Consider the following 72,089-nt stretch of genomic DNA (forward strand, 5'->3'; position numbering starts at 1 on the left):
CCATCTTATCATCTGGCTGTGCTTTGTAAGACAGAAGACCCTTGGTCACTATCACCTATTAAGAGTTCCTCATCGAGTTGAAAACTTATTAAATAACTCTTCAGTTACTTATTCTTCAGACTACAGAAACACAGTTCTTTTTATCTTTTCTCAAAGCTCTGATTTTCTAAGCCTTTAATCATCATTCTGTTTTTCTGAACTCCCTCCAAAGTCTCATGCCTTTCTGGACTTGTCGCTTCCACAACTGGTTACTGGGCTGCGTAAACAGCGGCGGAATGTCACGGATGACCGTACAACGTGGTAAGGATTGATTTAGTTAAGAACCCAACTCACAAATACTTATTCAGAATATCCCAACCCTGTAGTGCAAAACTTGGCTGTGGATCAGAAGTGTTTTAATGGCCTGTTCATACAGCATTACATGAGGGTGATGATTTTTTAAAAATTCTTCTGGGCATAATATTAAACTACAGAAACACCCAAATAAGTACATTCACACAGCACCAGATATTTAAGAGTCATTTATGATTTCCACTGTTTATTTGGTTAAGTAAATATGACATATTAAAAATATTTAAGGTATATATTTGTATATATATATACGTTTATGTATAATACATATATACTAGACTAAATATATATTAAATATCTAGTTATATAAAATGAAATAAGGCATGTAATAGTTTTTTTTTTCTTCACCTGGTTTAACTTTTGGGGCTTTTCTTCGTGTTCTACAATGGCATATTTCCCACTACTAAATAGAGGAGCATCATACATAGAGGTAGAATACATCCTTAATCAGAGTGAACATCCCTAAATCAATCAAATTTTAATTTATAAATTTGTGGCACAATAGGCAGAGGGGGAAGACATCTCACTGATAAAGGAATAAGAATCAGACTGATAAGACTTCTTAAAAGTAACAATAGAAGTGAGATTATCACTGGAATATTCAGACAAGAGTGCTTGAGAAACTGTCAAACTAGTAGGGTGTACTAAGGTAGTCTATCTTTAAAAAACAAGAATGAAATAAAAATGTCTTCAGATAAAAATCCAAAATTTCCGCTAATATAATACATGTAAAAATATACTTTAAGAAGAGAAACAGTGTGTCTAGGAGGAAATTCAATGTGTAAAAACAAATAGTAAGGAAATTCAATGTGTAAAATGAAATGTGTAAGGAAATTCAATGAATGAATGTGTAAATGAATGTGTAAGGAAATTCAATGTGTAAAAACAAATAGTAAGGAAATAACAAACAAATAGTAAGGAAAACAAATTTGTAAAAACAAATTGTTTGTTTGAGACAAACATTATCTAGTTTAAAACAATAATTTTAATACTATTATTATAGTATTAAATAATAATACTATTATTAATAATAAGTGATTCTTATATGTACAATAGAATCTAAAAAAATAAAACAAACGAATGTATATAACAAAACAGAAACAGGCTCGCAGATACAGAGAACAAATGAGTAGTTACCAGTGGGGAGAGGGAAGGAGGGAGGGGTAAGTTAGGGGTATGGGATTAAGAGACACAAACTATTAATACTATGTATATAAAATAATAAGAAACAAAGATATATTGTACAGCACAGGGAAACATAGCCATTGTTTTGTGATAACTTTAAATGCAGTATAATCTACAAAAATATTCAATCACTATGTTATAAACCTGAAATATAATACTGTAAACCAACTGTACTTCAATAAAACAAATAAATAGAAAAAAATAAAATAATAAGTGATTTTTAAAGAACAGTAATTAAATACAGGAAATTGATAGCATCTAAATTGAAGGAAGGGGGTTGAAAATAGGTTTAAGATATTGTTAAGCTTTGTACTTGAATAACCAAATATGTGTGATAAAATTTCAGGAGTGATCTCTGAAAGAGTAGTAATATCAAGTTTAATTCTAAATATAGCTTAAAAATTTTTAAATGTTGAACTCTGGACTTAGTTAAATATACATGATATAATTTCCAGAGTAACCTCTATGAAGGGAGAAACAGATTAATTAAAAACACAGTGGAATTTTTTAAAATCTGAAAAAATGAGAAGACAAATAAACCTCAACAACTCAGAAAACCTTAATCAATCCTAAAGAATACAAGAAAGGAGTTTAAAAAAAGAAAAGGATAGATAGAAATTATAAAGCCAGACACTATAGATGAGCCCAATAACATTGATAGTGTAAATGGACTAAACTTGCCATTTAAAAGACAAACATGATCAAATTGTACTTAAAAAAAAATCCCAGTTTACAAATATGTATTCAGAATATACCAGCTCTAACCCCTATGCTGCTCATAAGATACCTCTACAGCATAAAGACACAGATTATATTTTGTAAATAAAAGGACTGTAAAAAAAGATATACTCAGGATATATTAACCAAAAGGTGGCTGACATCTCAATGTAAATATCATACAAAAGATAAGTTAAGGCAAAATCATTATCAAAAATAGTTACTATATAATAGATAATAAGTAGTTCAATTCATCAATAAGATAAAATATTTAAACTTACATTCACCTACTAGTTTAGCCTGAGAATATATATAAGTGAATATAAATAAAAAATAGATAGAACTGCAAGAAGGAATTAACAAATTCATAATCACAGTGGGAGGTTTCAACACACCTATCTCAATGATAAGTTGCAAACAGAAAAAAAATTAAATCTATGGAATATTTACCAACACAACTAACAAACTTGACTTAATGAACATTCACGCAATTATGCATCTAACCACTGGAAAACACAATTTTTTCTTGAGTGTACATTAAAACTTTAGGAAACCTGAATGTATGATAGTAGACCATAATTAAAGGCTCAATTAATTTCAGAAAATATAATAAGTAACATACTGATCATGTTTTTTGTAAATAACACAATTATGTTAAAAGTCAAGAAAAACAACATTATATATTTGGTATTTAAAAATGCACTTCTAAGAAAACATAATGAAAATTTGAAATATAATTAATGAATAAAACGGAAAACTCTGCATGCCAACAATTACGAGATGTGTAAAAAAATGGAGCTTCATGGAAGATTTACTGTTTTAGAAAAAAGAAAGGCTGGAAATCATGAGCTAAGCATCCATCATTACAAGTTAGAAAAAGAATAATACACTCATCCTTAAAATATAATAGGAAGGAGATAATAAAGAGCCTTAAATTAACATAATAAAAAATAAAAAATCAATCAAGAAATCAGCAAAGCCAAAAATTGGTGTTTTGGAAAAACTGGTAAATAAACTTCTCTCAAGATCAAAAAGAATGACTAGGAATAGGAATGGTGCACAAATACAGATACAACAGAGATTTTTTTTTTAAAGGTCATGCAAATAACTTTTTATCAATCAATTTCAGAATTAGAATAGATAATTTTGTAGATTTTAGTTCTCAAAAAGAATATCCTGAAAAACCCTATAATTATACTTTAGAAAAAAATAATGCATACATTTAAAATACTCCCACAAAGAAAATACCAGGACAACAGGGTTTTATAAGACAGTTTTTCCAAAATTTTAAGTACAAGGTTATTCCAATCTCACTCAAATCTTCCAGAGAATGACAGAGCCTATGTCTCAACTCACTCTTTGAAGCCAGTATAATTTTGGTAAGAAAGCCATGTAAAAAGAGCAGAAAGGGGGAAAAACAAGGAAAAGCTCACTTATTCATGAACTTTGCAAAAATTCCAAAGAATATACCATCAAACTAAACTGAATTCTATGCTGTATAAAAGGGATTCCACCATGAGCAAACTAGATTTGATTCAGGAATGCAAGGGCTGTTCAACAAACTGAAATCTACAGACCCACCGCATTGCACAACACTTACACAAAGGACTGAGACATAGACTAAGGCAGCTTGCCCAGAAACTTGCATCCATTCAGTGAACTGAAATTACGTGGGAAAAATTAAATAGCAACTGTCTCATATGAAAAAGACGTAAGCTTTTAAATGAGATAAAGCATATAAAGTGCAGTGATTGACAGATGGAAAATGATCTACAGGTAGGAAAAAATAGTATTCTTTTAACTACTTTATGTTTCACCCAACCCTTCACTCCTCCCCACTGTTCACTAAACCTCTTGGGTTCATGGAATCAGGAGTGTGGAAAAATAGAATACTAATTACAGGATTTCTTTTAAGTGATCTTCTAGACTTTAGATAATTTAGATGCTCTTTAACTATCTTTATTATGGGGCTTTGAGAGGCGTAGGGAAGACAGGTAAAGCTGAATTTGGGAAGTTATTGCCAAGTTAGAAGGTGAATCAAGGATGATGAATTGTGATACCTGGAATGATCCAAAACAGTCAAACAAACGAGTCACTCAAGTAAATTGAGCTGCATATTACAACTGAATTGTTCCAGATCAGAGCGGTGGAATCAGAATGAGTTTTGAACCCTGATTTTAAATGTGTATAACTTTTTTTACTGTGATGTATATAAATCATAGAAACACTTTTTAGTGTCATTTCACATTTCTGAGTATTTTCTCTAGGCCCCTCTGCTAATTTCTGGAATCTCTCCATTCAGAGCTGGAGTCATAATCAGATTTGGCCAGTCGATACCAAGGCAACTGTCTGTATGTTTTCTTTCCACTGTATCACAGGACGCCAGCACACAGCTTAAGAAATAGTCAGGAAAATGAAGCCTGTTTCTTGAAGGGCTGATTAAGTAAGACAAAGTCAATTAACATCTGATTCCTCACAGGTTTCTGCAAGCAAATTGTTCCAATTACCCAAAACCAGTGAGCAAATTGTGAGCTAATTAAAAGGGGCAGTCATGACTCCACTGACATGGTCCTGCCACTGTGCTGTCAGAAATTCTGGATAAGACCGATTAAAGAGCAACTTGAAACATGCAAATTTTGCTGCAGGAAAGTTCTCCTCTATAGTAACAGTGTTTATATTAAAATACAACTCCTCTGTATTTTATTTAATTTTAAGCACATTTCAAGTGTAACGTGTTTATCTTCATTTTACATTTTTTTAAACAATTCATTGCTTTCATTTAAATATAAAATAAATGCAACATCTTTACAAAGTGTGTTCAGTATATGTGTTGTCACAGCCAGGACATTTTACAACTCTGTGGAATAAAAAGATAGACTCCACTGTAACTGTTTATAGTCTGTAATAGGCAACATAAAAACAAAGTCCACGTCAGCTATGTAGACAGCATACCTTTATGAGCCTGTTAAAATTTGTTTTCACAGGCTACTTAGTCATTTCAAAATAGAGCCTAAACAAACTACCATATATTTACTCTGTCACCAAGAATTAAGATTTGATCTCATTATGTAGGTGTTCATTAATGCAGAGTTGCAGCAATTTCTTTATCATATTTCTTTATCAAGAAGCTACCAAGAACCAACATGGAAGGGGCCAGCAGATAGGATGAGACAAGATTCTTTCTTCAAGTGGTTAAAGCAGCATTTTTAATGCCACAATATCAGCCTCCAGAGCAGACAGAAATCAGGCTTTTCTAGCTGACATGGTTTGGACAAAGAACTTGTGATGTTGTACTGATAAGAACTTATAAGACATTCCATCTCCATCTTGAAAGGGGAGGAAGTTACAACTTGCTTGTTTGTTTTTAGACCTTGGCACTTTCAAGATAATTTAAATGAAGCTCATGGTCCCTGGTTTTTAGAAGAATACAAAGTAAGTAAAGCACACTTATGAGAGTATGATAGCCAGAATGGTGAATAATCAGAAGGGCAAATCATATGAAGAACATTTTCAAAGTAATAGGATCGTTTAGGGTTGAGGAAACAAGCCAGTTAGCTTCAAACACTTGAAGAATGATGCGGACGTGCGGTGGCTTAGACTTTGTTCTGTGGGTCTCCCACCTAAAGGGATCTTGCCTCATCATAATGTATGCATTACCTGATTACATTCTCATTTATGACATCTTTTATTTAATTTTTATGCTATGATTTTCCTTTGAGTATGCATTTTTAAAGAATTAAATGCAATTTTATTATACATCGAGTAAAAAGTAATTAATATTTGTTTTGTGTGTACTGTGCGTGCATAAGACATTCTACTGGGTGACTGGCATCCTTTTAACTCATTCAATGCTTGCAGGTATCCTATGTAGTAACAATAGTTATTTACATTGTTTACGCTAGAAAAATGAGGGGCAAAATATTTAACTAATTTTCCCAACGGCACACTGCTAGTAAATGATGGAAACCAAGATTCAAACTAGTTTTCTGTTGGCATATTTTTGTTTTTCATTATACTAGAGTATACCAGTCAATGTTTATAGTATATATTTTAAAAAATTTGTTTGTTAAATAAATATTTATTAAGTACCTATTATATATCAGATACTATTCTAGATATGGGGAATATATCAATGACACAAAGTCAGAGAGAGAGAGAGCACACAAACAAACTAGTAAGCAAATTATATCAGGGGCTAGACAGTGATAGAGACTATGGAAAAAATAGAGGATGATAAAAGACTAGAGGACTCGGCGGGGTGAGTTATACTTTTAAACAGGGTGGTCAGGGTAGACTTGCTTGAAATGCTAACATGTGTACATCTATGAAGGAGGTGAGTTGACCATGTGGGTGTAGAGAAGCAGAGTGTTCCAGGCAGAGGGAACAGTGGTGCAGAGACCACAGGTGAGAGAGGGTCAAACATTTAAGAGAAACAACCAGGAGGCTGAAACGGCTAGAGCAGAATAAAGCATTTGAATTTTATAATGGTTGTATTTCAGTCTATGTGACTGAAATATAACTTATATGGAAATTCTTTATAAGAATTATAAACCTTCTTATAAGAGGCGCTATTTTATCCACTTAAGAATTGACATGTTGGGACTTCCCTGGCGGGCCAGTGGTTAAGACCTCGCCTTCCAATGCAGGGGGTGCAGGTGCGATCCCTGGTCGGGAAGCTAGGATCCCACACGCCTCGCGGCCAAAAAACCAAAACATAAAACAGAAGCAATACTGTAACAAATTCAATAAAGACTTTAAAAATGCTCCACATCAAAAAAAAAAAAAAAGAAAATCTTTAAAAAAAAAAAAAAGAATTGACATGTTGATTGACCATCTACTATGAGCGAACATTCTAGGGCATGAGATGCATTAGTGAAAACAACTTGTATTTTCATGTAATTTAATACCAATGACCATAACCAGGCCGAATGTATCCCAAATTTTATATGCATTAATATTAGGAATTCTATTTATATAACAATTGCATGAATATGTCAAAAGAGAAATCTCTCCATATATGTCTAAGATAGTTAGAAATTTTAAAACCCACTTAACTTACGTTATGATAAGTGTGATAAAAATCAATGGATGATAAAATACTTAAACGTAAATGGAAGAATTCCCATTATAGTCAGAAAAGAGGGATATCCATATTACATCAGTTATTCTAGAAGTTCTAGTCAATGCAGTAAAACTGACAACTAAATAAAGGAGACTACCTGTCACTATTTGTAAATAAAATATTCTATATCTAGAAAACACATGAGAATGAAGTGAATAATTATTAGAAATCAAAAGGGAATTGCATAGGCAGTGTTTCCGCCCCCCCAATTTATACAGATACCAAATAATTTTCCTATATATGCCAGAAATAACCAGTTTGAAAATATGATATCCATACACTGAAAACTGCAAATATTTATGGGAAGTTAAGCAAGGATTCAAATAAGGAAATACCCTTAATTGAGAACACTCAATAATGTATTTTCCAAAAGTAATTTATAAATATTTGTTAGTTACAATTAAAATCCAATATGGTATTGTTTTAATTGGTGAAATGGTTCTGGAGTTCATCTAAAAGATAATCATTTGAGTATAGATAAGAAAATGATGAAAACAGGGGAAGGGTGATAAACAATAAAACTACAAAAATAAAAATATGTGGTATAACCAAAGAATAGAAAAAACTGGACTAACAGAAAAACCCAGAAGTAAATACATATGTGTAGTTCACTGAATCGTAAAGTTAAAATGTCAGATCCTCCAAGAAACGATGGACTCGTTCATACAGATGCCTGCCCCTTCCTGCTTGTCCCTTGTGCTTTGAGCTCACCAGCAGGATCACATCATCACTGCTGAGGATGTAATGCTACTGCTGGTGCCAGCAAGGATGATTCAAACAATGGGTCGTCTCACAGAAAAAAATTAAAATACAGAACGCATGCACAAAAAAAAAAAAACCAAGTTAGCTTTTATTGTAAAATTTTGTTTGAACAGTGCTGTTTGGTTCATTAATAAAGGTTTTCACTTTCCAAATGCCATGGTGTCCTGTAGATTAGCCCTAAGATCTCCATCACCAGAAGTGACTCCTGTGTCACAGAAGTGTCCAGGGAGCCCTAATTCAGAAAGCAGACAAAGTAGACCGCGTGGCATTAAAAACGCGTCACGCCAGTCTGAGGCATCCACAAACCAGTTGGCGCAGTGGCAATCACACTGGCCAAGCCCGCTTTTGGGCATTATGTGAACTCTGCAATCAGTTCTTCTGCCACAGTGACTACATCATGTGGGTGATATTGGGTGGATGCCTGGATGATTCTATTTTTATCTAGAGAAATATCAAAATTATAATTTTTGTCTTATTTAAATTTAGTGTACCTACTCAATACAAAAAATACAAAAGCAAACATACACATGTATGCACACACTTATACACACATCCAAATTTTTGTGTATTTGTATCACCTAAATGAAAGACTCTCCTAATAATCTGGAATACTATATACATATATGTGTGTATGCATATATATGTATATGCATACACATATATACACACACAAACACACACACATACATATATATACACTATATACATATGTGTATATATAAAAATATATGTACACAAACACATGCACATATATGCACACACATGTATGACATATCATATATACATGTGTGTATGTGTACCTATATGTATGAACAGGTTACAAGTATATGTATGTATATATAGCACACATACATGACACATACATTATATATATATTTTTTTTTCTTTTAAGATAATTCTCTGAAGTCTCTTGGTCTTGGGTCAAAAGGTTCATATAGTATTTAGACCTTTAAAAACAAATTATCCAATTTTCCTTCAGAAAGTTTATGCCACATATTCATTAGCTTTCAAGGCTAGAGAATAGAGGGAAATATGTCCTTTTCTAGGAAAACTTTCCCTTCCTCAGTTAACTCGTAAAATACTCAAGCTGAATGTGGGGATGGAGTAAAAGGCAATGTAATCAATGGATTTGATCTGTTTTAAAACGTTCCTCTGAAAGGCGATTTGTAAGCCCAAACTACACTGAGCTATAGTTATAATAATTATCCAACTGGTAAACAGACACAATTTCTAGAACACAAGCAAAACACAAACCTAAAATAGTTCTGGTTCTCAAATTGCCTGAGTGCTTATCATAATTTTTCTCATAAGAATCTTTTCTATTTTTTAAAATTTTAAATAATGATTAGATGCACAACTAGGAAGGAGGTTGGAAGAATGTGACTTTAAGCAAAGCCTAGCAAGAAGGTGTCCCAGTTTTTATTAACCTCTGCATTCAGTCTAGACACGCACTTTGTTTAAAACGCACATTGATAGAGGAACGGACAGGATCAGTTTACTGACCCGGGTAGCCAAAGAATATAGGATTTGACGATTTGCTCACCGATATTGAAAAGAGCTATCAATAAAAGTCCACTCTAGCTAATAGCCAACCCCCTTTCCTGAAAGTCATTCAGTGACTAGGACACTGATTCAGCGTGTGGCTGACCAAGAACAAAGCAGAGGTACCTGTCTCTGACTTTCATTACAGTTGGGCTGAGTCTGCTGCCATTGGTTTTGGCCAGAGTATCACTTTCCCTTTTCATATTTCTAAACCACTTTGGCTCTGAGTCTGTTCCACCTTAATGCTCCAGCTATCTCAACAGAATATATAAGTTCTGTTGAGACTATCTGAATATGTGGCCTCCCCAGGATCCTATCTTTGGGGCCTCCATCAAACCTGCCTTGTCATAGAGCAGATGGACGAAACCAGCATGTTACTAAGAAGGAAAGAAATCTGTCCAACCTCTAATGGGCTTATGATTCATCCTCTGATGGCTCACAGGCCTTTCTGGACAACAGTGATTGGCCATCTGGTTTCACTGGGATGATAAATTCAGCAATAAACATGACTCTTGGTCCTCTGTCCCTCTAAATCCAAGTCACAAATATTGTGAGTCAGATGTCCCCACCTACAAACACAACGGCTCCTGAGCTCAAACGCTCCTTTGACACAGCCCATGCCACCCAACTTCAATTATGCCTGGGCTACATTTCTTTTGGAGGCACTACAGGATTTTTTTTTCTTTAACACACCACGCACACACGCACACGCGCACACGCGCGCACGCACGCACGTACGCACGCACGCACACACGCACGCACACACGCGCACACACACATGCACACACGCACACACACACACACGCACACTATTTTTTTTAAGGAGGCAGAGGCATCCAGCCAAATAAACTACGTTAAGCAGCGGGTTCCATTTTAGGTGTTGACAGTGTATAATAAATCCAGGCCTACCTAACATTTACAGGAACGTTATAAAATGAGTGAAATGGCATGAGTTGGTTACCAGGCCAACCAGACAAACACAATAAACAGGCAGCAGTGACAGGAGTAAGTTACACCATCTCTCCGGTCTGAAATATATCACTTTACATTAGTCTTTGACCACTTTGAAAGCTCTTTGTTTTATGTTTTTCAAAATGCTCTTTTATAGCATAGATTACTATTAAATCTTTTCAGATGAGGAAGTTTCTTTTTTCCCCCAAACTTGCATAGCTCTAGAAAGCAAACATTTATTTTTATTTTAACTCAAATTAAAAAACAAATTCAAGTCTTAAGAACAATGTTAAGGCTCAAATCCTGAAGGTCCCTTCTGGCAGATTAAAAGAAAAAAAAAAATTTCCCTAGACTAGAAAGAAAATAAACAATAACAGTAGTTAGTATACTTGGTTGGTTTAAAATGTTCTGTTAAAATGGCAGCATTTTGCAGTGCTATTTAACTCTTTAAAAGTTAGCCTGCATTCTGAAGTACTTTCTCTCCTAATGGAGAAAAAATTTTATTAAAAGGAAAGAGTTTTAGAACATTATAGCTTATCATCACAGCTGGTAGGATATTAGAAATCATCAGACAACTCCTTTAATTTGACAGAGGAAAAAAAAAGAAAGAAATGGATTAGGGTTTTTGTATAATTATTTAAAATAATGACATCTCATTTCTGCTACTTATACTATACAAAAGTATTTGCTTATATTACTTTAGCCAATTTCACATAAATGAAAGAAGCTCTAGCTCACTTTTTACTTTCAGTATAGGTTTTGAGCAGCAAATTAAAGTAGAATAATTTAGAATTTTCCATATAAAATGAAAGAAAACTACTATACATGAAAAACATTTATAAAAAAAACACCGGTTTAACCAAATTTGCTTGACCTATACAAAATATTGCCAGATTATCAACTATCCTTCTAAAAGGCACACTTGTGAGTAGGGTGACCAACTCACCACAGTCTGTCTGAGACCTTTCACGTTTGGGCCCTAAAAGCCCATGTCTCAGAAAACCCCGCAGCTACGGGCAAACAGGTACACTTGGTTACCTGCTTGTGATGGTAATTTATTTTCCTTCCATTGTTTTACAATATATTTAACAAAAAATTGTTTGTAAATTACTATGAGGAAAATTTTACCCTTACCTAAAAAATATTAAAAGTGAAATAATTTCCTGATAATGGTTCATTTGTTTCTAATCGATAGAACCCATATTTGAAATCTATTTCTACAGCTGGAACAGGGGGTTTAATAGGAGAGACTCTGCATATAGTTAACTCACATCATATTAAGTTTTTAATTTGTAGCTCTATCACTGGAAAAATTTTATTGCTGATAGTGAAGGAGAAACAAGCCTACTTTCCTGTTAACTGCTTTATCATTCCTTTACTAGCACTACCAGGACTTGGTTTCAAAGAAAACAACGTAGCTGTTTAGGAAAACCGGAGATGGGAAGAGGACAGTAAGGTTAGAAGGAGCCCTCCCAGAACTTGGTTACAAAATATCATAAATTCCCAAGCTTCTTAGAAATGGTACCGTGGGGGCTTCCCTGGTGGCGCAGTGGTTGAGAGTCTGCCTGCCAATGCAGGGGACGTGGGTTCGAGCCCTGGTCTGGGAAGATCCCACATGCCGTGGAGCAGCTGGGCCCGTGAGCCACAACTACTGAGCCTGCGCGTCTGGAGCCTGTGCTCCGCAACAAGAGAGGCCGCGACAGTGAGAGGCCCGCGCACCGCGATGAAGAGTGGCCCCCGCTCGCCGCAACTGGAGAAAGCCCTCGCACAGAAATGAAGACCCAACACAGCCATAAATAAAAATATATTAATTAATAAAAAAAAAAAGAAAAAGAAATGGTACCATGGAATGCTTTGGCATCTCTAAGATTGATTGTCTTTTTTTTTTTTTTTTTTTTAATAAATAGCACAGAATTTATTATACTGACTGAAGAAAAGGCATAGTTCTTACTTTCGGTGGGCAGCCTAGTAAGTCAACTCTAAAAATATCACTTTAATAACTCCCCTTTTCTAATTCTATATTTTTGGCAGTTTATGTCTATACACAGCTTGACATCTAATAAGTTAAAGCTTGAGAAAATTAAAATTTTCTGTTCAAAATCTTTCTGTTAAGGAATAAATGCATATAGATTAATAATTGTACTAACAGGCCCAATTCTTCATCACTTGCTGTTCCCATCATATTCTTTGCCTCATGGCTTTGAAGTTCCCTTCTTTAAATAGGTGGGGTCTATGTCCTCATCCTTTGAAACTGGGATGTGCTTCAGCCAACACAACGGGGATGGCATACACCAGCTCCAAGCCAAGGCATAAGGATCCTGTGCGTTTCCTCTTCCTCTGTCTTGATTCTCTACCTTTGTCACAGCAACTTACCAGCACCAGCCTGCTAGAGACTGAGGGACACAGGCCCCGTTGCCATCTCAGTCCCAGCACACAGCCATCAAACTGCCAGAGGAGACTTGAATGATCCCATCTGAGAGCAAAGAACCACACAGCTGAGCCCAGCCTGAATCAGCAACTAACTCGTAGATTTATGATTTTTAAAATGAGTATTGTTTTAACCCGTTTATCTTTGATGTGGTTTGTTATGTAGTATTATTGGGACGATAGATAATAGATAATTGGTAGAAAATATAAAGAAAAGGGCCTCCATAACACCCTACTCCCATCGAAATACACAGACTCTGTAAAAAAAATTGCAAAAGGGTTTCGGCGTCAACATCTCCTCTAACAGCCATGTTAGGGTTTGAACTGCAACCTTTCTGAATCCCATACTCCAAGCCATTCTATGAAATAAATAAATAAATAAAATTTAAAACTAAAAATTATTTTAAAAATCACACGCACCTGCAAAAATATAAAGACTGAACATCCTCTAGGAAATTTCCATTTCAATAGCATAAACATATATTGCGTTAGTAAAATGCAATAGTGAACCTCTAGATTTCAAAAACACAGGGAGACAGTTTGAAGAGGCATTTGGCATATTTTTGGAAATTTTAGAATATGGCAACTGACTGCCACAGCTAGAGCTAATTAATCAATTAGTTAATCCCCATCTTATTCCTAGAGCTCCATCTATGCCCAGCATGAACTTTCTGGAGATAATGACATATTTAAGCATGTGTACTGGAGACCTGCTACAAAAGGCATCGCTTCCATTCTTTAGGGGCTTTAATTTCTAACATTGCTAACTGTCAATTCTCTGTTCTGACTGTATTCTATATTAAGTATCTAATAAACAAAGATTTAGAACTTAAACTTTCTGATCTTTGTTATTATCTGAAGTTTGGCACACATTAAATGTTTATTAAGCTCGATTGGCGCTTTGTGACCACCTAGAGGGGTGGGATAGGGAGGGTGGGAGGGAGGCTCAAGAGGGAGGGGCTATGGGGACATATGTATACCTATAGCTGATTCACTTTGTTGTACAGGAGAAACACAACATTGTAAAGCAGTTATACTCTAATAAAGATGTATAAAAAATAAACTAAATAAAATGACCTGCTTTAAAAAAAAGTAAGTTTAAAAAAATGTTTATTAAATGAATACAATAATTATGGAAAAATCGAAAGAGATGATTAAATGCTCTATGGGAAGAGATAACTTACTGTATTTTAATAATTAGGACAATGATAATATAATAATAAAACAGAAAAAATTTTAAAAATAGAGTTCAGAAGGAAGATGAAAGATTTTCTATTTTAAAAAAGAATGGAGAGAAACCTGACAATCTACAAAAGATGGATTCTCCTTGGTACAAGAAGCAAGACTGTTTCTGTTACTGTAACTCCTTTGACATCATTCTTACCACATCTTATGGCCGTTTCCACTGCACAGCTTCAAATTTTTAAAAATTATGTAAAACAGATATTCTATTGACCAACCATGGTCACTCCCATTCTTGAAACCTACCCTTAGAAAATAAACAGTAACGAAAGGGAATTGAAAGTGGTAAGAAAGGAAAAAGTGGTAAGAAAAGACAATATTGAATGTCACAGACTACCATGAAATACAAGAAGCCTTATTTTTTGATGCCCAAGTTTGACAATACTGCACTTAAATGATAAAGAAATAAACGGCGAGCTGTCTGAAGTGTTTAGCTACAGAAGTTGCTAAATAATCCGTCTTTGAGTAGCTGCCCACAGCTGCATAAAGCTGCCTTAGTGCATGAACCCGTTCTTAAGTTTTGCTCAGGTTCCTGGCTACGTGTTATTTCCCTCAGCTACCTCTCCCACCTCTTGCTCACCATGCTGTTTGGAAGTCTCTAAAGGAAGGGTGGAGTGAATCCCATAACTCTTGCTCTCTTGCCATTTTTAGCTGCCTACAACCTTTCCTGGCTGCCACAGTTTATAGACTTGGGCTTGGTGGCCTTGCCAAATAACGAGCGTCTGGCTCATGAACCCTGAGGGGGACTCCTATTAAATGGAGACGTGTCCACTCCACCGTATGAAAGCAAAGGAGGGGCTTGAAATGTCAATGTGCGAAAAGTCAAGGTTAATGGAGTGCAAGATTTTTGCAAGAGAACTGCCACCCTGCAATGACTAATTAAACTGAGGTCCCGATGGCAAGCATCTTTAAAGATGCCAATTACAGATTCACATGTTTTTGCGTGACACTGTTTTCCTAGAAAGATAGGTAGGAAGGACGGCTTGCTTTTAGTGTTAGACACCATTTCCTTCCGCCAGAGACCTGGCCCCTGCCTGCCCTTGGCGACACATACGCTCACAATGGATGCTACCCTCGTGACACACCCCGGGCAGGGAGCAGACACAAAACAAATCCAAGTATCTGTGGCTAACCCAGGAAAAAAGAGTGCATCTCTGGTGAGGAATCAAATTCCCCACCTCTGTATTACCACACCCGGGCACAGTTAGCACAGGCTTGGCTGCCAACCATTTAATTAAAAGATACTTGTAGGATGTGCAGTGAATCCTGGTGAGTTCCTTCGCCAGAGCCGCCTCCTAAGAGAAGGGTCCCGGACTGGTTCAAGGACACAAAAGATAAGAAGGAAAAGAAAACTCCTGAAAAGATGCAACCAGGCTGAACAAGGGTGAAAGATTTAAGCTTATGAGGCACAGGGACAAGTTAGAATGAGCTGGACTCAAATTCTTCCACTTTGGAATTTAGAGAAAACAACTCCACCTTTTTTTCTCTCCTACCGAGGCTTGTATTTATACAGTGTCCTCAATCTATTTTTTTGCTTAATAGTCCTGCACAGGCTGATTCTACAGATGGTATTAAAGTAGTCTGTATTCAAAACACGTTAACAAACCCCACAGTAAACTGAATTAAGAAGGTTTCTTCACTCCAACACTTCTCAGTTCCTTTACTGCACTCTAGTGCACCGTGAATTGCTGGAAAGCGATGAGATACCGTAGACTTGCCCCGCCCCGCCCCCCTGCCAATACACATGGATACGCATCAAGGGCTTTCAGAATTTAAATTTTTAGATTTTAAAAATTTTTGTCAATGTGCATTGAGTGTGGTACTAAATAATCAAGGCTTCTAGGAGGAGAAAGAATGAGAAGATCTGACATTTGGGAGCATGAATCTGGCAAGGGAATTAGGATATCATGGAACAAAGTGATAGAGCAAGGCAATCAGTTCAATGTGCATTTTGTTTCTCACCATAATCCTTACACAAGATTAAGAGGGAGGCATGGATATGAATCATTCAAGAGCAAACTTAGGAGGTCTGTGGAACTTTCCCTATGCTAGGAACCAAGAAAGAGGTCAAAGGTAATTCTGAGGTTTCAAGACTGGAGAAAAAATATATTAATAAAATTGGGGCAGGGGCACTGGAGAGAAACTCAGTTTTGTATTTGTGTAATTTACAGGAATGGGTGTCATTTGGAGGTATGCTGATAAAACAGAGAGTGAGCCTAGCAACAATAATAATTCTCAGAGATAAGATTTGCTCCAAAGGAAGAAATGTAAGGCTTTTGATGTCAATGATAGACTTATAGAGTTATATTGTATGATAAGAAAGCAGGTAATAAAAATAACAGCTGGAAAAATCTTGAAGGGATTGAGGGAAAAATATCTTAATGGGTATTGTGCCACCTAACTGAATCAGATACAGAGGTTAAGGGGTGTGTGTGTGTGTGTGTGTGTGTGAGAATAATTGCTGAAGAGCGAAAGGAAATTTGGAAATGAGCTGACTTTCATGGAAGTTAATTATAACAGTTTTGGTTAATATTAATGAGCACTTATTAAATCCAAGAAATATTTTATATAGATAAAACCAATTCATCACCAAAAGAATCTTATTACATAGATACCACCCTTCCCTTTACCAAACAATCTTATTGAGGTATAATATACATAACATTTACCCATTTTAAGTGTACAATTCAACAATTTTTAGCAAATTTACTGTGCTGTGCAACCATCACCACAACCTGTTTTAGAACATTTCCTCATCCCAGTAAAACCCTTCATATACATTTACAGTAAATGACTGTTCCCATCCTCAGCTCTAAGCAACCAATAATCTACTTCCTTTCTTAGACATTATCTACAGGTACTGTTTTATCTTCATTTTACATCTGAGAAAAATGTTTCCTTACCTCTTTTCTAGTTCTAAATAAACTTGCCCCAATTAGTGTGCCATTTAAGAAACAGGATGCCTTTGAAAATCATTAGTAAACAACACCACCAAAGAAATAGCTGATGCTAGAACCATAATATCTCCAGTATGGGAGGATGGGAGAAGTTTCTTGTAATAAGTTAGTGTTTTCCATGTTCAAAAAAAAAGCAAGCAAAGAACTAAAGTTATGTTTCAGCATAAGAAACAAGGTCTTACAAGAAACCTGGTACCAAGGAGAAAAAAATGATGTTTTACTCTGAGTGGAGTTTTCAAACGCCACCAGCCTGGCTAGGTGAGTCTGCAAAAAACGGGATTTGGCATCCTCCGGGAGAAACCCTGATAGGTAATTGCATTGTGAAGACAGCCAGTGTGGTGGGCCAGGTATTTGAATTTGGCCCACAGTTGGAGAAGGGGGCAGAAATGGACCACATGGAAATTGGCACTCAGAGAAATTGCATCTGGAAGGCAAACTTTCCAGGCTGCTGACGGCTCAAAATGTCAAATTGTTTGAAAAAACAAACACTGTGACATAACAGATACATGCAATGAAGTTTTCAAGATGTTCCCAACAGAAGAGCATGCAGTAGTTGGCACAATGTACTTATTCCCCAACCCCCAAATACTGCCCCATAACCAAAAAAAAGAAGTAAAAGAAAAGGAAACTTCGAGACTTAAGTAAAGTTGTTGAAAAACCAACTCCACTGGCTGGATTTGCTCCCTGCTTTCCCATTCACACAGTAATAACTGGATACTCTCTGTGAAACTCAACCTTTTCTTGAGTGTCCCAGTCTCCTGCATCGGGTAAGTGTGCATTCCTAAATTCTGAAAAAAAAAAAAGTCTAAATATTTTATATGCATTGAGATTAAACCTCACGAATATTACAAAGATGGGGCTCAGACAAAAGTACAGAAATCTGTCCAAAAATACATTATGAATGGAACATTCCTTCAATGAGCCGATGATCATCGATAATTGAGCCCGTAAAGTAGCAACTGGACATTTGAGATAAAAAGAAAGTTGGTAAGAAGAATGAGATGGTAAATCTTCCAGGGATTTTTAAAATACAGTCTGATTATACAAAGTATAAAAGTGAACTCTTATTCTCTCAGAAGATATTTGCGGTTCACTGGAAGACTGCTTGGAGTTTCAATTGTGGTTTCTTTATTCTCACTCATGCTTAAAAAATGTGATGAGTGTAATAAGCTTTACATCCATTTTCAAGGCCCAGTGTATATGAAGTCTCCCCAGCTCCTATCTGGCAAGTGTCCCTCCAGCGTCTGAAAATTTCCTTCATCATTCACCTCAATGCCTGGTGTTCCATTATCTTTCCCAGTCACCTGTGTTATCACTCTGATATCAAGTCTATCAAGCATCGAAGGGGTTTTCCTTTTCACACCTTCTCACTTTTCTTCTGTGTTTATATAAATGATTGATAAAATTAAAGTCCTAGAAATACGAGCATGGATCCTTTAAAAATGTCATTTGTGTTAGGCATTTAAATTTTCCGATTTTCTCATTGATGTAAAGAAGGCAGAGACCTAGACATAGTGAGAAACTTAAATGGCATCTCTCTATGCTCTGCGTCTACCTTTCCTATGCTTATTTTTTTTGGCATTTTAAAAATTATTAAGACTTTATCTTTTAGAGCAGTGTGAGGTAAACTGCGAGATCCAAGGGAAGGTGCAGAGATGCCCCATATGCTTCCTACCCCCTCATATGCACGGCCTCCTCCACTATCATCTCCCACCAGAGTGGGACACAGGTCACAATGCATGAACCTACACTGACACATCATCATCACCCGAAGTCCATAGTTTACATAGTTCACTCTTAGTCTTGAATATTCTGTGTCTTTGGACAAAAGTTGAATGACTGGTACCCATGATTATGGCATCAGAGTGCTTTCACTGCCCTAAAAATCCACTGTCCTCTGCCTGTTTACCACTCCTCTTCCCCCAGACCTTAATAACCACTGATCTCTTCACTGTCTCCAGAGCTTCGCCTTTTCCAGAGCGTCATCTAACCGGGATCACACGGTCATTAGCCTTCTTGGATGTTCACTTAGTAACAGGCATTTACGTCTCCTCCATGTCTGTTTATGGCTCATTTTTTTTCAGCAATGAGCAATATTCCATTATCTGGAAGGACTGCAGTTTATTTATCCATTCACCTGCTGAGGGACATCTTGATTGCTCCCAAGTTTTGGGGATTATGACTAAAGGTGCTCTACACATCCTCGTGCAGGTTTTTTATGTAGACATAAGTTTTCAATTCGTTTTAGGTAAATACCAAGGAGCGCAATTGCTTGATCATACGGTAAGATTATGTTTAGTTTTCTAAGAAACCACCAAAATGTCTTCCAACATGGCTGCACCATTTATTTCCCATCCCCACCAGCGATGACTAAGTGTTCCTGTTGCTCTGTATCCTCCCCGGCATTCGGTGTGGTCAGCCTTCCTATCTTTTGTACAATAACATCTGACGGCATGTACATCTGCTTGGTTAATAGAACTAACAAGAAAAATCAACTTGGAAAAACAGATGAAGCAAACAATCATACCTAGCAGTTAGTTTCTCCTTTTCATAAAGCAACTGTTTTTTTTTTTTTTTTCAATTTTAGGCTTTTTTCCTTTTCTTCTTCATTTGTGTTAAATCACATGGATAAACATGATTATTTTAGAAAAAGTAAAAGAAAGTACAGATAAACAATAGTACAAATCACCCATATCTCACATCTCACACACATGAACATTTTCGTTTACATCCCTTCAGAAACAAGCCTGCACACATGCCTAAACACACAAGGCATCCGTCAGCTCTTGCTGCATAACAAACTATCCCAAAACTTATGGACTAAAATAATAGCTATGTATTTAGCTTATATTTCCCTGAGTCAACAATTTGGGCTGGACTCATCTGGAAGATTCTTCTACTGCCAGTAGGTTAGGTGGCTCCATTTCTGGGGATTGTCTAGAGGTGACTGGGGCATAAGTGTCACATTATCCAACCTTGTTCTAACGGCAGCAGTAGCAGGGTTCCTAGGAGAAGCAAGCAGGCAAGTCCCAACGCACAAGCTCTTTCCAAGCCCCTAATTGTGTCACATACGCCAATGGTGTATTGGCAAAGCAAGTCACACGGCCAATCTGGAGTCCAGGGGTGGAGAAATAGACTCCACTATCGGATAGGAGGGTTTGGATAGGGGGCACATACAGCCACGTTTGAAGTCTTTCATAATCCTGCCAGCCAGGGGGTGGAGGACTAGTAACATTTTGGTTTGTGTTTTATCAAAATCACACAAACCCACATTAAATTAAAATGTTGAAAGTGGATAAAATAGATAACTAATGAGAACCTACTGTATAGCACAGGGAACTCTACTCAATGCTCTGTGGTGACCTAAATGGGAAGGAAATCCAAAAAAAAGGGAGATATAGGTATATGAATACCTGATTCACTTTGTTGTACAGTAGAAACTAACACAACGTTGTAAAGCAATTATACTCCAATTAAAAAACATGTTGGGGCTTCCCTGGTGGCACAGTGGTTGAGAATCTGCCTGCCAGTGCAGGGGACACGGGTTCGAGCCCTGGTCTGGGAAGATCCCACATGCTGCGGAGCGACTGGGCCTGTGAGCCACGATTGCTGAGCCTGCGCATCTGGCGCCTGTGCTCCGCAACAAGAGAGGCTGCGACAGTAAGAGGCCCGCGCAGCGCGATGAAGAGTGGCCCCCGCTTGCCGCAACTAGAGAAAGCCCTCGCACAGAAACGAAGACCCAACACAGCCATAAATAAATAAATGAAAAAAAAAAAAAAGACAAAACATTGCCTATAAAAAAAAAAAAAAAACACAAAACATGTTGAAAGTGTATCCTCATATCAATACGTATCGTTCTACCTCTTGTTTTAAAAAGCTGTAGCGTTGGCCTGTTTAGCTGAAGCATAATTTGTCTGACCTATCTCCTGCAATTCAACTTTAGGATATTTCCAGTTTTTCACTATCCAGCTGTCATAAACATCTTTGTGCATTCATCTTCATGCCTATCCATGATTATTTTATTATATTGCCCTTCAGCCAGCTTATTATATTTACCTTTCCAAGGAAATGCACCCTTTGTTCATTAGAAGACGTGGAGAAAAGAGAGTGCAAAGGATGAAAATAAAGGCCAGGCTAAAACCTTGATTGTTTACCATAACTCGTCACCACTAGTAAAAAAACGGAAATGAAAAAGAAAAAATGAATATAAAGATAACTATAAAATCATCATAGAGCCCCACTTGTTTACAAAGAATAATGTGTACGTATATTCTCAACTTATCCACTTCCAGTGCATTTAATACACCGCTTCAAACAGTCAGTGCAGGACCATTTGTCACTTCTGACGGCATCAGCCCGGGTGGCTGGGCCATTTCCTTCATGTTCTTTGTACTGTTGGCACAGAGGTGTTGGATGGTCATTATATCCTGAATCAGCTGCCACAAATTCTTACTTGGTCTGGATAGGGTTCGCCTACCTTCACTGCCTTTCCTGTTTAGGCTCCAGAACACAGAAGAGATCAGTCCACTAAGTGCGCTTTCACTGGCAATGATAATCTTGGTGTCCTGGCTCAGCTTCCTCACCTGCTTCTGGGCTTCCCCCAATTCACTAAGTACTTCTTCATCGCTTTCTTCCATTTCAAGAACAAGGGGAAAACTATAGCACTTGATGTGCACCTGTGTGTTGTGGGTACCCAACAAGCCAAACAAGAGAAGAAATAAAATAAACACCTTATTATAGTCAAGCTGGACCAGGTCCCAGATGTCTAAAAGTTTTTGTCTCCAGAAAACCAAACTCTTAGGGCTGATAACGGTGACTGGATGTCAAAGGTATAATAAGAAATAAAGTTCTTTAAAAACAAACTGTAAACACCATAAAATCATATTGCTTTCAACTTCCCTATTTAGTGGTTTTGTTATGCGTGAACATTACGGCAGACATCTAAGCCAACGGAAGACAAGAATCTGCTAAGCTTGTCTTGTGTTTATACATGACTTCCGGAATTAAGGTTGCACACATGAGTTTTTTATTCACCCAGCATAATAGATCTGGTAAGTCTGAGAAATAGAGGAGTGAAGGGTTTGAAAGTATGCTTCACTTGGCTGTTTTTCTTCCTTTTATGATAGTTGCATTTTCAGAAAAAAAAAAATCAATTCTTTTCATCATGTGTTTTTGACTTTCCATGGCTATTTTCAAGCTCTTAATTCCGAGTTCATTTACTTGTTTGTTTTTGTGTTATTTTTTACTAGAGACATATGGCAAGACAGTACTATGTTGGAGAATTAAACTTGCTTTCTTTGTAATAAAGGGTTCCTAAATGGAAATATTACAGCTAAACTAGGATGGAAGGCCTAAAATCTGTTTGTGACCTAGGGTTATGAGATTACAAAGACCATCATGATTTATTTTAATCTGAATAGATTATAGGATGGAAGTCATAAAATCATTACCCAGTTTAGTTATCATTTCTTATTCAAAATGATTATAAAGATTAAAAAACAAATTTACTATCTGAATTTTCACTTACCAGTTACTCAAAATCTTGTCCAGAATAAAATGAAAAGTAGCAAAGTCTCTGGTTGGGCCCCTAATTATTAGTACTTAGCATCTATGGGATCTCATTTTCTCCAAGGAAACAAGAAATGCTTCCATTCATAGAGAAAGACCAGTTTCATTTTAAGCATGACTATTGATGTCCATGGCAAGTCTGCTGACTGAAAAGAAAGTGTTTATTGATTCAACCTTTCCATAACCCTCTACTAAAGTAAACACGTCTGAGACAACTAAGCAAAACATCAGATTTCACTCAACTACCATGTGGCCCTCTTTGCTTAAAGAACTTGGTGTGGGTCACGAGTCCAGCCGAGGTCCCAGCAGTACAAAGGAGCTACATTTTGTTTGGTACGTTAATCCTTCCTACCATCAGTTTTCCTGCCCATCACCAAGAGCACCTTTTCTGGAGTCCTCCCTCATGGCTTCCTCTATCTTCAGTTAATTGCTGGTGGCTAAAAGTTTAGTATCATCCTCACTATAATAAATACTGTTGTAGTAAGTATCATTTTCATCTCATTATAAATTGGTATAAACATCGTCTCTTAGGAGCTGGGGGGAGTAAATCTGCACAGTTTCATCATCTTTGGGAAACTTCACCTTCTTGATAATGGTGTAATTGTGCATCATTCATGACTTTCCGGTCTGATTCAAACAAGAATTTTATATTTCCAGTGCCCCAAATCCCCAACTCAACATCATCTCAATCTTTGCTGAACTTCAGATTTTACGCAACATGTAGAAATTGTTGAAATAGCTTCACATTCTGTGATATAACTTTCATAGCATATGCATCACCACTAAGGCAAAAATCGTTAAAGATATGCACATTTGAGAAATAATATATTTGTATTTGCATTTACACTTCATTTATTCAGTCATCAAATATTATTATTCATCTACTATGTTTGAAGCACCATACCAGGTGCTAAAAAACACAATGATAAATAAAACATATTCTCTAAAACTCATGGTGCTAGCTCCCCAGGAGAAAAATGTAAAGATGGTATTGTGCTGATTACATATGAAAACAGTAATCAAAAAAAAAATGGATAATTTTTCTGATGCATATGTGTTTTGTTAAAGAAAGACATGGTTTTGAGTTTTTCCTTCTGACAGTGATTTTTAGTTTCCACTGCTGCCTAAAGCAGCTCTTGGATACAACTGTAAGATTATGCCATCCTTATGCAGTATGTTTTTTTTTCTCTTCTATCGCAGTAAAGCCATGTATTCAATTAAAGCTATATAAAACTACAAAGATATACATTTTAAAGAACATCTTAGGACATACCCTCTTGTATATCACTTAAGATTATACTATTTGAGGAGCCAGAGCCCATTTATCACATTCTGCTTCTCACAATGGTATTATAATAAATACTCTGAATGAGATTTAAGAAACTTGGGTCAAAAATAACATCTTATAGCATGACTTAAATAGAATATCTGGGTATAAAAGTATAAGTTGGCAACAGGATGATGAAATGCTGCAATTTTAATTTCGTCCTCATTTTTCAGTCACATGTAACTGAAAGTATCAGTCAGTGGTCAGTGGTAGAGCAGCTGTCCCACTAGCCTACATGCTTCTCATGTAGAATCTGATAAAGACGCTCAGACCCTGAAACCACTGGGGAAAACACAGTATGTAGTCTGGAGACATTCATCAAATCTCCACGTTAAGGGGAAGGCAGATAATGTTTTATTCTTTTTGTTTTCTTCTAAATAAGGTAGGTTCTTCTTTGAGTCTGCCCTAAGTGAGGTCTAAAAGAGTTAGGGTGTGCAAGGAAAATGGCCTACAAATAGCAAGAAGATTTACATAGTTTCAATATTTTGTAAACCTCTTCGGGAACTTTTTCAAGAGACTATGAAAAATATGGCTAACAAAATCAGGCTGGTGGGTTATGATAAATGTTCTAGCCAGTTTTATTGCTTCCCTAGTACCACATTCAGAGGGTTTTCTCCCAAAGGTCCGACTCACTAGAAAGCAAATCATGGTGTCTTGTCCCCTCACCACCACCACACTGTGAGTGAATCATTATTGAACTTTCAACCCCAAATGGTCCAGACCAACAACCAAACTATCAACAATGGTATTTAAGGATATACATTCTGAAATGTATCTGCCTAGGTTAGAACTCCAACACTAGCTCTAGTTAGGAGGTCAAGTTACTCAATTTCCATGTCTGGGTGTCCTGAGCTGCAAAATTTCATGATAATAGAACCTATGGGTTGTTGTTGGGATTAAATGAGAGAATATACTTAAAGTTTAGAAAAGAGAATGAAATATGCTACCAAACACTAATTACTGCTCTTGGAGTTGAGTTCTGTTGGCACATGAACTGAGATGATACAGAGGGATTAGGGTGACAGTCTCTCCCATGTGTGAGGGGGAGAGAAAAGAAGAGAGACAGAGACAGGTGACCACAGAGACAGAAAGTAGACACACAGAGAGCTGAAGAGATGAAGAGAAGAGACTATATCAGTTAAGAAGGAAACAGATTCCACACTCAAATACAGATAATTTGAAGAGGATTTAATTAACAGGGTTTGATAACACTACTAGGCGTAGAGGGTGGGGAGAGAGAGTCATTACTTGAACTGGAAATGAGAGATTCCAGTAACTCCTCGCATGGGTCTGCCCATTCCAGGAAGATGTGTGGCCTTTGGTTGAGAGATGTAGTCAAGTGAGACACACCTACAGAAGGGTGCCAAATACCCCAATCTCATCCTCCTCATCTCTAAGCTCCTACCAAGACTCCCCATTGGCTGATTCCAATCAGAACCCAGAGGGCATTAAAACCATGGGATGATATCCATACAGATCCTCCTCCAGGGACAGAGAGCCGGATGGAGGAGGGTGGAGGGTAGGAGCTACACAGAAGAGGTCCTGCACAGAGACCATCTGTGCCCACAGGAGGGACCTCTACTATGCCTGAGGCCTCTTCCAGCGCTGACACTTCCTGTCTGTGGGTTATGGGAGAAACCCTTGCATCTTTCCAACACCTTTCCCTTTTAGCCTAAGCTATAACGAGTGATTTTCTATTATTTGTAACAAAAGCAACTTTGGCTTGAGCAGAAAAGTCTGGCAACTTCAAGAAAAGAGTAGAAAGTCTCTGGGTATAAAACCGGAGGAGCAGGACCAGCACCGTCCCATTCACTGGCGATTCTTTCTCATGAAGCAATGTCAGGGGCACACATGCATTTTTATTTGTCACTGAACACAATTGTTAGGCTTTGCTCTTTGCTTCTATACATAATATACTGGAGAGGAAGACTGCATACATTTTGGATCTTTCTTTATGAATAAAGAAGGCACCTTGCCGTATGTTCCACTTTAATCCCTGAATCATACCATTCTGGGAAGACTGCCTCCATTTTTGAAATCTAGGATTAACATTTTTAGTGCTGCTAACGTCTTTTTGAGCTAGGGAGACTATCTGGACTTCTCAGACCCAAGTCCAGAGGAGTGGGAGAAATTTTATCAAGACGTACAACATGGTAAAAGGTAAACTCTAAAATGGTATAAGCAGGTTTAAAAGTGATTGGTAAGGTTCAATAAGGCTGTGAAAATAAATGGATAGGGGCAACACCAGGATCTGTAATTACAGAATAAGGGGACTTGAAGGCAGAGAATCACCTAGAAATAATGAAAACATGGATAAGAGCAAGTGTCAGTCTATTAATGAAACAGAATCCCTAGTACAGCAGACATTGAATGAGACTGAAGGGAAATAAGATGCAGAATAAAGATGCAGAAAGAGCTGATTAGGAAGGCTCATGCCAGGCTTGAATGTTATATACAAGTTACTTTTCTTTGCAAAGCCTGTGGCCAGCCTGAAATTGGCGCACGTGAGGAAGAAGTTTAAAACAGTGGTCCCCAACATTTTTGGCACCAGGGATCGGTTCCGTGGAAGACAATTTTTCCATGGATGGGGCATGGTTCAGGTGGTAATGTGAGTGATGGTTCAGGCAGTAATGGGAGCGATGGGGAGGGGCAGATGAAGCTTCGCTGCCTCACCCGCCGCTCACCTCCTGCTGTGCGGCCCGGTTCCTAACAGGCCTCAGGCCAGTACTGGCCCGCAGCCTGCAGGTTGGGGACCCCTGGCTTCAAATAGCCTCCCAGTGGATTTTAGCGCACAGGACTCTTCCATGGCCGTCCAGTGCAAGAACACGTACATGAAGTAAATTTAGGTCAGTCTGTTCTGAATTTAGGGACTTCTTTTGAGATTCTAAATTAGGCCTGAGTTTAATAGAGAACTGCTATGAGTTTTCTGCTTGGGAAGATGGAAATTCAACAACTGGATAACGGCATGTCTGTGCACTCACATTGGGGTTTAACTCTTCAAGGAAAATCCTATTTCCCCCATTTCCAGATTCTCTGCGGCGCCTCACTGTGCCTACCAAATACTACTGCTGATGGAAGGGTTTCGAGGCAAAAAGATTGTCATTACCTTGAGACCCAAATTTTCCATTTTATCTTTGTCACACACTCAGAGAGGTTCATGTTGTCTCCTTCAATCAGTTGTTCCCAACTGAGAGCAGTACTGTCCCATGAGGGACATCTGGCCATGTCCAGAGAGAACTGTAATTGTCACAGTCTGGTGTCAGGGGTGAGAGGGTGGAGTGGTGGGGGGAGAGTGAGGGGGATGGGCTATTGCCATCAAGTGATTACAGGCGACGGTTGCTGCTGAACACTGTACAGTCATCTCCCACCACACAGAATGTTCTGGCCCCCAAATTCAATAATGCCGAGGCTGAGAAACCCTGCCTTAGACGTTCTCTCAGTTTGATAATTATACTTATGATGTCCCTGCTTAAATATCTCAATATAAATGGTACTACTGGCTTGAGGACAGTGATAGGCTTTCTTCAACTTTCTAGATGTTTCTTAAGCCTTCAATGGTTTTCTTTTTGTTTGTTGAACTTGCCTTAAATGGTTATAAAGATTTTATCAATATCAGGCATGCCAGTTTTTTCCTTCTGTGATGAGGTAGTCAGGTGATGCCGAAAAACCAAAGTGTCCATATAAATTAAGAATGTTTTCAGAAAGAAAAAGAAATATCCCCTGTAATTGAATGGATGATACTGAAACATGTAGAGAAGAATGTCTTTCATTTCTAAGCATCAATATCTTCAAATAAAGAATCAGATAAGTTCCCCTCCCTATAGAGATCTGGGTGAAAGCAGGTGTATTATACTGTGTTTCAAGTGATGCAGAATGGGGATGGGGAGAAGCCATTATTTTTGCCTTATTACAGATTAAAGTCGTCCAGAGCTTTCACAGTACATGGATCACAATTCGAAACAGCAGTTAGGGATACCCATTAGCCAATACCAACAACCAAGCCATGAGAACTATGGCTTAAACGCTTCGCTTTCATTTCATGTCTCTAGACAAACTGGAAATGACCAGATTACCGGCGTCTAAGAAGTTCATGTGATTAAAGATGCTGTCACAATCTCCAGTTAGCTGACTTCTCTCCGTGTTCCCTGCTACCTAAATACCGCTTTCAGGTCTTACTTTCCAACTTTGAAGTTACCTGGGCTCATCTCTGAATTTCTCCAGATTTCCATCACCTCTGTTCAGTTTGTGAACCCAGAAAGAACAAAAGCACAACAAAGCCAGCACAGTAAAAGCCTAACTAGTACGTTAGAGAAGGCTGAGTTTATGACTTCTCCCTGATCTGTTGCCAAGAAGCTCTCCTAAGCTTCATAAAGACATACACAGAGTTATATTAATATATTCACAGAACACACACACACACATACCTTGTTTTTTTCACGTTGAAGTTTTCTTGGGGGAGAACCGTACTTGACTAATCATACTCCATGCCACATCTCCCGCAACAAAAATTTCCAAAGAAAACAGCTGAAATCTTACCATGGCTGGTGTCTGGATGAAGCCGTCTTGAGGATCATGGGATAAGCAGCTCCCTCTGTGGGGGGGAAAGAAAGTGATTATGTCATAGGCAAGGCCTTTAGATTGAGAGAGAATTAACTCAGCTTATAATAAATCACTGTTGACATCTTCGCTAAAGACTTCGTGCTCTCCCAAGCCAGGGGGAATTTTTAGCTGGTCAAGAAGGAAACTCCACAAATGCTGGCTATTATTTGCATGTGCAAGCTTCACAGGGGAGATCCTGAAGGGTTTTCCCTACACGGTCTGAGCTAACTCCACAGAGAATAGCTACCCTACTAAAACAAACAAAGATTGATTAATAACTTTTTATCATATTTTACAATTGAGACTTTGGAAAATATGTAACAGCAGGAGGCCCTGTCTTCACCTCACTTGTTTTTAACTTATATATTGGTCTTTCACTAAAGAAAAAGAAAATCTAAGTAAAAAGATTGAGGAGAGCAATCCTTCCTTCAATGGTTTGAAGAAGAAAGATATTTCTTTTTCTTTGTACTTTGCAAGTAAATATTACTGGTCAACCAACTTTTATGAAGTTGTATAGACTTTATAGCAGATGACTTGCTGTTTTATGTATTGTCTCATTTGCTCCCTGCAAAGCCCCTGAAGAAATGAAAGCACTTTCCATAATTTGTTCAGGTAAAGGGACTTTTTAGTCTGAGAGGCGAAGTGACTCAGGGACATGTGGGTGAGAGAAGGGAGAAGAACTTTACGTGGACTGCAGCCCAGGGTCCATTCTCTACCACAAAGAAATACTTCATAAAGAGGATGTGTTTTTTAGTTGATAGGATCAAATTTTACATTAATGATATTTATTGGAAACATAAAAAAGTCTCAAAGGGCAATTAAGTCTCCAGTAGAGTATTTTTTTCTCCCATGTCTGTTATACCAACCTTTGCGCAACTATACAAAGTGATTCAGTGAAAACTGGATTTATAAGGATTAATCTCTGTACTCCCCTAAGAGTTTTAGCATATTTCTGGATGAAACTAGCACATTTTAATGGGTTTTTTCTTGGGGGGGGGGTGGAGATCGATTCAGAATTATGTGTAAGTTAAATGTACATGAACAAGATTTGAATGATGGTTCCAAATTAGTAAAATTTACTTTAATTAACAGGTTACTCCAGAGAAAGCCTTGCCCCTCCTGATACAATCTCCATTTGGGTCCACTCTGTTTAGTGCTCTGAGAGGCTGACCCATAAGTGTTTCAACAATGACACCCTTGCCCTTTGACTTCCATTTGGGTTCAAGCAATGGGAGGCCCTGGCAAGAGACTGGAAAGAAGGAAGTGAGGTTGAACTACTTATTCCCCTGGCTCCCTCCTTGCTGGCAATGCTCAGCTGGTCACTACTCTCATCTGAAGGATCTCTCCAGAGAGCTGCTCTCTCTTGGTTCCAGGAATGACTCCTTTCTCTCACTCCATCTCCCCAGTGGAACTGCCCTTCCCCTGACAGTTTCCCTAAAGTCTGCCCACATCGGTGTAATCAGTTCTACTGTAGAACTTTCCTCAGATCACCCAGATTGGATGAGATTCAGACAGGGCCCTGGCAGGAAAGGGCAGGTACATTCAGACTGGGTTTCCATCTTTTTGGTAGATCTCAAAACTATGAGTCCAGGACTCTACATGTATCTGAGATGTTGATGGAATCAGTCTACTGAGATGAACTTTAGTTGTTCAAGGTACATCCGCTGTGTTGGTATCATGGCCCAAATGATAAAGAAACAAACAAACAATGTGATCCTGTTCAAAGGAGATTTTTGGGGGGTGGGGTGGGGGGGGGAGAAGATTGATTCAGAATTAAGTATAAATTAAATGTATATAAATAAGGTTTGAATGATGTTTTCCAATTAGTAAAATTTACTTCAATTCATTGAGTACTCCAGAGAATAATAAAGAAATACCAGAATGATTAGTGGCCAGCCTGTATTAATTGCATCAATTTGCCTATTTTCACTTAATGCAATATTAACTTGAACTAATTATCATGGCATAAATTAAGTTATATGATCTTACATTAATTTTTACCGAAGTCCATTTTGGATAAATTAAGTTACATGATCAGACATGTGTATGTGTGTGTTTGTGTACATATATATGCACACATGTATGTATATGACATATATAGAAATTCCACTGTTCGCTTACTTAATGGTTTCTACTGTACAACTTACAAACGCAAATACTATGTATCATTCAAATTCTGATTTTATGCTCCTAATAAGCAAACCAGTAAATTAATAAACAGGTCTTTAAAAGATGCTCTGGAGTTAAAAAATATATATATATTTACATATGATGTTAAATAATATATATATTTCCAGCTAAACACAGGACTTATGTGGCTCGTTGATTAGTATTTCTCTTACAACACACTGGCATTCTGGTGAACTATTTTGGCATCAGAACATTCCTAAGTATAGTCAGTAGGCTCCTATTAATATAGTACTGTATTTTTAGCTTAGGCTTTAGCTTTTTTAAACCACACTGCTTAAAGTGTCCCCTTGCAGAAAAAAAAAAAAATTACTGTATTCAACCATAATCCCATCTGTATAAATCTACCCAAATCCTTTAGTCTAGGAGATGAGTACTCAACTGATGTAAGGATAAATATATATATATTTAATTTTGGTGAGATTCCCCACAATAAATGAATTTTATAAGAATTACTTTCTGACCTCCTCTAGAGGGTCTGAGAAGCACTGGCAACAGCACAAACGTGAGATGAGTATTTAAAGAAAAACAAAATTGCCAATGATTAAGAGGCACACTATGTACGTCAAGCTCTGAACAGTCACACGATAGAATCTACTGTGGCTACAAAGTCTCAACAATGGCTCCCAAATGTGATTTGCTTGGCTGACATTTCTGTGTGTGTGTGTGTGTGTGTGTGCACGTGTGCATGTGTGTGTGTGCATGTGTGTTTCTTGTCTCTTTCTCTGCAAAGCATTCTACTCAGACAGCCAGGGTAACAGGTCAAACAAGTTCTCCCACAAACAAACTCAACACTGTTCATCAATCACTCTTCGCACTTCGAGAATTTACTTCCTCCTGAAAACCACTTGTGAAATGAACCATTTTTCCTCTTCTTCAGATTAGGGAACTGGAACGGGGGAATCAACACACTCATGGTTATAGATTGACACTTTGAGATGAGTGAAATTAAAGGCAGCAATTCTTGCTGATAGGTATTCCATTCTGGCAAGCATAGATAACGTAAGTAATACAAGAGCCATTATTCACCAACTGGTACTTCCTTGGTTTTCGCTTTCTAGCTTTGTGCAATAACATTGACAGCTGAACCCTACACACTTCACAAAGCCAGAGGCTAATCCCATTGGGCCATCTCAATGACCCTAAGCAAATCCAAGAAATGGGGAGCAAAAATGACTCTGCACGAATTTCACGCACATTACTCAAGGTGGAGCCACCAAGTCCTACCTTCAAATGTCATTTATTTTCACGTTACACCAGCTTTTCTCAAAGTGTATGTTAATAGATGTTCCTTGACAAAGAATCCTTTTGGGAAAAATGGGCACACAAAATGAAACACTAAACACAACTTGAGCAGGTTTGTTTACCACCTAATTTCTCTTCCCACGTTTCATCCGTTGCTCCACTCTGAATTTTTGAGAGCATAAGTAAATGTTTCAGAATTCATTTAAATCTCCCCTTCAGCCTCTGACCTCTTTAGTAAACATGGCTTTAGGCAATTATATTATGTTGCTTATGCAACCTCAACAAGTTTGGAAGAAAATAAGGTAGATTGGTGGGAAAGATCATTAGAATTAGACATAATTATGCCAACAGTGAATAACAGCGGACATCCTGATGAACCTATACTAAGAGTACAGGTGACCATTGAACAATACGGATTTGAACTGCAGGGGTCCATTTATAGGCTGATTTTTTCAATAAATATGTACTACACGATCCACTGTTGGTTGAGTCTGTGAATGCAGAACCATGGACACAGAGGGCCTACTGTAAAGTTATATGTGGATTTCTGACTGCAGGGAAGGTCTGGATCACTAATCCCAACATTGTTCAAGGGTCAACTGTACTAAAAAAAACAGCAGTAATTCACAGTATGTGGTGGGCTGGGGTAGTAACAAACAGTTCTATGAAGTTCAGTTCAGAAGGATTTGCTAGGTTCACAACACAAAATAATTTCTGTTCTTAAAGGTAGACATTTGGTCATCCTCAAAAGTATAAATAATCAAATATTTAAAACTGAAATTTGGGTGAGAATTAAAAATTACCTAATCTAGCTTTCGCATTTTACAGAAAAGAAAACTGAAATTCTGGGAGACGACTGAGTTGTTAGCATGAGTCGACTAATTTTGTTTCTTTGTTTAAAGAGAATAGAACCCAAGTTGTTCATTTGTCACCTAACGCTGACATCAAGCCACACCTAATATGCTAAATGTTAGCAAGTGATTCTGATAAATGGATAAATGAGTTTGATTACTTTTTCTTACCAGAGGTAAAGGTTAAAATCTGGAGCCAAGTATATTCATTATCTACTGTAAATCAAAACTTCATTTTTGAGTGACATTTTCAATTAATCAACAATATAGGAAATTGTGGAGAACACTTTGAAGGGCTTCCGGGATCTTGTTTCAACAAAGAACTTGTTGCCTCACGAACTGGGAACGCTGCTGGCACATAAGCCTTGGGTGCTCAGCAGGGCCATTTGGAGCCATATTGGAGCCTGAAGCCAAAGCAAAAATGGGTACCACTGTATACACATATCAAAAAAAAACATGACTATAAATAGAAACTTGCACTGCCCAATCTATTTGCATGCCATAGTCAACTGTCATAAACCTGCCCAGCGATGATTCAATACCTTTGAGGGCCTGAGAACCATCATCTGATTGGAAAAGACCGTTTCCATCACAAGGCCATCAAACAGGCAAACAACAGCTTGTAGTTATTTAAATTTTGATATTTTGTTCATTGTGGATTATTGTATGAATTTTTATTTTTTAAATTGCATTAAAATATGTGCTATCTCGATCACTGAGTTTTTGGTGAGGCTTTAATTTTTGCACTGATGCTTTCATGTTTGCCTTACCCACTTCATGCTCGTCCCAGCTCTAACACTCTGACCCTTTAGAGATTGCCTCTGTTGTGAAGGAATGCCTCACCAAGGTCACTCCCAGTAACTGATCCCTGGGGAAGGAGCCTGGCCATCCAGGCCCAACTGGGCCAACTCTAAAGGGTCATTCTACTCCAGAGTTCCAGCCAGAGCTGATCTGGGGACTGAGTTATAACTGGACTTCTTCCTCTGCTCTTCCGCAGGTGTTGACCTCAAGGGTACGTTCGTTGTAAAAACCTGCCGTACGCTAAGCTCCGTCTGTGAGGATGCTTCCCAGGGACCACTGTCTGTAACAAATACCCAGTTATATGAGCTAATATTTATTGAGCACATACCAGGTTCAATGCACGTTTATATGTATTTTTTTATTACCCTAGCAATAAACCAGTAAGGTTTATAAGCAACACAGATTTTTTTTTCATGGTATTAAAATCAATTATACACAATGTCATATCTTTTCAATGGATAAAGTGACAAGAAGAAACCCACATGAAACCAACATGCTGTGTTGTAACACAACATGAGTCAATGGTTTTCCTTTCTTCACTGGCCTGAATGTTATAAACATACTTAACCCCAGGGTGAAGGCTCAGATATGTAGTCCAGAGCACATGCTTTAAAAAGCCAGAGAAGGATTTAATACAGTTTAAGCTTTCAATTCAAATATTTCAAGTTAAAAATAAAATTCACCAAGAGAGACACACTTCAGCTACTTAGAATTTCATTCTGTCATGATACTGTGGATAAATGAGGGTTTTAATTTCATTTAGTAAATGTTAGTGATAGTGGTTCAAAATTTAAGTGTTTCATAATCTCAACATTTCTACTTATTCTGAAACAGAAATCCATTAAAGACTATAATATTATTACCTCTGTATATTAAACACAAATTATTACCTCTGTATACTAAAATGATAATACATTTGTAAAATATAATAAAAATATTCTCACTTGAATCGGGAGATTTACTTTGTGTGGTCCAGGGTGGGGTCCCACAAATTCACGTGAGCTATTCAGAGATGCAAATCACCTATTAGGAGCTGCTTTATTGAGTAGAGTTCTCTTTTTAAAATGCTTTTTGGGGGGCTTCCCTGGTGGCGCAGTGGTTGAGAATCTGCCTGCCAATGCAGGGGACACGGGTTCGAGCCCTGGTCTGGGAAGATCCCATGCGCCGTGGAGCAACTAGGCCCGTGAGCCACAACTACTGAGCCTGCGCGTCTGGAGTCTGTGCCCCACAACAAGAGAGGCCGTGACAGTGAAAGGCCCGCGCACCGCGATGAAGAGTGGCCCCCGCTTGCCGCAACTAGAGAAAGCCCTCGCACAGAAACGAAGACCCAACACAGCCAAAAAAATAAAAAATAAATAAAATGCTTTTTGGTCTGGATCATCTGCTAAATCATATTTCTGAACTCACTGTGGCACATCTTCTCTTTCTGCAGTTATGGTCCCCGTATTTCTGAGCATATTGCATTTTATATTCAGCTCTCATTAGTGTTCTGGTTCACATGAAATGGTGCTATTTATTTATTACAAGATCTCACATTTGTTATATCCATCACAAGCTAATGTTTCTATGAATTAGGCCCTAGAGATGTAATATCATCTTTAAAAAGCTGCCCCAAAGACAGAGAGCTGAGAATCAAAAGCAGAATAAGAACAAATGTACATAGCCTGAGTTTCCAAGTTCATATTTCCTATACGTAACTATGTGAAAAGCTTGGATCCACAATCTGCTTCTTTCTCTCTTTTGGTCAAAAATAGCTATTAGAGTGCCAGGAGAATGTGCAAACCATAGAGATGACTGGATAGAGATGTCTGTCCAATGACCCTGGGCCAGAGCCAGGAGAAAAAATGACAATGATCCTGTGAAGCTATTACTCTATTTTTACTTGCTCTTAATTTCACATTTCTCAACCTTTTTCAGAACAACAATATTTGAAGACTGTATCATTTTACTGGTTGATTTTTGAACTGTAAGTGCCCCCTAAATTTACTACTCTTCAACAAAATAATCTAAGAATGCGAAATTGCTGAAGGTTGTTAGCAAGTAAATCTGATTTATTCAAAACATTAGAAAGTCCCAGGTAATACTCAATTTTGCAAACTAAGATAGTTAGCAACTTGCAAACACCTGGTTTTCTTGGGAGCCTAGCATCATGTCAAAATAAATCCACTTAAAGAAGCATTTGTCGAGCATTATTTTATGTGCCTGGCACAGTACTAAGCAGGAAGCATTCAAAGATTGCTCACTGTACCTTGAAGCACTCAACATTAACTGAAAGGCTTTCTACAAAATGTAGGCATTAAATTATTACCATGGCAAACAATTTTATAAGAATGGTGGGCTAAATGCTCGTTTCACTGAAGTGTCTAGGACTATATAGACGAGCCACATTTCAGGATATGTCCATTTAGTTCATTATTGGAGGCCATCTGGAGTGTGTTCAATAGAAATAAAGTTTGAGGAGATGTTCAAAGGAAGAAACACATCTTTACTCTTAAAACCCTAAGATACTTCAGCTAGACCGTAGTGTAAAACCTTAAGGTCAACTGATGTCAACTGGCACAAAACAATATTCAGTGGCAGGGCCACTTAAATCAAGATTCTAAAAAGGTAAATAACCACCCAATATTACAAGAGTTTATCATCATAATTAGAAGACAATTCTTGATCTTTTTAGATAGTTTGGTAACTGCATGGAAGTGGACAGCACTGTGGAAGAAACTGTATTGGAAACCGACCATCATTACCATAATATTTCACAGCATCATAAAAAATGCTTTATTTAACACCTTCATCCAACAACTTGCATCTGCTTTGTTTCCAGACCATTTTGACCATTGTTCACATTTCAAAGTGACTCATTTCAGTGATTTTTCAGGAGTTTTAACAAGTAGCTGACTTAACATCAGAAGCCACTCTAAGAAGTCTCTAAGAAGCTAATGGAGCTATGACCTAGTCATCACTGATTGTCCACACCTAAATACAGCTTATGATGTGTGTGTCCCTGCCCAAACATCCTTTATATGCCAGAGGATGTTGAAATGATGTCCTGTTGGCACAGGCTCTGTTTACCACATTGCCTTGACTTCATGAGTTGGGGCACATTCTGTTTGGGTTTTGTAAGCCAAGGTCATCATTGCATAAATCAGCAGCCCACAAATTGCTGTTTCTTAGGTGACCTGATAGTCTCTGCTCACAGCAAAGGCTGAGTGAGAGTTACCCTGGGTTTCTGTGGGACGTGGCAAAGCAAACTTACTCAGAGTTCCTTGGTTGAATCCAGGAAAAAAAGTCAAGTCTAAGATGAGTCACGATTGAGCAAAAACCTTGTCTGCAACTCTCCTTAGAGGTTATGTGCTCTTCTAAAATTACACATTTGGATTGATGTATTAACATGGCTGTATTGTGGTTGCCTGGAGATGACTTGGAAGCCACTGAGTTGGATGATGGTGTTCTTTGTCAATGATTATTTCATCTTAGGCATCATGCTTTACTAGCACCTTTCACAGGCAGAAATATGGTTGCCCTTCCTCACCTATGAAAGAAGAGACATTTTGTATATTGCCTCCTTCATCCCTATTAGGGGACATTTAAACTCAAGGGCATTTTGTTCACTTGATAATATCCTAATGTTTACTGTATTTGTAAATCATTTGGACTGAATATTATCACTTTGCAGAGACTAAAGAGACAGAAAATGAAGAAACAAAGAAAATCTCAAGATGGGTTTTGCTTCCAATCATCTTTGTTTTTCTTTCAGCAACTTTAACAACTACTCTATATGATGTTTGGGGTGAGATTGTAGGAAGACAATGAAGATAAATAAGATGCTTGTTCTGTTCTCAAGGAGATGCTATAGGAGAGATGCCATATATAAAACAAAACTGATAGGAAGTTACCAACAAAATGAATAGGTGGTCAAATGTAGAGAGTTTGCCTATGGCAGGTGGGACCAGGGAGGGCTTTTCAGAATAGTTTTTTTTTTGGTTTGTTCCTCAAAAGAGCATAGCTATTGAATATTCGGGGACAAGAAGGATGGGCTTTTTATGTTGCATAACCCATGGTACAGAGGTGGGGGATGGGTAAACTGGGAACTAAATGACTACTTGGCTCCAAGAAGGTTGATATGTTATAAAATGGATCTGAGCAGTTATTTAAAGGTGACAGAACATGAAGAAAGATATTTCCATAGTTAACCTAAGGATCTTGGCTAATGTGATGAAATCAGAAATTAAAAGCAATACATAATTGTGAAGAAGAACGCAAGAGGAGGTACAACAAAGATTTGGTGACAGAGTAAACTGGAACCATGAGGGTGAGGCATTACCAAGAGCAGTTCGGAGATTCTGAACCTGGGTGTATGGTAGAAGAATGGCACTAAGAGCAGAAAAAAAATATCAGGAAAAGAAACTGATGTAGCCTGAAGAGAGAAGGGAAATGAATTCACTTTTATATTTTAATGTTATATTTAAATGTGATAACTTTTAGGTGGTAATGGATCATCCAGGTAAAGATGCCCATCATATATTTGTATTTGTGGGACATGACATCAGGATAGGTGTCAGAATCTGAGAGTTTTACAAAGTACAGTTTGAAACTGTGGAGCTAGAAAATATTGCTCTGATCTCAAATTAGGCTGTATCTGTGTAGTACCACAATTCAGTATTTTTCCTCATTTATCTTTGACTCAAAAGAGGTGAAAGAGATTTCCACTTCTGAGATGAAGTTAAGTGTATACTTTTTTCCTATTTTTCCTGCTCAGTACTACTAGAAAAACCCTGGATATTATATGTAAGACAAAAAGACTTTGAAAGGTAGAAAGAAAAAAACAACCAATTGGCTATAGACCTTGGGACCCAAAGAACAACCAAAAGGTGAATTCTCTGGTTTTTGTGTGCCTTATATACCCCATGCTTACAACTGGAGAAGCCACCAGTCTAGAAACGCTGGTGAGTACAGGCATACAAAGCCCCAAGAAAAGCTCACTCTTTCTGGACAAAGGACCAGGAAAGGAAGAGCCTAGCAAGAAAGAACACTTTTAGACAATAATCACTCTACTCCAGCCAAAAACCACAAAAAATATTGTGGCCTTAGCCCCAACCCCACAAGCAAAGACTGAATAGGAAGTCTAGACTTCTACACTCCCCTGGTAGTAATGAACTGGCATGACCCCCAATTCCCTAGCTAAAGCAGAGTCCAAAAAGCCACCTAAAACTGAAGATATAAGTAAGATCCAGATTCTTATAACATCATACCCCAAATATTCAAGTTTAAATCAACAACATCACTCAGCATAGCAAAAACCAGGAAGATTTCAAACTGAACAGAAAAGAAAAATCAATAGATGACAACACTGGAATGGTAGAGATGCTAAAATTATCTGACAAGCACTGTGAAACAGTTATCACACACACACAAAATGCTTCATGAACAGTTACAAAGAGGCCTGAAAAAACTGGAAAAAAATTGATAGTATCAGCAGAGAGATAGAAGATATAACAAAGAGCCAGGCAAAAATTTTAGAATTAAAAAACCAATAACATAAATTTAAAAACTCAATGGATTGACTCAACAGCAGAATGGAGGTGGCAGAAGAAAGAATGAGTGAACTTGAAGATGGAACCATAGAAATTACCCAATCTGAAAGACAGAGATAAAATAGACTAAATATGAAAATGAACAGAGTTTCAGGAACCTGTGGGACTATAACAGAAGATTTAACATCCATGTCATTGATATTCCAGAAGAAGAAGACGTGATGCTGAGACACTTCACCAAGGAAGACACACAGATGGCAGATGAGCACATTATAACATTTAATGGCATATGTCTCTGTTTGTTAAATTTGTTCATTGGTTTTGTTTTTTAGATTCCACATATAAGTGAAAACAAACAGTATTTGTCTTTCTCTGTCTGACAGTGAAATAAGTATAATAGCCTCCACACATCCATCCATGTTGTCACAAATGGCAAGATTTTACTCTTTTTTATGGCTGAGTAGTGGTCCATATACTACATCTTCTTATCTATTTAACTATTGACGGACACCTAGCTTGCTCCTGTATCTTGGCTATTGAAAATAATGCTGCTATGAGTATCGGGGTACATATAAGTAATGTAGGTAAAAGTTATAAATAAATGGAAAAATAATTTAAAATGTGAAGCCTTGTGATAGGTACCAATATGAGTTTTATTATGTATAATTATCCCCCATTATTACATTTTCATGATAATTTTATATAAAGAATTTAAGAATTTTTATGAAAAAAATTAAAAACATTTAACATTATATGTCATTAGGGCATTAGGGGTTTGCAAATTAAAACAATGATGAAATGCCATTCTACAATCATTAAAATGGCTACAAAAACAAAAATAAAAAAAACACCTGAAAATTCAAACGCTGGTGAGGATGTGGAACAAGTGGAATTCTCAATCATTGCTAGTAGGAATATAAAATGGTACAGCTACTCTGGAAAACAGCTGGCAATTTCTTATAGAACTAAAAATGTAACTACCACACAACTCAACAATTGCATTCCTGATCATTTATCTTAGAGAAATGAAATCTTATTTTACACAAATATATGTATATATATAAAACCTTTATAGCAGCTTTTTTCAAAACAGCCAAACACTGGAAACAACCCAGATGTCCTTCAACAGATGAATGGTTAAACAAATTCGTACATCTGTAACATGGATTGCTACTCAAACAATAAAAAGGAATAAATTACGTACACATACAACAATCAATGCATCTCCAAAGAATTGTGCTGGATGAAAATAATACCCCAAAGTCATGTACCATGTTTCTATAGCATTTACATAACTTTGTTGAAATAAGAAAATTATAGAAATGAAGAACAGATCAGTGGTTGCCACAAGCTAAGGAGGGCATGGGAGCAGGAGGGAAATGGGCAATGGCTATAAAAGGGTAATGTGAGGGATCCTTGAGTTTATGGAAAAGTTCTTTCTGTGTCTTCACTGTATCAATAGTCATATTCTCATCGTGATGCTATACTATAGTTTTGCAAACTGTTACCCTTGTGGGAAGCTGGGGAGAGTATCTCTATTATTTCTTACAATTGTATATGAATCTATAATTATCACCCAATAAAAATTTAATTAAAAGCAGACAAACAAAAAACAAATCAGAAAATATGAAGGTTAAGATCTTCTTAGAAACATTAACTTGTCCAACATTGATTACATATAATTCTTGGACTGCTTGATCAGTGTTCTAAATGTACACTTTATTATAAGGCCAAAAAAAAAGTTAGGAAATCAATGCTTTTATGAAACCCTATGTTTTACTTTCTTGAGTGATGGAGATTTAAATCTGTACTCCTGAAATGTCATTAGCATGTGATCCTGTAATTTAATAAAATAAAATTGTTCCAAAAATGAAGGAGAAAAGAGTAATATTGAAAAAGCACTAATGAAGGAGAATATTGTCATATACATAAACACACCTGGGAGGCTGAAGCAATGTGACTTTCTGTATGTAAATACTTTTTTCAAGGAAACTAGAAAATTCATATTTATATGAAAATGAGTAATGTTTACATAATCTTTAAATCTTAAATACTGATAGAGTATGGGACAAAAGTTTGCAGTTATGCTTTCCTTTCTTATTTTTCTTTTTTCAATTTTATGTTCTAGTTTAAAACCTCCCAGGTAAAAATCGAACACACAAAATTTGTCCTATAGAGTGACTATCACTCAAATATTAAATAAAAATTGTTTAATGATTTAAAATAAATACTAAATGATTTTTAGTTTATTCTTTTAAACATATAAGAATTTAATTGTTGTTCTTGGATTTTTGTACCATAGCTGATTGGAAGGGTTTTCTTTAGATATAAATAAAATATGTAACACTTCTGGCTTCTTCACTTTAATAAAAGTGATTTTTCTACCCCCAGATAATTATATGAATGGTCTTTTATGATGGGATAGGATTGAAATAGCCTCTAACCTGCCCTCTGTGCCCCAGGCTCACTGAAAATCAGGTAAATCCTCAAAACCCAAAGACCCTGCAGGATCTGGCCACCACAGGTGTCAAACGGCCCAAACTCAACATTCTTCCCATCACTTGTTCTGCTACTGATACAGCGGTCTCCTTTGTGTTCTTCAAGCACATTCAGCATTTTTCCACCTCAGGACCTTTGCATATACTTTCCTTCTATCTGGAATGTATTTCTCTTAATTATCCACCTGATTTGTTCCTTCATTTCATTTAGGCCCCTGCTCAAATGCTCTCTTTTCTGAGTGCTCTATCTGAAATAGCACCCTGTTCCCATTTCTCCCTACCCCTTTAACCTGCTGTTTTATCAAGAACACTGACATATCATTATATAACTGTTTGTTTTGTTCCCACCACCAGAATGTAAGCACTATGAGAACAAAAACTTTTTCTTACTGCTGCTTCTCCAGTGTCTACAACAGCGTACAGCACACAGTAGGTGCTCAATAAATATCTGTTAAATAAATGAATCACTTAAGTACACCTACATTCTATGATCTGGCTGATCTCTCAAAAATACTTCTTTATGGATTTCAGACACCTTAAAAAAAAAGGGTTCCTAATTTCCTCTACTGAGCACAGAATAACTTTTTGAATGCCCTGATATGAGACTCGAGGTCCCTGACATGTGGTCCAAGCCACTTTTTTTTCAGTTTCTTCTTTGATTTCCACCTTACATAAATCCTCCAATTTAACCTGCTAATTATTTCCTGACCTTGTCATGTTTGTCACTACTTTGTAGGGTGACCAACCATCCTAGTTTGCCTAGGACTGCAGAGTTTCCTAGAACACAGGATTTCTCATCCTAAAATGAGAAAGTTCCAAGCAAGCTGGGATGACCTGGTCACTTTAGTACCTAGACATCTTGCTCTTTCCCTTGGCTGGAAAGCCTCTATTCTCTTCTTAATTTATCCAGGTCCCCTGATTCCAGTCAGACCGACTCAAGCTTCACATCTTCAGCAAAGCCTCCGCAGTCTCTGCCACACTCCACGATGTCTTCTCCATTACATTCGGTAGCAATTCTTGTTTATTATTTTAGCAAATATTATTAAAGTTTTAAATGTATCTGTCATTCACATATATGTGTGTGTGTGTATATATATATATATACACACATATATATATATATATACACACACATATACATAGGTATGTATGTATTTTCTCTCTCTCCAATCAAATTTGTCCCTAGAAAGCAAGAACTATACCTCATTTGTGTATATGTCTAACTATCTAGCACAGTGCTTGACATGTAGTAAATATTCAACAAATGTTATTGTTGCTGGATATATTCTGTCTCTTGAAAGTTGACTGTCTCATATGGATACATAATCATCTGGTAGGCTGCTTGGAGAAAGTGTGAGGTAAAGTTTAAAAACCCAGGATGCATGGTTTTGGCGGAACAGGGGATTATTTTAGTTTAAAATAAAAGAAACAGAAAAAGTACAGATTTGGATTGAGATGTCCCCTTTGAAAAAAATGTCTGATGTTTCTTCTCTTGTTCCATGCTGAATAGGACAAATCCATGAAATGTCCTTATGGATAAAGTTTAAATTGGCGTCTACACAATGCCAAAATATGTGGTAAAAAGGGGGAAAATATAATGAAACATCTTGATGACTTACAACACACCACGTTCTAATATCTGGCAGCATCCTGATGACCAACTGAAGTTTTCACTTTTCATCTCACGATTTTGGTGCTGTGTAGACAACAGTCCAAGAACTGGAGCAGTCGGAAAATTGCCACAGTAAGGCTGAATTTTACTGGCTTAGCAATGAGGGGAAACTCACATACTGCTTGCCAGAAAAATAACTGGCTTTAGTTGGTGCTGTTAGTCTCACGCTTTTTAGGAGCACTTAATTTAAAACAAAATTGTGGGCTTAACTCCCACCCTAATGTTTTGAGACTGCTGTAATAAGCAAATGTTCAAAGTGTTCTTTATCCAAGCAAGTGGGTAAGCTTCTGGTTCAAGCTACATCTAGAACAAAAAGATTTTCATTTGGTGAGTGGTGATCCCTGATTTAGCACAAGCAAACACATCAAGATGCATTCAGGCTTACAGCACAGAAATTTGTGAGCAGTAAGGTTTAACCTGACAAAATAATCACTATGGAAAAACAACTTACAAATCACACTAGCCACCAAAATAGAAGCTTGGTTTTCTAACTGGCTTGTAATGGAAGCCCTGAAACAATATGAGGGATTGTTAATAGCGGTTTAGAATTACTATCTCACGACTGCCCCTTAAACATGAATTCTGGCCCATTGCTATAGAGCATGTGACACTTCAGCATTTGAAGGATGTTGGGATTAATCCCTTCCATACTCAGAATATCTTAAAGACCATATTATATTTCAGTGAGTATAAACCTTTGCCTTTTCAGTAATGACGTTCTGGCTTTAATCTTTGTTTCAGCTCCATCAGAAACATGGTTTACTTGGATAAGAGTATATTGGAAAAACATAGGACAGAAGATGCCTTCTTTTAGAGTGAAATAATGCAAAGTTTTTTTATCTTCCTCCACCAATGCTATCATCATTTCCTTCATCCAGGTGAAACCTAGGCTTTTCATAGGAAAAGAACAAGATAATGTGCGATATTCTTACCTCTACTGTTATTAATTTTCCTATTAACACAGCATCTGTAATACTAAAATGCCCTACTCATGCTGCAGTTATTTATGTTACCTGGTGCCAGCTGAGGTCCCACTGTGTCTTCATCTACATAGGGTTGATGACAAAGGAAATTAACATAAATTAAAATAATACTCACTACGATTTACTGAATGCCTGCTATATTCCAGGCATTCTACTGCATATTCGGAAATATTATTTCTAATGAAAATCTTGTAATGTAGATATTATTTAACCATTTTACAAATGAGGAAAGTGAGTTTTTGCATATCACTTAACCTTTCTGATCCCCAAGCCACTAGTAAGTTGCAGACAAAGTAAAGCTATACCTAAATGGTGCTGAACCTGCATTCTTTCCACTGTGCATTCAGAGAAGGTGGGTAGTGTTGGCTTTAAGATAAGATCCTGTCCTCTGTGATATTATTTAGAGGCAAGTCAAGTTTTGCCTTGCTTTTTTATTGTAATCAGAACATCTAACATGACATCTACCCATTTGACGCATTTTAAGTGTACAATCTAGTACTGTTAACTATAGGTCCTTAGAATCTATGCCTCCCTCACAACTGAAACTTTATACCCCTTGAATAGCATCTCCCCATTTCCCCTTCCCCCCCGCACCTGGCAACTCCCCTTCTATTCTTTGCTTCTATGAGTATGGCGAGTATAGAGACCTCATATATGTGGAATCTTACAGTATTTGTCCTTCTGTCACTGGCTTATTTCACTTAGAATAATGTCCTCCAGGTTCATCTTAACAAGACCATAGATATCCATCTCTGCTGAGAATATCATGGGACAGAATTTTACTAAATCAACAATCCTTTTAAACACACTCTGTGTGGTTACCAGATAGGAAAGTGGGGGGGGGAGGGATAAACTGGGAGATTGGGGTCAACATACACACGCTACTGTATATAAAATAGATAACTAGTGAGCACCTATTGTACAGCACAGGGAGCTCTTCTCAATCCTCTGTAATGACCTACATGGGAAAAGAATTTTAAAAAGAGTGGATATATGTGTATGTATAACTGATTCACTTTGTTGTACAGCAGAAACTAACACAACATTGTAAATCAACTATACGCCAATAAAAATTAATTAAAAAATAAACAAATACACTCTGTGTCAAGGAAACAGAAGCAAAGCCAAACCAAGAGATGAATTTTCTGATGAATCTCGTCAAGCAAAGGAACCAAGTTGGAATAAAGGGCTCATACGGGGCCTTTTACAGTGTTAGATAGTCTTCTTTGTGAAGCCTGTGGCTCTCGTTTTATCATATACTGTAATTTGGTTTAAAAAATGCATAGCTGAGGTTTATATAATTGAATGAAAGCTATTGACTGAAATGATTGGAATGTCTGAGTGGCCACTAGTAAAATCTTACTTATTTTCACTTCCCACTTGTCAGATAGACGGTGCGTGATTACAGGATGGAAATGAGTCAGCTCTCTATTCTGACTGTACAGTCCCTTCACTTTTACAAGGTCAGCCTCATAAATAACATTCCTAGAAGTGAAACAAAGTTGCATGTAATTAATGATAGGGGTAAATGTGTTTCTGATAGTTACGTATCATCTAGACCAAAAATAATTTGAGAAGCAAAGATATAATACATTCTAAATCAGAAAAACAAACAAGGAAACAGAGCTATTGTTTTCTGTAGAGAGAGCAGAAAACAAGTATCAGAATCTACAGATGTTCTTTTCTCTGAACTGTAGGTTATCTCTCAGCAAACAATTTCTACCTTCTATTTTAATGAAGCAGTAAAGAAATATTTGGTGCACATTCAACATAAAAATTCTAGTATCACCGATGGCAGTTGTTAGACAATTTGAGACTGAAAATCACCATAAGTGGTGGGGTGGGTTTGGGTGGTGAACCCTAGATGCTCTGTCTATTCTGCCTGGTTCACTGTCTATCTCTACCAGTTACAAACCTTGAGGATAACTTTGGGTAAGATTCTTCACCTTTCCATGCATTCATTTTCTATTGTGTAAAATGGCAATAACAGTAACTATTTTAAAATGGCAATAACAATAACTATTTTATAGGGTTTTTGCAAAGAGTACATGAGTGAATGTATGTAAAATACTTAGTATAGCACTGGCACATTGTGAGTTAGTAAGGGTATGATGTGAAGGGCTTGAATACACTTAGTAATGTGTAACATTCATTTCAGAAGGAAACGTATCAATGAAAAATGCTTTATATTATGTTTGTTTTTTAAAAAACTTCAGTTCTAAGACCATGGGGTAAATAAGCTGCAAGTCAAATAAGGGAGCAATGAAAAAAAAGGGGAGGGGGTGAGGAGGGGGAACTTGAGTAGTTTAGAAAAGTCACATGCCATAACAAATATTCTGAAGTAAGAACAGTGTCTGTGACAAAGAGCATCTTTTGCTTTTTACTGAATCAGAGCCTGCTGTATTCAGCCAATCCAAGCTATATACCACACCAGACCTCTCATTTCTATTATTGTTTCATCCCTGTTTAAAAAAAAAAAAATCAGCTGCACAATGTATAGACAATGTACAAGTCTCAAAGATTGTATTTGTCCTGGGGTCTCCCCCCATAGATGATCCTAATAGAGGACCCCATTGGTGGAACATCATTAATCAGGCGGCCATGGCCAAGGAGGTGGGTGGCTGCTGATAGCTTTGGCCCATTGGAAACGGCTTTGGATGACTGCCAGGTTGTGTGTAAAATTTTGAAATGTTTGAAACAATACAGTCTTTACAATGTTATAAAATACTAGGGTGGTTAGAGCAGGCTGCAGACTGGCGCATGGCCAATAAAACCTCAGGATTCCAGTCAGCTGTAACCTGGAGTTTAATGTTGTCTGAGGTGTTCAAGGTCATCTCTCCCCAATGTCTTGTAGGTCAACTCAGTCTTTATAAGCTGCTTCATTGAGCTTCTGCTCTCCAATCACCCTTGTTCAAAAAAACTTTAGTCAATTTGTTTCCAAAATCCCCCCTCAAAAAAGTCATTTTGAGGGTTAACCTGAAAAGTTTTGCTTAGGAAAAGTTTTCTAACAGTTGAACTTGCTTTTTGTTTTTCCCTGTTTAACTAGAACATGCTTGCTATTTGCATGCTGGTAAACTTGAAAAATAGAAAAAGAGATCACCTCTAATTCCATCACCCTAAGGCAACCGAACTAAACTGGTGGTGTTTTTCACTATGGTATTTCTTCCAGTGTGTATTTTACATATTTATGATCATACTGAATTTATAATTTGGAATCATCTTCTCTCAAACTTTATATCAAAATTCTGTTTTGTCTGAATACAATTTATTTCTTAAGTATAGTATTAGTGGCAGAATGGTATTTTAGTTTGTATTTAATGATTCTCATATTACTGAATATTTATCTTGTTTTCTTTCTCAGAGAGGGTGCTATGTTAAATAGTGTTTCTATTTACATAAAGCTTTTCTGTATTTAGTATTATTGCCTTAGGATACATTTCCAGAAGTGAAATTAAAGGGTCAAGAGAGACAGTCATTTTTAGAGTCTTGACAAATGGTGACAAATAGCTTTCCCAGAGGGTTTTTTCCAGATCGACAGCCCATCGGCAAAGCATGAGAGGGCTCACTTCATCCCCTCACCATCAGCAATAAGTAATAGCAAGCATTCTTCTAAAGAAAGCAAATACGCTAATATTCAAAATGAAAAGTTGTCCTGTTCCCAAAATGTATGTATCAGTCGAGAGATGGAAGTACTCAGCAGCGTTACACAGAAAGGGTCAGGGAGCTACTTCATGGGTGCTTTGTTTTCAGTTTGTTCTCCAAGCAAAAGGAGTTCTTCTAAACCAAAGGGAATTTAATTCATAGTAAATGAAACAATGAGGACAGAGAGAACGTAAGACAGAATGCTCTGGATAGAGAAAAAAAGGACCTACAACTTTATGCAGGTTCCCAGGTAAGGAGTCAAGCAGCGGCCCTTGGGAAACCACTGATAAATGTAGAGCACTTGAAAAGCAGAATCTGAGGAAGTGTACAAGCAAAATTGTAAGCATGTTCTACAATTGTAACAGAGGCTTTGAATCAAGAAGAGGATGTCCCAGTAGTAACAGTAAAGGAGAAGAGAAGGATACGAAATGAGGAAAAGGAACTCAAAAAGAATTCAGACCTGAAGAGAGACATTTAATCACTCTTCCATGCGACTTAAATATCATGGCCAGCTTCACAGAGAGAACTGGTAGGAGAATTCCTGGCAACATTAGAGTTTGTTGTTGATGTCTACCTAAATAACTGTCATAAAACTTACATGGTTGCTATGCCATTCCAGAATGTTCTTTGGCCAAGTCCTAAGTTAATAAATCCCTGTTAAGTAACTGCATATATCCAGCTTAGTGGGAAGGCACCTTGCTAAAACGGTTTAGGTTTTGCTACTTAAAAAAATAAAACCGATAAACACCTCAAGGAATGTCAGCTCATTTTTGTCTAGATGTACTACAAATTATGCTTACTTCCCTGGACATGGTATTCCCTTTTTTGCCATTATTAGAGACTCTAGCTCTAGGAGGGAATTTGTTATGCTTACTCTTATCCTTTGCTTTTCTTCTGAAGGGAACAGTGTAGAGTCTTTCGTAAGAACTACCGTTATCAATTTCTGAGCTGAAGTGCTTTTAAAAAATGATCACGGAAATGCTCATGCATTTTAGTGTTTGTATTTAACCGACTTTCTTAAGATGTAGGGTTCTTCCCTGATTATACTCGCCCTTACCTTTCTTCATCATCTAGGCTCTGGGTGACATATACATATATTTTCTTCTCTCCGGTTCCCATGATGTTCCATCATCCATGAGGGATTTTTTTTTCCCTCTCTTGCTGATAAAAATGAAGTACAACAGCTCCCACCCATGATTCCTTCATTTTAAGCAAAATATAATCTAAAAGGAAAATCAAGACTATATCAGATGCTCTGGTTTCAGCAAAACTAGACATTTTCCAGATGTTGGGCACTTGAAATCTTCCATCTGCAACATAGTGTGTCTCGATTTCAGTTCTGACGTCTGTTACGTAGCTGAGCACTTAACCTCTCTGTTCTTCAGTCAGCTCGTCTCTGAGACAGAGAGAAAAATAACCCCCACCCCTATAAGCGTTAGAGAGAACTAAACGAGTTAATAGGTGAAGTGCTTAGGGCAATGCCTGCCCTAAGGAGGAGCACACATTAGACGTGCGCTATTACTGATGTAAATAAAGCCCAGATCACCCTCTCACACGATCACAGCGCTCTCTCTCTGCTTTGAATCTCCTTCACGTGTGCCCCATTGTGCAAGCATCCTCAGCTTATGAATTTCCAAAATCTGTGTATAACTTCTTACCAGCAATATTTTTCCCTTTCCCCTCCAGTGGATTGTTTCAGTTTGGACTATGTATACCATTCTATTCTAAATAAACATAAATCCCAACTCACGAAGTCTCTTGACATTTGTGAGGGTATATATAATTTCATTAGCTAAAATATCAAGTTTATTTTATTAACTAAATGCACCCATATAAATAAGAGGAATCTAGTGTAAAATCAGTAACCAATGAAATCAATACTAAATTAAGTATTCCTTAATGAGTCTCCCAATTCTTGTTTTAGGTGAGGGTAAATTTATGTTTTAAAGTGACCTTATTATGACACGATGCTAGGCAGTACAAGCTAATGCAAGCGACTGTTTTCATGTCTTCTCTCTTATTTATTAGTATCCCTCTATATCATAGATTATATATGCTATTGCTGAAAGGAGTAAAAAGTGCTTCCTTTAATTCAGGTCCATTAGCATTCCAACATTTTAATGACTCTGTCCACATTTTAAATCTCTTTAAAAAACAATTCTACTATAATTAAGCAAAACAGGAGATTGATGACCGATTGCAAAGCAGCTATGTCAAAAATAAACAGAGCTTTGGATTCAACGAGCTTTTCTTTCTCCAAACTTTGCTGTGTAAATAAACACACCCCTTGTCCCCATGTCCTCTCCATATTTCACACACATAAAATTATTCCCAATTAGCTGTTTCTCTATTTGCCTCTTTTTCTCATCAAAATCATCCCCAGAGCTTAACCATCTTCATTCACTGTGCTGTCTGAAAGTCTTCTGTACTGCCAAGCCTGTCCTCTTGAAGATTTTACGCTTACAGCAGACTGACTCAGTAAGTACACTTTGGAAACTCTGGGGAAGAGCTCAACCCGATGCCTGTCTTGATGCCTGGCCAACGGGCTCGAACAACAAACAGAAAAGCTGAATCTGTACTTCCATTCAGTTACGAGGCTGCCAAGTTCGTTCTCCTGATACGGTACCTACAGTACATCCATCTCCCAATGTCTCAGACTCACTTCATTAACTTTGTGACATCAGCCTCTGATGTTATGAACTCAATTTTGCTAATATAAATGATACAGTACTATATAGAAATTTAAGAGGTCGTAACATTAGAAGTCTCTAGAAGATTCCCATAACAGTTAAAGAACAAGGAACCCAAATTCCCAGAACCAATCCTTGCTGGGAAATAATTCCTTATATATAATCTTAAAGCTATTCTCCCTCCCCTCAGGCCTCTGCTTCTGATTCTCATTTATGTTGCAAATAGCTTTTAATGATAGAACAGGGAAATATATTGTGGTTTCACACGTTCAGGGATTTTATGGTCACTTATTCCTAACTAGGAGATAGAGACACATAGCAGAAAAGTCTCTTTTTTCTGTAAATGTAAACCAGTTTAGTATATTATGCTCTTTGCTATAGGGATATATTTAAGAAATAACACGATTCGAAGACCATGAACGTGTCTTTAATGGCAAGCCTCTGTATCAGTAAGGATGGGTTTACAAGCTAGCCACCACATTAATTTGACTGACTAATTTGGAAACTCCAATTTGCCACCATGAATCTATGTTATATACCACAAGAAACATGGAAACTATGCACTCTTGTCCCCGCAGAAGCCATGAATATTTGTCCAGCACCAATTATGCTTCACAAAACGTAGCTCATCTCAAAAAGACAAATGCAAGGAGCTTTTCTTATAAGATTCAAATCTCTCTTCCCATCTTTTCCTCTTTTTGAGTTTAACAGCTGTCAGTGATAGTGCTATATGTTGGTTAATGTATACATCATGAAAAAGTGCAGGCAGGATTGGGAAGAAATGAAGACATTAGTCGGCCTGGATGCAATTCCTGGCTTTACCATTATTTAACACATGACTTTGAACAAATTATCTAACAATTCAGGGCCTTAAATTTCTCTGTGTAAAATGGGAAAAGAATTCACACAGAGCTGTGATGGAGAATAAATGGTACTTAAAAAAACAATGGTACTGTACATGTGACGCAATTACAACAGTTCCTGGTGCTTAGTAAAGGTGGATGGATAGATAGATAGATAGACAGATAGATAGATAGATAGATAGGGAATTTAGTTATTAAGATATCCTTATAGTTTAATATTTACTGAATCAAAGCAATGAAGACATAATTGTCCTTAAGCATCTCTAATGCTAACACTGATCCTAATTTCAATTGATTTCTCCCGGACCCCACCTTCTAAATCCAAAACATATGCATCCTCTGGAATGTGAGTGTGATACAGTCTTTGTTGTCAATCTAAGTATCAGTACATGGATTGAGAAGAGAAGTAGATGGCAGTAATTATTATCAGCCTTGGCCCAGGTCTTCAAATGACCCATATGCTCTTAGAGAAGTCACAAACCTTCATTTTTAACATGAGGTTTTTTGTTTCTGTGCTTTTTATCTGCCTTTTCTATCTCACCGGATCTTTTATATCCAGCCCCGTCTCTCATGAGGGCAAAGGGCTGCAGTTGCCCATTGTGCTCATAACTGAAGTGCTCAACAGAGACCTTCCAACATGATTCATCGTTTATGTATACACGCTGTTCGCATCCTCTAGAGAGTAAGCAACTCAAGATCTGTCTTTGGGTCCCCACCAGAGCCTTACACAGAGTCCCTGGGAAAAGGTTCTGTAGACACTTGCTAAATTAAGTTAAACAATAAATGTGAAAGTAGCATAGTATAACCATATGGAATGGTGGTCAAGATTGAAAACTAGGCTGTTGGATTAGTATTTTAAAATTGCTAAATTAAGTTAAACAATAAATGTGAAAGTAGCATAGTATAACCATATGGAATGGTGGTCAAGATTGAAAACTAGGCTGTTGGATTAGTATTTTAGTGGAGCAAGTGTTTCTCTTTCAGAAAGGATGTCAAATTCCCACATGTGGATACAAACATTTGGCCATCATTATTGATTTATCCCAGGTATTTTCCTATGCTATTTTTACTTTATTGTTGATTTTATGGTGAGATTCAAATAGCATCAATAGACTAGCATAGTGCTTAACCCAAAGATGGGTAATTCAAATATTTAACTTTAAAAAAATAACAATAGGGAGAGTGGGATTGACACATACAGTCTTGACACTATGTATAAAATAGACAACTGATGGGAACATACTGTATAGCACAGGGAATTCTACTTAATGTACTGTGGTGACATAAATGGGGGAAAATCCAAAAGGGAGGGGATATATGTATACATATGGCTGATTCATTTTGCTATGCAGTAGAAGCTAACACAACTATACTCCAGTAAAAATTAATTTTAAAAAAACAATAGGGGAAAAAGATACAAAGTATCTTGGTAGAAGTAAGTTTGTACCTCTCATTACGACTATTATATGATCTCTTTTTCTACTATTCCAAATAATTTCAAGGAAAAATTGTAATAATCATAGACATTGTGCTTATGAGACTTGAGGCTTGAACTGAGTAGACTAGATTCACTCAAACATCAGCAGGATTAACACAACACATCCCAGAAATGAACGAAGCATTATCTTTTCTCAGATAGATCTCACTTCACTCCCTGAGATACATGAATAGTATTTATTCCTAATGCAGCTAAATGGGAGAATTAAAAAGAGGGGAAAAAGTATCAGTGGCAGGTATTCTGCTCCTGGCAGGTCTCTAATTCTATTTCCCATTTGACATATCATTTTATTTCCATTTTCCCTACATGTAATATGGGAACTTTCCATAATAAACGGTCCTCTAATTGGCCACTTCTTTGATTGGCATTTTTGATTTTTTTTCAAGGAGTCTATCCGTCCTTTTCACAAATTGCAAAAATAAACGAAAAAACTGAACCGCCTGCCATTGTTGGGCAGAATTTTCTGAATTTGTCTTGAAGCCAAGAGAATTTATCTGACTGTCTGGGGAGTATTGAGGCAGATCTCTTATTCTCAAACAGATACCAAAGTTGCTTGAACAAATGGTTTGTGTTAGCCGGAAAAAGACAGTGAATCTAAACCATGTGCCTCTGGACCTTGTGGTTTCAAGTTGAACCACAAGCAACAAGAAGAACTGTCAGTCTCTAGTCTTGATTTCAGCCAAGCTCATGGGGAAGAGAAAGACTGTCAGTACCACCTCGTGTTGTCTTAATACGGAGACCTGGGAGCTCGTGCAGCACCGGCGAGCCCGCAGTTGTGAAAATTAAGAGATGGGATTCAGGACAGCATCCAGAGGGACATAATGAAGATATACAATTTTTCTCCATGGGCAACCCCACGTGGTAAAGGTAGCAAATGGAAGCCTTTCTGAGGAACAGAAACAACCCAGGGAGGCAAAGGAACATAAAAATCTGGCGTCGTCTTATAGCTATCATAAAGCTAAAGAAAAACATCCTAGAAGAATTAGTTTGGAGACCCAAGACGGTTAAGGTTACTAGACCAGAAAAAACAAGAAAGACAAATTTCTAAGTGGTACCATTTATCAAACTCCAAAAGCAACGTGGGGACGTTATAAAGGAATATTAAGTGCTATTTTATATCACAAAGGCGAGAGAATCATTTAACCGCGTTTAAGTGCTGCTTCCTCGGTGAATACAGGCATGCCTTAACCAAGCCATTTAGAGTACAAAAAAAGACTCTGAACAATGGAGTAAGGCTTACTTTTAAGTTATCTAGCACTGCAAGGGATAGTAAAAATGGCCTCTGCCTCTTCTACCTTGCCTTCTCCCTCTGAGATAAAGAGCTTCTTTATCTCAGAGGAATTTATTTTAAGCAGCCAGCATGTCCATCAGTTCAGGCAAAGGAACAAAGTGCAACCAAGAAAAGTAAATATTCGTCACAATTCATGTTAAATGTTCTGATGTGGAAAACTGTCCTAGGCTCCAACACCTCTACAAAAGAGACAACAGAAATCAAATAGTATCACAAATGTTCCATTAGCGTTAGTAAGAGTAGTTTTATGTCTCAAATTAGAAGTGCTAAATTTATTATTGTGATATACCAGGAACAAAAATCAACTACAACTAGAAAGTGGGCTGGGTGAATTAGGAGAGAATTATATATACATGAATGATACAAATTATGTAAGATGTACTGCATATCCAGAATTAAACAACTTTTTGGGACTCTGATGATTTACAGTACAGAAGGGATAAATTTAAATGACTTAAATGACATAAACATTTTACCCAACTTTCTAAGAAAGTGTGTTAGCCTGAGGTAATATAGATCTCATGCTGCCTTAATAAAAGTATCTATGAGATGCACACAAGTCACCATTCACCTCTGTCTTCTGTGTTTTCAAGAGATGAGCTCACTGAAAAAAAAAGACCGTCCTGTCAAAAGCACTGAAAAAAATCCTTTAAGGAGAAAAATAGGAAAGCAATCTATTTTTCAAATTATTTCTAGGCTCACTGTTTTGAGCAATGATTCTCAAACTTGCCTGCAAATTGAGTCAATAGAAATTGTTTTAAAAATATTTTGATACCTGGACCCCAAACACAGACAAAATTATAATCTTGGATGGGGCCCGGATATCAGTATAGATAATAGATATTTTCTGGGTGAAAAAAATTATTAAAATTACTGCATTGGGCTTCCCAGGTGGCGCAGTGGTTGAGAATCTTCCTGCCAATGCAGGGGACATGGGTTCGAGCCCTGGTCTGGGAAGATCCCACATGCCGCGGAGCAACTAGGCCCGTGAGCCACAACTACTGAGCCTGCGCATCTGGAGTCTCTGCTCCGCAACAAGAGAGGCCGCGATAGTGAGAGGCCCGCGCACCGCGATGAAGAGTGGCCCCCGCTCGCCGCAACTAGAGAAAGCCCTCGCACAGAAACGAGGACCCAACACAGCCAAAAATAAATAATAAATAAAAATTAAAAAGAAAAAAAAGGGCCACAGTATGTGGCTTGCTGTAAAAAAAAAAAAATTACTGCATTAAGTTATGTTATTAATATGAATAGAATTATCATATCAGACTCAACTCTACAACGTGCGGGCAAACCTTGACATAAGCATAGCTGTCACTTGGACTGTCATGCCATGCCCGTGCTCTGATCAATAGAGATAACCCACCCAGGTAGATTACCTGCCTTTTTGGGCACGGTAAGAATTAGAATAATTTCTGGTAATTTTAATTAGCTGTAGAGCAGAATTAGATAAGTCATCGTTCGAAAGCACATTCCAAAGCACAACTTTGTTAAAATAAAACTAACTCAAACAATACACACAGAAGGCTCCCAAAGAGTCAATGACAACAATCCTTATAGACCCATTAGCTCAAAACTAAATTTGAGTCCACATGTCAGTCGGTATTTATTAACCACCTACTATGTGTCAAGCACATGTGGAATTTGTCAGTCTATATCCTAACGCAACAGAATGTTCTCAGAATTGCTAACTCATTCCGAGACCTATGTGGACTATAATGCCTGATCACATTTAAACTCTGCAAATATCTATGTTACAGTGCTAACCACTGTACAAGGCCAAACGTTCTCAAACACCAGCACACCTTTATCCCTAGCTAATTAACCAAATTGTAAACATTAAGTTTTCTTATGTAATTCTGAATGTCTCGGTCACGCTCAAAGTAAATTGAAAATTGCTATTGTGATATCTAGTTTTCTAAATATTTTATATTTTAACATTTCTGAAGTTAAGATGTAACAAAGTATGCATCGGGTTCGGGCTTATTTGCTCTCCCATGAGTCTCCCCAACCCTAAAAATTGATCATTAAATCAAATTTACATCTTTAAATGGAAGATTCTTTGGAACAGTGTGAGGAAGAGGTTTTTCTAACTAATTCAACAGCTCAATGCATATACCATTCATGTAAAGTAGAAAAGGAAAAGTGAAGTACAAAGAACATAATTTTATAATTCTGCTGCTGGACACAGCTCAAATCTTATGGCAGGACAGTCCATATTATCAGTTTCCAGCAGGTGGCATCTCATACTTTTAAGTTAGTCATTAAAGAGCACATAGGAAAGAGGCATCCCCTGCCTGGGTAGCACGTGGAACTCAAAACTATGCCTGTGTTTCATGAATGTGCACGTGCCACACAGTCACCTAGGATGGGAATTTCTACAACCGGTCTCAGCATGTGGTCACTAAGACTGCCCACAAGCGTTTGGTATTTTCAGCAGGACCAAAGCATGACGTGCATTTTAATGACAGTACTGCCTGTTTTAGAACAGTCTGCACAACATAATTGCAGTGTAAGGTGGGAATTAGGAGTCTTAAACAAGTACTGTAGGTGGGGATAACATGTGTATTAAAATAACCGAAACCACTGGCTCTGTTTTTCTGTAGGTAAGCCTCACACAACTATGATTCACAGCACCGTAAAGCTTTCTTTCTGGAGGAAATCTTGCAGTGCTTAACTGTGCCTTCTGCTGAGATAATTCAATGTGTTTACCTGTGTTAAAAACGTGATTACAACAACATTTCTATTTAGTATTTTAATGCATAAAAAGACACACTTTAACATATAATCTTTATATACTAGGTACCTCTTCTTGTCTAACAGTTGCTTGAAGAAGAAAGAGAAACCTCATGTGGCAATAGCTAAGCATGTCTTTTTTTATAGTATTTTGTTAGACTTTGTGGCATCCTTCTCCCCTCCCTGTTTCTTAAATTATCCAGTATGACTTTTTGTCAGCAGTCTTACTTGTTGTTAATTTTCAGCTAATGATGCTAGCGCAGGAGGATTACCAAGGGTAAATAAACACCTTGTTTGTTTCAATCATCAACCCTGAAAATCAGTAACAGAGATCAGCATGAAAGGATTGCATTTTGAGCTGTACTGGGTCTTCAGTTTGATGGGAGTTCCATTAAAATCAAATTGGGGAAATAAAATCATGCTTTATTGATATATAACAAAATCAGCACTGAAAATAAAGTTGCTATTCTTTAACAGTAAAAAAAAAAATCATGCTTTACAATCATACAGTTCTAATTTTTTTTAAGTTTAGATGACATCATGAAAGATGGGACATAACAAATTGGAACTGAATGACCCAAAAAATAGAAACAACAACAGGTAACATGGGAAAGTATTTCCAGCAAGAACTGATAAAAGGTAAACATGGTTCTGATGCTATAATGGAGAGAAAAATTCCAGTAGAGTAATTATTTGGAAGGAGTTAATAATGGAATTTGTCAAGTGAATAAATGTGGGGATTCAGTTAAAAGTAATAGTTGAGTCCATGTTGGCAGGATGCTGGCATCAAAAAACTGCAATGGAGTACCAATCTTAGAGAACGAATTAAAATCGCTGTTTCAGGTTTTGCTTGAGCTGAAAGAAGGACATTACAATAGAAATGTCTAGAGAGTAGTTGCAAACGTGGGTCTGGAATTCAAGAGAAATTGGGGCTGGAGCTTACAGTTTGTCTTCCCTGCAGAGATAATAGTTGAAAACTCCATGATGGGTAAAATCTCTGACATAGAGACTATAAAGTGACAAAGGTAGACTCATGGGGGCCACAAAAGTAAATGGAATTTGGCATAGGCTGTTCTTCTATAATGTGTATGGCTTGAACTTCTATAATGTGAGGTCAACTGTACCACAATTGCATCTAATAATGAGTTAAGAGGAAATTTTTCCTTCACTGTGTTCACGTTATGTGAGTCTGTATGACTTAAGATCACACTTACTTCCCTAGTACTTCTTAAAAAAGAAAAGAGAACCTAATTATAATGTATTTATTTGGATCAACTATTAAACATTTTCCCCCAAATGCATGATTTCCACACTTCCTTCTCAACCAATGCCCAAATCCTTTTAAAGAGAAAATAAAGGTTATTTTACTTTTTACATTAAAGAATGACTCGTGTAATTCTGCCTAATTAAAAGGCCGCTATCTCATCATTCCTAGACAGTTCTAGCAAAAACAAAGATTTAGAATATTGACCAATTGAACTGTCTTCATATGTAACATTATCCCTATTTCAGTTATTAGCCAGTGAAAAATGTATGATGTGGATGATTTAAAGGGGTCATATCTGTCTTTTACAGCAATATTTTTTAGGATCATCTGGGGATAAAAGAAGGAAGTGACTATCAATCAGAAAGAAAAACCTCAACTCTATTTTTATTCCCAGATGGAGTCCAAAATGACCACATGAGCAAAAGCAGGATGTGTGTCTCTGTTCTATCCTAGATTCCCTCATTCTGTCATGTCCTTTTGCATCTACTCCACGCCGTCAGAAACCTGCTCCTGTGTCTGAAATTCACCCTGCAGAATAGAATAAATGAAACAACTTTACACATACTTTACTTGGGTGGCCAGAGGGCATGGGGAGAGGCAGAGTTGAATTTTATCTTGGAGTACGTCAAACCCAAAAGACTGAACCTTGTAAAGCACTGGTAAGCAACTTTCCAGCAACCACCCAATCTTTGGAAGTTTTGGGGTGGGGCAAGTTCAAGAAAACCTTTTAGAGTTTCACTAATGTAAACTGGGCAAAAGGAGGAAGACGACAGGGTTGTGGCGGAGAGCACGAAGAGGAGGAAACTGGGGATTGCAAAACTATAATTTTGCAAGTCATTTTGGGAAGAGCTTACCCTTCGCAGAAGTCAACGTGATGTTAGTCTGCACCCCCCATAGCATTTCTTCCCTGGCTTATTTTATAATCCATCCACATCAGAAGTTTTTTTAACGGTTGTCCTCCACCAGACACGTTTTAAATGTTTACCCTTTTAAAGATTGTGATGTTGTTCTTAATTTACACTTATGAGTATTCTATCATAACTTATGTAAAATTGACAGAAGCTAAGAGGGTTTTTAGAAAGCTATTGGAGACCATGAACAACGTATACTCCCAAGGTGTCAGTGCTGCAGCAGGGCTAACCCTATGGCCTTACTGCTCATATTCGGTATCTGCTCTGTTTGGACGACCTTCTGGGAGGACGCGCACTCCCTTTCCCACAGGGGACATTCAGCACCACGTGCGTTGATGGACCGCGCACAGGGGTTCAGCGCCTGCTCTGTAGTTCCACCACGCATTAACGGGTGGTTCCATTCTCTGAGCAAAGGAGACCGCAGACAGAGATTTCTTCCTCCATGGTCAAACATCCCCTACCTGAGGCACCAGGATCTTTTTCAGCACTTGAGTCCAGAAACAGCAAATTCAATCTAGCTGTGGCAGGCCGAGGGCGAACTGGAATGCCAACTCCAGACTGGGATTCCAAACCACGAGCCCCTGGAAATAAAGCTTGGACTTGGAGAAATGACACTAACCTCAAGCCAAGAAATCTCACCCAGTTTTTTCAAAAGCTTCAGTGCACAGTGAATACAGATAACCATTAACATCAACACTCTTTGTTTAAAACAGATCAAACAAGTGTTTAATGTAGGGTGCCATAATAAAGAAAATGGCGCGCTCGTTTCCGGATCCTCAGTCTTTGAGCTATTTTGGTTGTCAACTAGATTGCAAAATGTAGCAGCAACTTTTTGAGGTCTGGTGTGCTAAGATAGTTTTTATCTCATTGACCCACATGTCTTGTCAATTACTAGTTGACAGGGAAATGGTTTTTCTATTTGCATGGGTGCCACGTAAGCAGGTTTCATTGTTTTTTCAATAGATGTAGCTTGAAATGTCTTGTTGGGACAAAAGTACTATTTAAAGTCAGGAGGAATGCATTTGAATGATGATGGTAGTAGAGAGGATATTGATGGTGAAGATGATATCATTGGTTGAGTGTTTAGTCCGTGCCAAGAGCCATGCTGAGCTTTGCAATATATTATTTTAATTAATTGAGCATTCTGAAAGTTGATCTTATATACTTTTTTCTTCCCTCTATTAACGCCAACACTCAACTTCTGAAGCCAAGAGGGATATCATATCAAGTCCTCATCTGTTCTCTCTCTCACAGGCCTTAATGAATGATTTACTTTCATTCAACTGGTGGACACAAGTTACAACCAGTGGCAGTGCTAATTAATTTGCAGAATCACCTGGCCAATGAAAGAACTAGCAAAATTAAAATGGTAAATATTTCACACTTACAAACAAGGTAATGAATTACCCACTCATGTCTTTGTTTCGCTGCTCTATGGAAACTTGCCAGGCAGTGATAAGCTCCATAAATAACCTTTTATTTTGGCATTTAATATTCTTGACTGCTTGTTTAAGGGAATAATATTGCCTGAAGTTAAGAGATGGAGTATATCATCATTGAATAAACTCTAGCTTAATCTTGTAGAGTTGTTGGTATATTTTCAATTCATGATTATTATTTATTTCTATTCCATTCAAATTCTTTATTAGTAACATTCATATTTATTGAGTACTTAATTTATGCTTGACACTGTGTACTTCATATATGTTATCTCTTTGGACCCCACAAAACCCCTATCCTGAGGGTATTAATGTATCATCTTCTCCATTTGACAGATGACAACAAAGGAGATTTAATCACTTAGTAGGATACATCCAGCAAACAAGAGGGCTGGGATGGGAACTCAGGCTCTATCTGGCTTCCCAGCTCTAGTCTGGATCTGAAGATCTATCTGATCTACCTTACTTAGCTACTCCATCACTCTAAGTGTGTTTCTGTGCACATATTAGGTCAGTGTGTCTGAGGTTTCATATTTTCCTGTTCTTAAGCATAAGAACTAGGAGTTGTAAGCACAGAAAGGAAGAGACCATGCATGACACACCCAAGGAAGTGTATGCTTCATGATTCCATGATAATGCTAGCTGGCATCAACACATTTCTTCCCTTTCTAGTTCCATCGAAGAATCACCAGTGGATGGGAGGTTAGGTAGCTTTAGGCTGCCCTAGGCCACCCCCCCCCCCCATTCTTACTTCAACCTGAGAGAGTCAATGCTTATGTATTACAGGTCCAAACAAGATATAATTTTGGGGGGGAGGTGTGGGGGACAGAGGGAGGGGAAATAAGCCCTTTATTTATAAGATAGAAAAGAGGTTTTAAAACTCTTGGTGTTGAGAATGATACAGTAGCTCTTCTGAGCACCTCTTATCCCAAAGAAAATTTCCTGTTATTCTGGTGTAGCTCTCTCACGTTTTCCAATTACCCAAAAATCTTCACAGAAGGAGGCTCAAGCCAGCCATTCTTCCTAAATACATGTACACGTTTATTTTGGTAAGTTCACCTGCCACGGTAGGGAATTTACAAGGCGGACCGCTCTGAAATGTCCTAGTAAAGCTACTACGACGTGCGACACACTCCATAAATGCCAGTGTACCTCCCTGGGCTGGTGTATCTCTCTGCAGCGCTAATTAAGCACCTAGGCTTGTCATTCAGGAATAAGATTTCATATCTGCGAATCAATGCAATTAAATCCTTGAGTCATAAGTGGATGACAATGCTTTTGAACCACTCTTTCCCAGGTTTCCAATGAAACATCAATGAATTCTGCAATTGCACACACTACTTAAATTCTGAAACCTGTTTGACAATATGCCACATTTTGTATACCAAAGTGATGTTTGAACTCATTATCATTAGACTAGGTGCTTGGAATTACTTTTTTTTAAATTTTGCACAGTGGAGAATGGTTAGTAGTATTTAGCTAAACTTTCTTACTCACTACTTGTGATGAATAACAGGCATTAACAAGATGGGCTTTCAAGGTAATGTTCATTTGCTGTGACAATAGAATAGATTAAATTGCTTCATGGGAAGGTTGACCCAGGGACTTGTTTCCATTAGTGTATGGCTCTAACTACCTCAGCTAACTGGGCACCTGGGTATTAGTAATCCACTGCTTTTGCTGGTTTGGACTTTTAAAAATGAGTTGTCAACTTATTCTTTTTATGACTATCACATGCTTTAAAACTAAGAGACTATGTATCCACTTTCTTAAACATAGACCAGTTTTGCTAAAGGAGGAAACTAATCAACCATCTAAAGAAGAACACCATTCTCTCAACTACCACAACAATAGAAAAATAATATTTATGGATCACCTATAAGAAACACCCAAGATTGTGTTTCCTTCTCTCTATGGGACTGGGAAGTACAAGGCAGAGATCTGCCATATTTGATTCTCTCTGATGCCGTCACTCACCATGTTGGCATGGTCCTCAAAATGGGAAAACACCAAAAAAGACAAACAGTTTCCTTGAAGGATACAAACAACCATGTGTATTTCTATAGCTGGATGAATTAATTCTCATGCATATTTTTCATGAAAAAGGCAATCCCAGTGAAGCAGAGTATCTCAGCCACTGAACCCACGCATGGGGCATCTAGGTGGATACAACTTTAAGTCACTACTGTTAGTGGATGTCGGTGAGACGGGAAAGGGAGAGGGAGGAGAATGAAATTGGAGATTAGGAAGTAACAGAAGAAGAGGAATGAAAACCAGGCTTCTGTAACTTTTGATCATTCTTAAACTCAGCAGGATCCACAATTAGAAAGGGAAGCAAATCTTGTGGAAATGTGAGGGTGACACGTCTGGACTACACACTGAGTAATTTCCCGTGGAACAAAAAAAGTAAAGGTTTATTTTACTATGAAATAATGTACTCCACTTGGCTGACTTGCCAGCAAAGCAACAGAAAAACTACAAAAATCCTGTTTGCTCTGGGAATCAGACATTGGGGAAGTTTTCGAAGCAGAAGAGGAATCTGGGTCTAGTGGCCCTTCAGAAACCATCTTCTCGTGGTATAAAGAGGTCCGAGCCAGTGAGCTCAGAACAAACAGTTAATTTTCCCTCAAAGCCCTCAGCCTCAAGCAATTCGCTGAAGCCACATTAAGAGGGCAAACATATTTGTGGACAGAATTCACTTTATGAATAATAGTGGGAGACAGACATCAGTTCTACATGGTGTGATTTTAAGGGCCCAAAAAGGAAGATTACCCCCCTTCAATGTATTTCCTCTAAGCTAAGCTCTTTCGGGGTATAAATTCCCATCCATCGATGACTTGTTGCTTTAAGAGAAATCCTTTGTTTTCTCTAGAAGCCTCACCTTAAAGCAACAATGCCTAGGAGGGAAACCCAGCAACAGGGCCTATATTTCAGTAGCTGACAAGATTGTCTTGCAACATGAAAATCGGCTGAATGTGGCCCCGTGAGAAAATGTGATCCCAGAAATTTTGCCAAGACAGAGAGGAGGACATATCCAAAGCAGAAGCAGAAGGTTCTAACTGAAGAAGCCTGGATTGGAATCGACATCATTAGTTGGTGAAAGAGTGAGCAGATTAAAATAGGGCCACCTTTTAACTTGTATGTATGACTCCAAGCATCACCTCTGACTCCCTTCTCTAGAAGTCTCATGGCCTCGGCAGTGATGCTTCAACGAAATACTTAACACGGCTTCCTCTCCTGACAGTTCATCATAGACTTGTTATAAAAGTGCAACTTGGCCACTCCACCCTCTTCCAGCTGTATGTCTGGACCAGAGCACAGGACACGCCTGGAAGTACTGGGCATTTGAAAAATTTCTGGAATTCTCTTCAGGCCACAAACAATGTGAAGACTCCATGCCTTTGGAAAAGAGGAGGTACCTGGAAGGAACGTATGGGACGTGTGCGCACCAAAGACGAGACTCATAAGATGAAAGAGGGAAGGGGGCACATGTGACCCAGAGACCTGTGTTGTTCATTCTTTGTGTGAAGCCTCAGTACTCAGTCTTTACAGGAATCCAGTGAGGACTGCCGAGGCTGAGTCTAGAAATTATGGGTAGCCCTAAACTAATCCTGAATAGATTTCTGTTTATAGCTGCCTCTTTACTGAGCAATGAAGAACAATCCTCCCCCTATACTAGGAGTAAGAGTAATAGGAAGATATACTCAGTGGGCAAAGAAAGAGATAAAGGTTTATTAATCAAAGAGGGAAGCTGACTCATTAATTTTCGCTGATTGTTGTAGTGACATTGTTATTTTGGACACATGGAACTTAGAATAAAGGCTTTGAATTGCTTTCTCAGTGGTAAGGGTGAGTTTTCTACGAACCATCCATACTCTGATTATAGAGGGAATTGAGCAAAAGTTTTATTCTATGCAAGTCCATTGTCTGGGGTTAGAAATAGAATGAAACTTTGTAAATGCACAGCTAAAGATACCACTGAGGGGTCAAGCCAGTGACCTTGGCCTCATTAGCACGGTGCTTTAACCAACTGAGTTGACTGGCTTCCTGCAAAGAAATAGGAAATTGAATTCATGGGTACATTCCTTTCTTTAACATTAATAAAGGTCTGTGCAAGTTGGAATGAGAGGGATTCCAGCATTTCCACTACCGACTGTGTGACATTGGGCATGTGCCGCATCTCTGGCTCTGTTTCAATATCACTAACATATTGATGTTATTTTTTAGCCTCCTCTGAGATGTAGAGAGACAGAGAAGAGAAGAGTTGGAGGAGGGGGGGAAGGAGTAGATTCTAAAACATACATCTTAAATTTTTTAGAAGAATGTATTATGTAAATTCCATTACTATCACCGTTATTTTAACTGTTATCACCTGTGATTCACCCAAATGGTAAATTTTCTGAAATCTTTCTGAAAAACTGAAAATATTCTCAAATTCCTGAAACTCACAGGAATGAAAACAAATTGGTTAGCAAATTTTCTACTTAAACATACTGAAGGGAAAATTGCAAAAAAAGGATGGTTTGAGTTTGTTTTCTTCTTCAGTTGTGTTGCAAATAGTTCCCCCAATGAAACCTTGGAATTTCCTCCAGTCTGTTCCCCATTACCTCTGTGGGAAAATTGTGAAAAATCAATCTGTTTTCTGCATAACCATATTACATCCCATTATTTGAGGAATGTCAAATGCAAACCCCAACGACCGACAATATCAATCTTTTCCCTCTCTTTTCCAAGTTTAATTTCAGCAGTAGTTATGAAAAAGAAAGGAAAGTGCATGCAGAATATCATTATACCCCAGGCGATTGCAGATTTTAATAAGAATTTATATAAAACAGGAGGGTGTATTCTCTTTATAGTTGATTATATCCTTGACCTTGGGACTCATGTGCATTTCCTATGACTGCCATACGTTTTAGAAGTCAATGAAGAATGGAGGCTGCAGCAAGCAGAACCCAATGCCTTCCCTCTAATTGGCAATACAAATTTAGACAATGCCAGGCCAAGGCTGGAATCTTTGGAAGAAAAAAAAAAAAGAAGATTCCAGAGAATGTGATGTCCTGCTTTGATGATACTTGGTGTGATTCCATAAAATAGTTAGGGCTTAGGAATCAATCATGCCTTTTTTTTTTTTTTTTAACATCTTTATTGGAGTATAATTGCTTTACAATGGTGTGTTAGTTTCTGCTCTATAACAAAGTGAAACAGTTATACATATACATATATCCCCATATCTCCTCCCTCTTGGTTCTCCCTCCCACCCTCCCTATCCCACCCCTCTAGGTGGTCACAAAGCACTGAGTTGATCTCCCTGTGCTATGCGGCTGCTTCCCACGAATGGATAAAGATGTGGTACATATATACAATGGAATATTACTCAGCCATAAATCATGCCTTATTTTTAACATCTCTTTATGCTTAATTTCATATATCTATATATGAATATATAGATTTTGGGCAAAACAAAAATCGAGATTTCTTTTGAATTTAAACAGAGATGATTAAATGCTTTCTAACACAGCCTACCAGCATGGAAGGTGACTTGGTGACTTCTATTTTAACGAATCTTTATTGCAACAATGGAGCTTGTTTTGTTTTTTTTTTTTCTGATAAGTTTTTCTTTTCTTTTTTTTTTTAAGATAAGCTTTAAAAGAAAATCTAATTTTGTTAGTTTTTATATAACTGTTATTCAGTATCTTTTATTTGCACATATTTTATTAGTTGTATTTTACATTTTTCTAAGAAAATAGGAAAACTGAAAATACAACAGTGTTTGGGAAGCATGGGACAAGAAAAAAAGAAAAAGAATCTCCCTTTCTCTCAATCATAGTACATCCATCACAACTCATTTCCCTTGAAGTTAATCTTTTCACCCAGTCATTTTTCTTTCTCAACATCCCTTATCCCATTCTTAATTGTTTCTACAAAAAAGAGTCAAAGCCTGTTGGGACTATTATTATCTTTCACACCAGTCTGGAATCGTTTCATATATTCTTTTATGGTGGTCATGAGGGAAGAAGGCTATAACTTCCAGAAGAGAGAAAAGGACTTGGTGGTTGAGTTTTAGATACAGAAAGTCTACATTCAGGCATGGTTCTGCTTCCTTCTATATTAAAACAATGACTTTGAGATTCTTGTGAGATAATGCGTATGAAAATTTTCTTCAAAAGACAGGTTTTTATACAACTCCTAATGATGGGTAAACTGGATGGCACTGAACTAGGTGTTAGAATACCTTAGTCTGCGTCCTAGATCATTCATAAGCTCTTTATATGCTTGGGCGAATCACTGTACCTCTCTGATTCCCTGTTTCTGTATCTATAAGATGGAGGTGATAATCATACTTCCCAAAGAGTGTCATTGTGAGCATTAAAACAGATCATGTGTTTGTAAGAACGTAGTGTTCTGCCACATGGTAAGAGTCCAATAAATGTTAGATGAAAATAATTATACACTTGCACCAAGAGTGGTTTAGGAGAGTTATAAGGCCGAGTCTTGACTTCATTCAACTAACAATCTGAATTCCAATGTCAGGAGAGGTATTCATAGAGGAAACCATTCAGAATAGAATACAAAGTCTACTATTGATCATCAACCATTTTACCAAATTTACTTGTGATAATAACCACGGGAAGCAAGAACCTCGACTTGATGACTATCAGAGACCCTTAGATTCTTTGCAAGTAAAATTGTCCTCATTCCATTTACATTAGGTAAGAGAAAAATGCCTTTCTAAATCCACGGTATTTTCTTTCCATTAAAGAGAATTCTTTCAGATAACACTGAAAAGGTCTTCAGCAATGGACTTCAATAACTTTAGACGGGAAAAAAAAATGTCTTTGCTTTGCCCCTTCAGTCCTTCCCCATCCCACAATCTGAAGAAGAATAGAGACCTTTCCAGTTGTGGCAGGGACAGTGGTTTTGGTGGTTGATGAGTGGAATCTGAGACCTGTCGTAAACCTCCATCATCATGCAGCTGTGGGAGGGATCACCCACTCCCACGAAGCACATGGGCTTTCTAAATAATCTTTCCACCAGCCTGAGACCTGAGCACAAAGGGAGCTTTTCTTCACTTAGTCTAAGGGAGTCACTGTTCTTGGGTTAGAGTGTTGGACCAGATTAACCAGCAGGATCCCCAGGTGCCAAACTGTGCAGAAGCATAATGAATGGCCAACAGGAAAAAGGTTGATTCTCTATTTCTATAAGCACCATTTCTTTTTGGCATCCACTTCTGTAAATTACACTAAGTATGAACCTCTCTGCCGAGATATAACCATGGAGCATGTCCACAAACTGGTCCACGCATGGCTATGGATGTGTCCTTTGTATTAATGCTTTGTCACGAGGTTAAGCCTTTGACTCCTTCACTTTCTTAGTGTTTCATTTTACTTTCCTGCGCAACACCACCCTGTGTTGCTACCCTGTCACTTTTTTCCCTCTACCTCTCTCTCCTTTCCTTCTTTTTTTTTTTTCTTCTAGATCATGTAAAATGGTAAAAATAAAACAAAAGAAAAACACGTTTGCCTCTATTTTCAAGTAGGAAGGAGACTAGCCTCAAGACAGGGAGACTCCCTTACAGCCAAGATGACTGACAAATTCTTGTGGCTTTCTTCAAAAGTCAAACCAAAATCTAACCAGCAGCCAGGCTTAGTTCTGGCAACCCCGCTTTGCCTGGAAATGAGCGCAATCATATCCTAATAGCTATTTGGATAATTGTTCATATGAGTGATCTGCCAACTAATGTTGGAAACAAGTCCTTATTACAAATATAGCATGTAGTCTAATCTGGAATATATTAAAATGTTATTTCTGTAGCTGCCTATTTCCAAACTGAAATAATAACTAAACCGTTTATCACATTTGTTTTTAAGGAGAAGAACTTTTAAAGTACAATAGTAATATATAAATATGTGACTATATAGTTACATTTGAAATTATACTTGAAATTAAAAAATATTCTGTCTAAACTTGATATTTTATTCATGACTCCTGTCTTCAGAATATCAGTCTAAAATACAATGCGATTTTATTTTTTTAATGCATGAATGTAACATTAATGATTACATATGATCATTGATTCATTTTAACCTCTCATTGGAAATAAACTAAAAGACTGCATGGATTCCAGATACCTGTGGATGGAGATGTCTGGTCCCAGTCAATGAGAGGGAGATAAATAAGCTACTTCTTAAAAATCTGGAACTGGAAGGGAATCAAAAGTAAAATCCCCCAAATTGAAATGACTCCAGAGGGCAGAGTCAAGATGGCGGACTAGGAGGACGTGGAATTCGTGTCTCCACACAACTAGGGCACCTACCAGGCACCAGTGGGGGACCACAGACACCTAAGGGGATGGGAGGAACCCCCAGTGACCAGCTTGTGGGATCTTGGTTCCTAGGATGGAGGTTGGGCCCGAGCTCCTGTGGTGGGAGCTCTGAGTCCAAACCACTGGACTAACAGAGAAATCTCAGACCCCAGGGAATATTAATTGGAATGAGGTCCCCAGAGGTCCTAATCTCAGCACCAAGACCTGGCTCTATCCAACTGCCTGCAAACTCCAGTGCCGGATGCCTCAGGCCAAAACAACCAGTAAGTAAGGGATACAGCCCCATCCATCAAAAAAAAAAAAAGAAAAGAAAAATGAAATGACAAAAAAGTATGTTACAGACGAAGCAGCAAGGTAAAAACCTACAAGACCAAAAAAATGAAGACAAAATAGGTAACCTACCTGAAAAAGTATTCAGAGTAACGACAGCAAAGATGATCCAAAATCTCAGAAACAGAATGCAGAAAATACACGAAATGTTTAACAAGGGCCTAGAAGAACTAAAGAGCAAACAAACAGTGATGAACAACACAATAACTGAAATTAAAAATACTCTAGAAGGAACCAATAGCAGAATAACTGAGGCAGAAGAACGGATAAGTGAGCTGGAAGATAAAATGGTGGAAATAACGGCCACGGAGCAGAATAAAGAAAAAAAATGAAAAGAATTGAGGACACTCTCAGAGACCTCTGGGACAACATTAAACACACCAACATTCAAATTATAGGGGTCCCAGAAGAAGAAGAGAAAAAGAAAGGGTCTGAGAAAATATTTGAAGAGATTATAGTTGAAAACTTCCCTAACATGGGAAAGGAAATAGTTAATCAAGTCCAGGAAGTGCAGAGAGTCCCACAGAGTATAAACCCAAAGAGAAACATGCTGAGACCCATAGTAATCACACTATCAAAAATTAAATACAAAGAAAAGATATTAAAAGCAGCAAGGGAAAAGCAACAAAAAACATACAAGGGAATCGCCAGAAGGTTAAGAGCAGATTTTTCAGCAGAAACTCTGCAAGCCAGAAGGGAGTTGCAGGACATATTTAAAGTGATGAAAGGGAAAAACCTACCACCAAGATTACTCTACCCAGCAAGGATCTCATTCAGATTCGACGGAGAAATTAAAACCTTTACAGACAAGCAAAAGCTAAGAGAATTCAGCACCACCAAACCAGCTTTACAACAAATGCTAAAGGAACTTCTCTAGGCAGGAAACACAAGAGAAGGAAAAGACCTACAATAACAAACCCAAAACAATTAAGAAAATGGTAATAGGAACATACATATCTATAATTACCTTAAATGTAAATGGATTAAGTGCTCCAACCAAAAGACACAGACTGGCTGAATGGATACAAAAACAAGACCCGTATATATGCTGTCTACAAGAGACCCACCGCAGACCTAGGGACACATACAGACTGAAAGTGAGGGGATGGAAAAAGATATTCCATGCAAATGGAAATCAAAAGAAAGCTGGAGTAGCAATTCTCATATCAGACAAAATGGACTTTAAAATAAAGACTATTACAAGAGACAAAGAAGGACACTACATAATGATCAAGGGATCAATCCAAGAAGAAGATAAGACATTTGTAAATATCTATGCACCCAACATAGGAGCTCTCAATACATAAGGCAAATGCTAACAGCCATAAAAGGGGAAATAGACAGTAACACAATAATAGTAGGGAACTTTAACACCCCACTTTCACCAGTGGACAGATCATGCAAAATGAAAATAAATAAGGAAACCCAAGCTTTAAATGACACATTAAACAAGATGGACTTAACTGATACTTACAGGACATTCCATTCAAAAACAACAGAATACACTTTCTTCTCACATGCTCATGGAACATTCTCTAGGATAGATCATATCTTGGGTCACAAATCAAGCCTTGATAAATATAAGAAAATTGAAATCATATCAAGTATCTTTTCTGATCACAACACTATGAAACTAGATATGAATTACAGGAAAAAAATGTAAAAAATACAAACACATGTTGGTTAAACAATACACTACTAAATAACCAAGAAATAACTGAAGAAATCAAAGAGGAAATCAAAAAATACCTAGAAACAAATGACAATGAAAACACGATGACCCAAAACGTATGCGATGCAGCAAAAGCAGTTCTAAGAAGGAAGTTTATAACAATACAATCATACCTCAAGAAACAAGAAACATCTCAAATAAACAGCCTAACCTTACACCTAAAACAATCAGAGAAAGAAGAACAAAAAAACCCCAAAGTTAGCAGAAGGAAAGAAATCATAAAGATCAGATCAGAAATAAATGAAAACGAAATGAAGAAAACAACAGCAAAGATCAATAAAGCTAAAAGATGGTTCTTTGAGAAGATAAACAAAATTGATAAACCATTAGCCAGACTCATCAAGAAAAAGAGGGAGAAGACTCAAATCAATAGAATTAGAAATGAAACAGGAGAAGTAACAACGGACACTGCAGAAATACAAAGGATCATGAAAGATTACTACAAGCAACTATACGCCAATAATACGGACAACCTGGAAGAAATGGACAAATTCTTAGAAATGCACAACCTTCCGAGACTGATCCAGGAAGAAATAGAAAATATAAACAGACCAATCACAAGCACTGAAACTGAGACTGGGATTAAAAATCTTCCAACAAACAAAAGCCCAGGACCAGACAGCTTCACAGGCAAATTCTATCAAACATTTAGAGAAGAGCTAACACCTACCTTTCTCAAACTCTTCCAAAATATAGCAGAGGGAGGAAGACTCCCACACTAATTCTACGAGGCCACCAACATCCTGACACCAAAATCAGACAAAGATGTCACAAAAAAAGAAAACTACAGGCCAATATCACTGATGAATATAGATGGAAAAATCCTCAATAAACTACTAGCAAACAGCACTT

Source organism: Balaenoptera ricei, chromosome 20 (assembly GCF_028023285.1).
Source record: "Balaenoptera ricei isolate mBalRic1 chromosome 20, mBalRic1.hap2, whole genome shotgun sequence".
Lineage (NCBI taxonomy): Eukaryota > Metazoa > Chordata > Mammalia > Artiodactyla > Balaenopteridae > Balaenoptera > Balaenoptera ricei.